General features: G+C 43.8%; 3 protein-coding genes across 15 annotated transcripts in view; all 3 read left to right on the top strand.

Moving 5' to 3' along the window:
- The window catches only part of LOC147018659 (rho GTPase-activating protein 7-like), a 315,962-nt gene extending 294,397 nt beyond the window's left edge, over positions 1–21,565 (top strand). For 5 of the 6 annotated variants that reach the window (XM_085898557.1, XM_085898556.1, XM_085898559.1 and 2 more), the window contains 9 exons: positions 1,776–1,974; positions 2,856–3,069; positions 6,426–6,534; positions 6,636–7,028; positions 7,359–7,520; positions 7,751–7,876; positions 8,318–8,409; positions 11,290–11,472; positions 18,335–21,565. In XM_085898557.1, the coding sequence (XP_085754683.1) occupies positions 1,776–1,974; positions 2,856–3,069; positions 6,426–6,534; positions 6,636–7,028; positions 7,359–7,520; positions 7,751–7,876; positions 8,318–8,409; positions 11,290–11,472; positions 18,335–18,452 (1,596 nt within the window). In that variant the 3' untranslated portion in view covers positions 18,453–21,565. The remainder of the gene's footprint in view (positions 1–1,775; positions 1,975–2,855; positions 3,070–6,425; positions 6,535–6,635; positions 7,029–7,358; positions 7,521–7,750; positions 7,877–8,317; positions 8,410–11,289; positions 11,473–18,334) is intronic. The other variant, XM_085898558.1, reaches the window with a different exon arrangement.
- An 11,220-nt stretch (positions 21,566–32,785) lies between these two features.
- On the top strand, positions 32,786–67,126 carry RFC3 (replication factor C subunit 3). Its single transcript, XM_085898555.1, has 9 exons — positions 32,786–33,091; positions 41,847–41,984; positions 46,114–46,181; positions 46,306–46,403; positions 47,009–47,190; positions 48,504–48,640; positions 56,547–56,645; positions 64,538–64,607; positions 66,252–67,126. The coding sequence occupies exons 1-9, from the start codon at positions 33,005–33,007 to the stop codon at positions 66,441–66,443; spliced, it is 1,071 nt and encodes a 356-aa protein (XP_085754681.1). The 5' UTR covers positions 32,786–33,004; the 3' UTR covers positions 66,444–67,126.
- Positions 67,127–71,731: 4,605 nt separating this feature from the next.
- Positions 71,732–72,089, top strand: part of NAXD (NAD(P)HX dehydratase) — a 74,380-nt gene continuing 74,022 nt past the window's right edge. The window contains exon 1 of one of the 8 annotated variants that reach the window (XM_085898540.1): positions 71,732–71,893. In XM_085898540.1, the coding sequence (XP_085754666.1) occupies positions 71,773–71,893 (121 nt within the window). In that variant the 5' untranslated portion in view covers positions 71,732–71,772. Of the gene's footprint in view, positions 71,894–71,948 lie in introns of those variants that run through there. The other 7 variants (XM_085898541.1, XR_015062478.1, XR_015062477.1 and 4 more) reach the window with 7 other exon arrangements.

Raw genomic sequence — 72,089 nt, 5'->3', positions numbered from 1 at the left:
TCTGCCACTCTATCGTCTAACAGCTGAAAATTATGTTTCAAAGTCTATTTTAATGACGGATTTCGTGCGAGCAACGACAGATTAGAAGTGCTCGGCGAGCAGAACCAACTCGGTGTAAACACACACAGCACGTGCACAAAAAGCCTCATTTAGCGTTCCTCCGTCATTTCAAAAGTCCCGTATTATGGAAAAATTAAAAACTGCTCATTCACGAAAATTTCCTCCTGCTGGGAAATGCAAAAACAAAGAAAACGAGCATGTGACTGTCCTTATCCAGTCACATTCACCTTCTAAGAGACAAATCGGTGATTGGACATTTAATAGGATTTAACATGGTTTAAAGTCTCAAGCACAAAAGCCACAAATAGTGAATCAAATTGGACTGACCTTCATCCACACCTCCTCCCAAGAATGGCTCTGCATCGCCAATGAAATCACTGCTTCATCATGGCTCGGTGCATGAATCATTTTTCACCAGCACGATGGGAAAAAAGTGAACTCTTGAATGAGCTTTTCCAGAGTTTTTTTGTTGTTTATTTTTAATTTCCTTGCACATAAAAGTAACTTATTGTACGAATCCTAAGTAAGCTTAGAGCTTTCAGGTTGGTGCTTAAATTTTTAACCTCCGCCATCAAAGATCGGAGGTTACTGTTTTCACCCCTTTCTGTTTGTTACTTACGAAATCTAAAGATTTCGTAAGTATATTGATGACTTCCGTTTTTGTTTGTTTGTTTGTTTGTAGGCACGATAACTCGAGAACGGAAGAAGCTACCAATGTCAAATTATACCACGTGATTCAGGAGGGTGATGGCTAGTGCTGATTAGATTTTGGTCAAAATCGGTCAAAGGTCACAGTGAGGTCAAACATCCAAAACATTCGATTTTTGATGGTTTGGTGCAGAATCATCGTAGAAACTTCTGGTTTGCATCGCTACCTTCTTGAGAGACAGCTTTTATTAGACAAGGTCAGAGGTCAAGTTGAGGATTTCGTAAGTACCAGTCTATGACTGCTTGTTTGTTTGTTTGTTTGTGAACAGTATTACAGAAAAACTCCTCGACGGATTTCGACGAAACTTGGTGGGGGGAGAGTTAGCTATGGTCCAAGGATCAAGCCATTTGATTTTGGACTTTGTCCAAAATCCAATATGGCCGCTTTGGCGGCCATTTTGAAAAAATATTTGAATTTTTTTTTTTTTGCATTTCTACATGTTTTAAGCGATTTCCAACACCCCCCCCCCCCAGAAAAAAAAATTGTTAGAGAAAAAAATATTTTGCAACTTTTTTTCAACAAAATTTCGTTTTTTTTTTTTTTGTTTTTTTTTGCATTTCTACATGTTATAAGTGATTTCCAACAAAAAAAAAACATGCCAAAATTATAATTGCGGCTGATTTTGGAACTTCAGGTGGATATAACCACGTAAAATCAATTTCTGTCTCAAGGAATCTAGTTATGACGAATGAATTGAGTATGTAAAAGTTAAAAGTAAAAGGGAAAGTTGCAAACTATAGCTCTGAGCACTGTTGACATCAAATTGAATGAATAGGATATCAGGTTCACTTGAGTGACCTCACAGTATTGGCGGCGGAGGTTTTGCACTCTACCGAGTGCTCCCCCTCTAGTTTTAAATGTTTTTACAAACATTCATTTGTGAAATATACTTTGCATCATTATTTTGAACGAGTTACATTTTCAGATGACGAAACATTCCATTATGTTGAAACTGTGATTGCAGAATAAAATTTGGTTGAAAATGTTCTCGTTTCTCTTGTCACAGGTGGGTCTCTTTAGAAAGTCTGGTGTCAAATCACGTATCCAGGCTCTACGGGACATGAATGAAAGTTCACCAGAGGGAATCTCGTATGAGGGACAATCAGCTTATGATGTCGCGGACATGCTTAAGCAGTACTTTCGTGACCTGCCCGAGCCACTCTTTGCCAGCAAGCTGGCTGATACCTTCCTGCAGATCTATCAGTGTAAGGTCACAATGTAAAGGCATTAATTTTTCAAACTTTCGACAAATTTATCCAGTCTCCACTGGTTCACCACTGTCGTGCCTGTGATGCTCACAAGCAGTTGGGAGTTTCTGATTGGCCTCCCTCGGGGGAGTTGGTGCAAATTGAGGACGTCGAGTCCCGTTCAGAGTTGCAGATCACCGTGTATTGGGGGGAGGGAGGGGGGGTAATTTGGCCATGGTGTCGACTATAGCTCGCATACTGTTTGTGAGTGACATCATGGGATCTTTAATGTCCACCAAATAATGCTGGCAGACGGGATTCCCGTTTAACGTCCATCCAAGAGACGGCTCACACATTGATGAATAACCCTGCGTGTGAAACATTGGGCTGACAGTTTATAGCAGGGTCGGGAATCAAATCCAGACGAGACAGCTTTGAGGCAAGTGTGCGTACTTCTCGGCCATCCTGCCAACCCCAAATTTTTATTCCACCAGTTTTGTTTTTTTAACATTCTCAAAATTACTTTGTTCTTTGACACTGGAAATATTTGAGTACATGTCATCCATACAATACTCAAAGTATTTGACTTGACAAACATCAAAACATTCTGTGATTTGGTGCCCCACCAGTGAAGTCTGATGACTTTCTGTTTTGATAAAAGTCGAACATGGAATAGACCGGGAAATGACAAACTCACCTTTGGTCATCTTTTACTTTGATAGCTTGTCCTTGCTTTAAATTCCTGGCATAGCACAATATGACGAAAACCACCATCTGATGCATTCACCAGAGGTTATAAAGGTATCGATCATCAAGCGTGCTGGAAATTTTTTTGTTGTTGTTAATTTCACCTACCTTTTAGTCTCATCATATTTTGATTCCTCTGCATCCTCCTCCAGATGTTCCAAAGGAACAACAGCTTCAAGCTTTGCAGGCGGCTGTGCTCCTCCTGCCTGATGAGAGTCGCGAAGCCCTGCACACCCTGCTTTGCTTCCTGAGCGATGTGGCTGCTGCTTCCGCTGAAAACCAAATGAGTCCGAAGAATCTGGCAGTGTGCCTTGCGCCGTCTCTCTTCCATCTCAACACTGTCAAGCGTGAGAACTCCAATGCTCGGTGAGGGGATGAGAACTAGTTTATGACCACAAAATCAATAACTGCAAAACCCAAAATCTATTGTCCTGCCAATTATAAAACACCAGCTGACAACTGTGTTAAAACACGAGCTGAAGGCTGGTTATAAAATTTCAAAAAATAAAAACGTGGAAGCCTTTTATTCTTGCACTGGTTGAAATAGCTCAAAAATGGGAGAGTATCCACACCCCATGACTTGTTCACATTTTGTTGTGTTACACTTACAGCCTGAATTTAAAATAGATTAAATTGAGATTTTTTTTTTGTCACCGATCTACACACACACACACACACACACACACACACACACACACACACACACACACACACACACACACACACACACACACACACACACACACACACACACACACACACACACACACACCCCATAAATTTTTGGTTCACGAGTCAGTAAGTGACCACTATATTCGTTATGGGTGTGTCTCTGTCTGTCTGTCTGTCCTGAGCATAGCTCCGTGGGTTTTGATCCGATCCTGATAAAATTTGGGTGGGAGGTTTATATCATGATCGAGTTGTGTTTTCCTGAGAATGGGCATGCTGCGCCCATTATGGGCAGACCCACACCCAAAAAACATGTGTTTTTAGGGGGTAGCTGGTTTCAAGTTACATCTTCTCCGAGGGGGTTTGTCGAATCTGTCAGGGGTTTCGGTATTTGGTTAGCCCAATGGCACCTGCATATCCCCACGGAGCTCGATTTTTCATTTTCGTCCCAAGGTCAAGGTCACAAGGTCAAAAGGTCACGAACTTAGAAAATTGCGAATTTTGACATAAAAATCATACGACTGCCCAAACTTTGAGAGGTAGGATGACAATATTTTTTATGCATAATCTTGAGGTCATTCCCCACCTAAAGTCTTCAAACCATTTTGCTCTATCTCGAACACCTTGCCCGTGGTGCCCCCTTCAAGTTTGTTTTTACGCTGATTTCATCAAAGTATGGATAATCCGAGGAGTGCGAAATGCCATATAGCCTATATGACGTTATATTGTTCCTGGAATGTTCCAGAGGAAGTTTTGCACCAAAGGTCATAATCCTTGACCTTTGACCTTTAAAGGTCACAAAGGTCAAATTTTCAAAGTTGTGGGAATCTAACCGGGTTTTCGACCTTCTTCGACAAACTAACTCCAATAAGCTATAGCACGTATCCTGTTTCCTTATTTTAATGTCCACAACATTGTTTTGTGACCTTTAAAGGTTATGCAAAGGTCAAATTTTTTAAGTTGTTGAACGAAACCGGTTTTCGACATTTTGCAGCTAATAACCCGTCACTCGTACCACATCATGTTGATCATTTTTATAACTTGGTCAAACATTATCACATTGTCTCATCCTTGACTTCTGAAACAATCTACATCGTCAAATACCACTAGTGAACCATCGTCGTCTTCAGACTTGTTTAATATATTTTTTATTTTTACAATTTTATTAAAAATGAAAAGCTGAAATGTTTTGCATCAATACGTATTCAACCCCTTTGCTATGACACTCCAAATTGAGCTCAGGTGTATCCAATTTCCTTTGATCATCCTTGAGATGTCTCGACAACTTGATTGGAGTCCACCTGTGGCCATTTCAATTGATTGGACATGATTTAGAAAGAAACACACATATATATATATATATATATATATATATATATATATATATATATATATATATATATATATATATATATATATATATATATATATATATATATATATATATATATATAAAAGGTCCCACAGTTGGCAGTGTATGTCAGAGCAGAAACTCGACCATGAAGTCCAAAGAATGATCCATATAACTCCGAGAAAGAATTGTGAGGAGGCACAGATCTGCGGGAGGGCATAAAACAATTTCTAGAGTGTTGAAAGTTCCCAAGAGCACAATGAGCTCCAAGGCATCACATGGTAAGGACCCAGACTTGGTAAGGCAATCTTGGTAAGGCATCGCATGGAAATGGAAAGAATATGGAATGACCCAGACTCTTCCTACAGCTGGCTGTCTGACCAAATTGAGCAACCGGGCAAGAGGGACCTTGGTCAGGGAGGTGACCAAGAACTCAATGACAGAACTACAGAGTTCTTTGGCTGAGATGGGAGAATCTGCCGGAAGGACTAGAGTCTGCAGCACTTCACAAATCTAGGCTTTATGGAAGAGTGCCCAGACAGAAGCCACTCCTGAGAAAAAGACTTATGACAGCATGCCTGGAGTTTGCAAAAAGGCACTTGAAAGATTCTGAGAGCATGAGGCAAAATATTCTGTGGGCTGATGAGACAAACTCTTTGGCCTGAATGCAAAGCACTACATCTGGTGGAAACCGAGCACAGCTCATCACCCATCTAACACCATCCCTCCCGTGAAGCATGGGGGTAGCAGCGTCATGCTATGGGGATGCTTTCCAGCGGCAGGAACTGGGAGACTTGTAAGGACAGAGGGAACAATGAATGGAGCCAAATACAGGCAAATCCTTGAGGAGAACCTGCTTCAATGTGTGGTGAAGATTTGCATTCCAACAGGACAATGACCCCAAGCATACAGCAAAATCCTTGACTTGAATCCCAATGGGAATCTGGAAAGATTTGAATATTGCTGTTCACTGACACTCCCCATCCAACTTGACAGAGCTTGAGCAAATCTGCAAGGAAGAATGGGAGAATATCCCCAAATCCAGATGTGCAAAGCTGATAAGACGTACCCAAGAAAACTCGAAGCTGTAATCGCTGCCAAATGCACTACTACAAAGTATTGACTTGGGGAGGGGGGGGGCTGTTGCATTTAAAATAAAATTTGTTCCATTTTAAATTCAGGCTGTAACACAACAAAATGGGACAAAAGTCAAGGGGTGTGAATACTTTCTGAAGGAACTGTATATATTATATTTAATAACAGAAAAACAAAAATTCAGGAGCGATCAAGGCAACGGTCTGATGCCGATGCACCACCCAAGTTAAATGTCTTGTCCGATTCAACAAATTATCATTTTTATCATCGGTTTTAATTGATCTGAAGCAACTTTCACGTTTTTTTGGTTTTTTTTCTCTCCACAGAACATTTCCTTGTGTCAGGCTGGGACAGACAGATAGACAAACAGACAGCATTAGCCTGTGATGTAGAGATTGTCATTGATAATAAATAATGCTTGATTTGACAAGATTGGAAAAATAAAATAAAAAAGGCTCTGGCTTATCAAGTTTCATCTGCTTAGGAGAATCTACTTGTCATTGGTGCTGATTGCCGTCAGTCACTGTCAGGTTATTCTGAATCTTGGTAAGGCATCTCATGTGAGAACAGCACTCACTATGATGCTGGTGGGTTGTGTGCATCACAGGCAGAGGAAGTACAGCATTGGAAAACCGGACCAGAAAGACCTAAGTGAAAACTTAGCAGCAATTCAGGGCCTGGCGCACATGATCACCGAATGCAAAAGACTTTTTAAGGTGAGAGCCCCAATTGTCATCTCAAGTCTTGTTGTAAATGATGACAACAAAAGACATGTTGAGTCATGTTGCGTATTTCTGCCTTTCCCTGGCCTGCACAGATCCCAGAGGAGGTTGTGGGCCAGTGCCGAGTGTCCTACCTGGAACAGGACACCCAGCCCATTAGTCTGGCAGACCTGGGCCATCCTTGCGATCTGGAGAGCCAGAGGCTTACAGCCTCCACCAGCCCGTTCCCACCTTCACCAGTGCCAACCTTGGGAATGCCGGGCGCCCGGCGGCCATCCCGTTCTTCGGAAGGCGGTGCAGATGAGTATGCGCAAGGTGAAGCAACTGAAGGAGACAATGGAGCTCACAAAGCATGCCCGACTGGTTTGGACTACAGTGCACATTTGGAGAGTTGTGTGCAGGGCCTTCTCAAGGAAGCCAGGGACCGGTTTCGTGGTTGGGTCAACTGTTCATCCATTGAGCCCAGCATTGATCTCGCATACAAAAAGGTATGCCCCATTTGTTTAGCTAATGTACCGATACGTCAAACTCTACGTGACGGATTTAAATTTTTATTTTTTGGCGAAATAACATCTGACTCATGATGTTTTGATCAAACTAAAGTCTAAGAGTTCGCAGGTCACATTTTTCATTCCTTTTTGTTCCTTCGAACTTTCCACTTTATCCATCCTTTCTGACTTACCAACCTTTTGCTTCGTGTTTTCTATCGATGTCCACTTGCTGTTCTTTTTCATACTGTTTATCTCTTCATTCCCTCTGTCCTTCCTTTCCGATCTTTCCTTTCCCAAAATTTCCAACCAAATTTTATTTTACATCAGGATGCTGAGGCTGATGGGCTGCTTGTCCCCAACAGAAGATTACTCACAGCCTTCTCTTTCCTCTATCACCTTTTCTCTGAACTTGCTCCGGTCATTGTCAACGCAGTTCATTCATCCATGGATCAACAACGGCATCCTTCCTACTCTGCCAATCCCCCGCTTGCACGTTTTTATAACTTGAACCTTTTCAGCCTTTCCTGATTATTGTATTTTCACATTTCTATTAAATATTGTTGTTCTTTTTGCCAACTTCTGACCAGTCCACGTGTCTCATACTCGTCTGTTCATCTCGACTCCACTGGATAATCTGCAATTTGATTAGCCACATAAGACTCATGATCAGCAACCCGACTCCGTAACATGCTTCCCCGATCTTTGCCCCCATTTGCTAGGTCGGTGACGGTCATGTGTTGCGCCTGTGGAAGGCTTGCTCTGAGGTTGATGCACCCCCACAGCGCCTGCTTCAACGACTCCGAAATGAAAGGCACCTTTGGGACCCTGACCTGCTTCACTGGCAGGTATGATTTCAGACCCGACTCACTGGGGTTCAAGTTCAATTTTACTCGTCATAACTTGGAGCCCCAATTTTGACTGTCCGCTTCGCACGGCGCTATGCTTTGTTTGATTTCGTAGCTTCAATAAAATGAAATGCTTCAAGAAACCTTGCCTGAGACATTCTGAAGTTCACAAGGAATATAGATGCAGGAGGAGGCCATTCAGCCTATCGTGCCTGCACCACATCAACACCAGAACAATTTATATTAAAAAAGAAAAATGCAAAATTTTAATGGTCCCTCAGAAGTTCTAAATGAAGTAACCTAAAAGTTTCATTCATGGTAGGTAAACGGGGATTGTTCGAGGGAATGCTCGAGTGCTTCTTGAGTGTCTGTGTCACCGTTGTTGAGCCACGTCATTTGGCCATTTGACCTCTGCCTGTGTCCGCACTTGTATGGTGGCAGGTCGTGGAAACACTGGACAACCATACAGAGCTCTTCCGCTATGTACTCGACAGCATGGCGCCACATCCTGCCAGGGATTACTTGGTTCTCAGGTGAGCTGTTTTGTCTCGACAATCCCTTTAGTACAATCTACCCTGTCAAAGAATCTTATTACCTTGCTACAAGCTGGTGTTTCACCTTCGTTCCTTGAATCAAACTTCAAAGTAATTGTGATGAAATTGCTTTTGTTAACCTGAATAATATAACTGGTTAATTTCACGGCCCCACGTTCATTGCACATATGTTCAAGGCTCATTCAGGGTCTTTAGCTCTCATAGTTTTACTCTTTTAGCCTCTCCTTATAGGATAGGGTGAGGCTTATACCTGTTGTAGGTTTTGTTTCTTCAATTAGTGCCCTCAGTTTTAATGGTCCCTCAGTTTCTTACACCCCTAGGAATACTATACCACCCAGCATTTACAGTGCCTTCAAAAAGTATTCACACCCCTCGATTTTTGTCACATTTTATTATGTTACAGCCTGAATGTAAAATAGATGAAATAAAATGTTTTTATCATCGATCCACACAAGATGCCCCATAATGACAAAGTGAAAACATGTTTTTCGAAATTTTTACAAATATATCAAAAATAAGAAGCTGAGATGTCTTGCATCAACTATTCAACCCCTTTGCTATGACATTCCAAATTGAGCTCAGGTGCATCCAATTTCCATTGATCATCCTTGAGATGTCTTCAACTTGATTTGAGTCCACCTGTGGCCAATTCAATTGATTGGACATGATTTAGAAATAAACACACCTTTATATATAAGGTCCCACAGTTGACAGTGCATGTCAGAGCAGAAACTCGACCATGAGGTCCAAGGAACTGTCCATAGAACTCCAAGATATAATTGTGAGGAGGCATAGATCTAGGGAAGGGTATAAAACAATTTCTTGAGTGTTGTCAGAGTGCAAAAGACCTGAGACTGTGGCGAAGATTTACGTTCCAACAGGACAATGACTCCAAGCATACAGCCAAAGCAACACTGGAATGGATTCAGGACAAGAACGTGAAAGTCCTTGAGTGGCCCAGCCAAAACCCAGACTTAAATCCCATTGAGAATCTGTGGAAAGACTTGAAGATTGCTGTTCACTGACGTGCCCCAACCAATTTCACAGAGCTTGAGCATATCTGCAATGAAGAATGAGAGAAAATCCCCAAATCCAGATGTGCAAAGCTGATAGACGTACTCAAGAAAACTCAAAGCTGTAATCGCTGCTAAAGGCGCTTATACAAAGTATTGACTCGGGGGGGGGGGGGGTGGATTGAATAATTATTGAAGCAAGACATTTCGGCTTTTTATTTTTATTAATTTGTCAAAAAATTCTAAAAACATGTTTTCACTTTGTCATTATGGGGTATTGTGTGTCAATCAGTGAAAAAATTTTTTTTAATCTATTTTAAATTCAGGCTGTAACACAACAAAATGTGACAAAAGTGGAGGGGTGTGAATACTTTGTGAAGACACGGTGTTTTTTTTTCTTCTTTTTTCTGCCAATGTCCGAGCTGAATTTCGGAGCCGGCTGGGCCTTTCGGAATGGAATTTTGCATCAATAATGGGAATAAAAAGTATGCGGGGTTGACATAATTGTTTTTGACCTTGACCTCATTTTTAAGGCCAAGACCTAATTATAGACATTTTAACATTTTTCACAACTTGACTAAGGTTTCTCTGATCGTGATGAAATTAACATCGAGGTATTCTAGAATAAGACGCTTAATTTACATCATACCCCCCCTCCCCTAATGAACAAAAAGCACCTTTTTGATCGTAACTTTAATAATTTTTCCCTCCGATTTTCATGATGTTTTATGGATAAAATGTCGATGGGGACACATTTTCTTAATTTACACTCTATCCATAAATGTTGGCGTTCCAGGTCATATGGTGGTCTGAAAAGAATCTGGCCATCATTGGATCATGGGCATCGGGGGAAGCTGATCACTTTGTGATCACAGATATCTAGTTACCTCCACCACCGAAGGTGGACTAAAGTTATGTTTTGACCCCTGTCTGTCTGTTGGCTTGTCTGTGAGCAGTATATCACAAAAAGTTGTGGATGGATTTGGACGAAATTTGCTAGATGGATTGGGCATGTGACGAGGACTAGTTTTGGTGAAGATCTTGATCCGACAATTTTGAAAATGATTCTTCACTATTGACTGATAGGGCTAAAACGATAGATAACACGATATCTTTAAAGGTTATGGACAGATTCGGACTAAATTAGTGGACAGGTTGGGTGTGTGACAATCGATTCGATTTTGGTGAAGATCCAGAAACGAGAATTTTGAGAGATGGGGTCAAAACTAAATATAGCATGATACTTTAAAAAAAAAGTTGTGGACGAGTTACAACAAAACGAGGTGGATGAGTTTGTTAGGTGACAAGAACAGGCCGATTATATTTGGTTCAGGTCCAGATCCAGATCTGGTCTATCAATGGGATACAAAACGTAAACTGTTCAGCCTGGCGCAGGTATGTGCTCGACCGAATAATGTTTCAGTTTAAGTAATGTGATGATCTATAATTATTATGTCGAAGACGTCGGGACAGGCTTTTGATGAGAACATTTCAGTTACATTTACTGATAAGGAGACTAATGCAGTATCAGACATTGATTCAAGAACCTTCTTTTTTAAAGGGGAATGGGGAATTAATCTGCAAATTTCTGCGATTTTAAATGTACATTTTTATTTTATTTCCTTGCTTTCAGCCAATGGAGAGATTAAGAGGAAATCAGAGTTTATATCAGCAATCTTTAATCTTGCATTCAATGTTTTTCTTTGAGTTATGTTTTCCTTCAAAACAAAAACATAGATGTTGCAACGTTGGAGTAAGAATTGATCCAAAATACTTCATTCTGGTATTTGAAATATTTGGGAATGTGAAATTAAATCCCCCCCCCCCGGTTTCGTATTACACCAAGGTCGTGGCAGACTGACCTGCCACGTGGGTGCTGCGTACTTGTCACCACTTCTGTCGAACACCCGGAAGTTCCAGCAGACACAGGAGGTGAAGTGCGTGGGATGGTGCTTGCATCACGTTTCCTCTTGGAACCCGCTGGACCCGGTCGCTCCCGTCTAACCCACATCTGTCGCCTTGACACCAGGTGCTGCACAAACCCATGCAACATGCCACGGTTATGATAGTTGAGGAGACCATCTACGATTTATAATTACTAGAAGCACCCGCTCCCTACGGGAGCTGTCAAGGGGATCATGTTGTTATATTTATGCCTATTTTACTCCAAGGGGTCCCAGGATTACACACCCAAAAAATGGTTGTGATCGGTTCAGCCGTTTTTGCGGTACCTGGTAACAGACGGACGGACAGATGGTGAATTATAGTAAGATGAAGGTTGTGGAATTTTGTTTTTGTACATCTCGGCAGAAAGCAAAAAAAATAATAACTAGAACTACGTTGTCGATGGCACACCATCGCATATTCCCGTGCGCATTGCTTTGTCCCATTAACGCTAGGTGAAATTTTATTGATTTAATAAGCAATAAGACAATTTTTTTTAATCGACCCCCATGACCCCAACCCCTCTGGCCCGGTCCCTAGGGGTCATATCAAAAATCTGAAAGTGTTGTGCCCTTCCCCATACATATATCTACTATGTCCCAACGTTTCAAGTTCCTATTTCAAACGGTGTAGGAGGAGTTACAGGGTAAGACGCATGGACGGACGGACGGCGGAGACAATCACAATATTCCCGCTTTTCTTCGAAAGCATGGGAATAATAAAAGGGTGAGTTGGCCTACTTCATGCTTTCATCTGAGGCCATAATTTACAATGCTGGTATTTGAGGCCCTACATACAACAAACTCATGAAAAACTAAAAGCGCATTCAGTAGAGCGCATACCTCCACCACGCAATGCCTGAACCAGGAGAACATATCAGGCCCAATACATTTTTGAGATATCATGCTATATATCGTTTTTGGCCCGATCTCTCGATGGTGAAGAATCACCTCAAAAAATTTGAGTAGTCGGATCCGGATCCAGATCTTCACCAAAATCTAATCAGTTCGGCCTTGTCACACACCCAACCTGTCCACAAAATTTCATCCGGATCCGTCCACGTTTTTGAGATATACTGCACACAAACAAACAAAGACAAAGGGGTGAAAACATAACCTCCTTCACCTTCGGTGATGGAGGTAATAAACATGTAAAATAAATATGAAGCATTTTAACATTGAAATAAACATGAAATAAAATAAATAGTGTAAATTAAATAAAAACACAGGACTTTTACCTTTTAAATTTAGAACAGCGAGATGGGTGAGGTGAAGAACATGACGTACTCGTACTGTACTCTGCTGTAAATATAAACAAACCACAAGACTTAGCTCGGGATCATAATGCTGTTGGAGTGGAGAATGGGGAGCAGGGGAAGGATGAGTGAGGGAGGAGTGGGGGGGGGGGGAATTCAGCGATCACAAGAGCAGTATTGGCTTTCCGACTAAGTCACTTGCGGCAACGCCACATAAGAGAAGGGTAACGTCGCTGATCTTTCATGTTTGGCGGTGAAGGTATTGGATGGTGTGGGTGCTTTCTGGTGTGTGGGTGTAATTTTTATTTTTTTCTGTTGGTGTGCATTGTTTCTTTTTGTCTTCCATCTCTCTTTCCTTTTCTTAGTCTAAGGAGGGGTGAATCTTGTAAATCGTTTTTGTGAGTATTACCTGGATGAGTTTGAGGGGAGAGGAGCAGCAGCCAAAATTCAAATCCTATCCAGGTTCCTCCTGATAACTATCTTTGTCTATTTGGGTTCTTCTTGATACTCCAGTACTGTATTTGGTCAGCTATTTGATGGCATCCTCTCCCAGAATATCCCATCTCGTCAGCATTAAAAACCTACTCTGGAATAAATCCCTTCGCCTTGATTAGTATTAGTTCCATGAGTTGCGGTGGGTAGTTTTTCACACCATCATGGTCGGCCGATGCTGCTTCCCCGACTGTCACATGATGGAGGCCGTATCCTCTTGAATTTCTCAAACCAGTCCTTGGAGCCTTCAGCTTGATTACCGCATTTCGGGAAGTGCCTTTTTTGATCAGATTTGATTGGGATGCTGGAACGGCGAAAAAGCACGACCATTACAATGCTAAAGTGGCAATTATTCAGTCAAAACACTGGTGAGGTGACGTGGTTTGAGAATGAAGCATGAGAACAGGTGGTTGAGTCTGAGTGTCAGAAAATAAGGGTTTGAGAATGAGGTTCGAATGCCGACTTGGAAAATGAAGGTTTGGGAATGAGGAAGAGAACAATGGGGAAGGTAATACCAACAATCATTGACCCCTAATGGCGGCCCATAGATTTCACCTCAAGCCAACTGATATAACAACTCGATCTTTTTGCCCAACATCATAACCATTCTCTGCCTTTTGGCACAACTAACTTTGTCCATCACTTTACTTTTGGGCGCCATAAAAAGTGGTTCATAAAAAACAACACGAGGCTCGTAATGGGACATAATCGTCCATGCATGGGACACAAACGATGACTCATCTCGGCTCAAAAACAAGATTGGTCGAAATAAAATCCTGCGATAACAAAATCAGAACAATAGGTTGCACACGATTGGTCAAAACCTGCAATACAGTCAAGACTCCTCAAATATCTAGGGCACAACAGAACAAAAGGAATATTCGAAAGAGAAGGAGAAACACGAACAGCAGGGCCAGGGGAAAAAATGGATGAAACTAGAACGGGCACTCAGTAGAGCGCATACCTTCGCCAACGCTACATTTTGCCCCCCCCCCACCCCCAGAAACCATTGATTGTGAGGGTATTTAATCCCATACCACATCTGCCATCTCATATGTGTTATGATGGCTTAAAAACATTAAATTTCCTGCTGTTTGACACTGATTCACGTACATTGTACAATTTCTGCATGAACTCCCTGACCTTTTTGGGTGTCGGTGTCAAGTCAATCTGATGACAACTGGTCATATTATAAGAAATTCTTTTCTGGCATTTTAGGGGCATTTAGCAGACATGAGTTTGTTTTTCTAAATAAGTTATTTATTGTGAACAAACAAACATTCATTGCACAAAAATGACGATTTTGACCTTTTCATGATCTCAAACTTGACCTTTGTACTCTTAATTTTGTAATTGGTATTAGGGTGTGGGGAACAGAACAGTCAACATTTTGGTGTTGGTTTCATGCAAATCAGATAAGAATTGACCGTGTTATGACTAAAACCGCACATTTTGCAATGTCGTGACCCCCCCCCCTGACCTTTGACTCCCAACCGCTAATAAGGGTTATTACGTCATTGTGTCATGTCACATATCACAAGATGGGGCATTGAATTCTGAACATTTTGGCATTAGTTTCATGCAAATTGGATACAAATTGACTATGGTAAAAAGACGATTTTGACCTTTTCATGACCTTGACCTTTGACCCGATCGCTCCCAAAATCTAATCAAATGGTCCTCAGATAATAACCAATCATCCCACCAAATTTGCTGCGATTCAGTTCAATACTTTTGGAGTTATGCGAATAACAAACAAACACACATATTCACAAATAAATAAATAAATAAATGTCACCCTCATGGTGACCCATATCTTGCCAAAAGGTGACCACGTGTGACTTCTTTAAGGTCACACTGAGGTGAACAGAGCTTCTATCCACCAGGAGCGACTCCTTGAGGAATATCTGCCTACGAGAGATTCCAATGAGAATCGTTCTACAGAGTAACCATGAAAAATATGCTTTTCCCTCATAACGTCACCAAATGACGTCATAATGTTTCAAGCTTGACATATCTAGAAAGCACTCATAGAGGTGTTCAATTTGAGGTACTACACGATATGGTTCCTAAAACTTGAAAATTTGACCTTGGGGTCAAATATGTTTGACCTGAGGTGCTAACCATGAAGGTCAAGGCCAATCGCCACCAAAAATTAATCAGCTGAGCGCCAGACCATGAACTATATTCCCATGAAGTTTGAAGACGATCCGATCAAAATCACTCAAAAAATAAGGGTTTCGTCGACTCCCCTGATTTGCGACAAAGTGACCTTGACCTTGACCTTGACCTTTCACCTTGACCTTCAAAATTTTATGCGCTGAAAGGGACCTCTATAGGCCTCTGATATGCGAAGTTACAAAAATTTCCAATGATGACTGTGCTCTGCAGAGTGATTTATACGTGATTACAGACAAAACAAAAAAAAACATATGAAGGTCAAGGCCAATCGCCACCAAAAATTAATCAGCTGAGCGCCAGACCATGAACTATATTCCCATGAAGTTTGAGGACGATCCGATCAAAATTACTCAAAAAATAAGGGTTTCGTCAACTCCCCTGATTTGTGACAAAGTGACCTTGACCTTTGACCTTGACCTTTAAAATTTTGTGCACTGAAAGGGACCTCTATAGGCCTCTGATATGCGAAGTTATAAAAATTTCCGATGATAACTGCTCTGCAGAATTTTTTATACGTGATTACAGACAAACAAACAAACAAAAAAAAAACATACAGGCTGACCAACATATCTTGCAAAAACTTCGTTTTGGCAAGATAATAAATACACAGCGATCAAAACATAACCTTCGCAACAAAGTTTGCGAAGGTAAAAAGACAGAGGGGATGCGGGTACGAATGAGGGGTAGGGGGAAATGCACGGGGTGGACAACATGGATACAACAGGCAAACTCAGGAAGGAAAAACTGAAAATTAGGCTGGGGAAGGGATAGTTTAATGGGGGAAGAAAATAATATGATTTTGGTTGGGGGATGATCTGAGATGGTGGTGAATGGATGTTTTGAAGACCTGGAGGAAATAATGAGATTGAAGAGAATGTTGGAAGTTGATTCCACAGGTGGGGGGGGGGGAAAGGTGAACAGTGTTTTTGCAATTTGGGAGTTTCACCAGAAGGGGGTTGATTGTGCACCATGTGATTTCTGCAGAAACCTGGTGGGGGCAGAGGGGAGCATGGGAAGAGCAAAGGGTGCAAGACCAGAAAGGCAGCAGTAGAAGACAGACAGACAGACCACAGACCTGTCTGCAATGATAAAGTCAAAGATCCATAGGATCAGTTTCATCACTGGAGATGCTAATGATCTTCAATGCCTTGGTTTCCATGGCATCAAGCTGAGCAAGGTGTGAGGCAGGGGCACCAGGCTGGAGGGGAGAGCAGTACTCTATCAAACTGTGGACGAAGGCCTTGAAGGTGGCTGAGTTCAGGTGGGCCATGGAAGGTCTTCACATGATGGAGGATGCCCAGTTATCCACTGGCTTTGGAGGCTAACTTTGAAATATAATTTGCCTAATAAAGATCATATTGGCCATCCATGCCATACAAGTCAGCTCAGGAATAGCGATGCACCATTTTGCACCAAATTAGTCTGCTCACACCATTGTAATGATTCAAAGTAGGAAGACTTGAACTACTGTTCCTTCCTCACACAATGTTCATCACACTGTCTCTGGGGGCATTGACAAGGTACCACCATCAGGTTGGACAGTTCATGGAGAGACCTCATTCATCTCATCCAATGGCTACAATCCCTCATGAGCATAGTTATATTGTCATCCTTGTCAGAAGGAACCACTTTTCAGTTTTCAACAAAATGATCTTTCCAGAGTTATCTGTAAAGAGCAATCAACCATAAAAGTTCAATCTATACAGTTCAAAACAGATGGGGAGGGGGATTGGTTTTGGATGGGGAGGTCATCCATCAAGCTGCAGACATCACTGATGAACTCCAACTTTATTGAGGTCGCAGTGATGCCTGTAGTTTGATGTCCAGATCACTACTGCACATTCCTCCAACACAGGGCCATCGACAGTTTATTTCACACCTATTTGTTTCGCATTAAGCGAAACCGCCATTGGATGGTGAACCGTTGGCAACATGTTCTCTCCACTGACTTGTCTAAGTTCGACCTAGGCTTTAACGATGTACATGCTCGAGTGGAGAATACTTTGCTTATTGTGCCATTTGGCAGCATGATTAATTTTGGTGGTGCAGCCTGATTATGCAGGCTGACATTCAACTTGGCTGAAGAACTGATGCATCATTTGGAGAGGTGTTATAATTGGTTTCAGATACGTGGATGAGATCATTATAGGCACATTCATCCCTCTGGCCCAACATGAAGATCCCGACCTAATCTTTATGGATGACAACACCCATCCACACGATGCAGATGTTGTCAGAATTGCACTTCAAGACCACATCAATCACATGTACCGGGCCTGCAAAAATCTCCGGACCTCACTCGATTGAACTTGTTTTCGACATTTTTAGATGTGTTTGTCATCACCAAGTGTGCCGACAGTCTCTTGATCAACTGAAATTGTCCCTGCAGGTCTAATGATGCCGTTTGATTTTGGAGCCAACAAGATGTACATGAGCTTGTGTTGGGGTCATTGTTGATGCACGTTATTAAAGCCGTTTATATGCCGATGTAAACTTATCTGCGATCATTTATAGACTGACATCGTTGCCATTTTGCATGTTAATTTAACACAGCCATGTTGTTTCTGCACAAAAACTTAATTTTTTTTTTTTCATTGACATTATGCTTGATCATGGAGTGCACAGATCAATGTGCTGTTCCTCAACCACAACATGATTACTTTTGAATTGACTGTGAAAACATGACAAGGTTCAAAACTGTTGTTGCTTAATTGATTTAGTATGTAGAAATTCACCTACAACCCTTTAACATTGTATAAATGGAATGAGAGGGGGAGACGGAGGGGGTAAGGGGGAGACGGAGGACACAATGGGAGACAGGGACGGAGGGCTCAAATTGCCAAAGACACATGTTGGAAAGTTCGATCACTTTCACTTAAAGGAAAGTGAGAAAGCTTGTATTTTAAACGTTTACATACAAGCACACAGTTGCATAGTAATTGGTGTGCGTGCGTGTGCCAGTCAGAATTGGACATGTTTTCAAGGCTAACGACATGTCCTGTCATTTGTTTGTTTGCAGGGGGCGATCGTCTGACTGGTACAACAAAGCTTTTGGGCACTTGTGTGCAATGGAAATTGCACGGATAAGAGACTCGTTCAAGAAGACGAAGGCAGATTTGCCTGAAACCAAAGTTTGAGCCATATGGGGTTTCCAAAGAATACAAAGGAGGACGTTGCATTTGCAATAAAATGGTGCAATACAGGATGCAATGCCATCTTGTGATACCACCACGTTTTCTTCGATCACAATTCAATATTGAGCTGCGAAGAAATTCAGAACAATCTGTGTAGGCTTTTGATATGGAGTATTATGTTATGGTGACTCCAGGTAGAATGAGGTTACAAAGTTGGTGAGCGAGTAAGTGGATTGGGCTAGTAACGTTTGAATAGCACGACGTGGACTGCGCAGTAGTAATAATCAGAGGATTTTGCGAGACATAGGTGCAAACCCAAATGGATGAACGTTATCTGTTGAGTTAGCCGCATTCTCTTTCCAAAAGATTTGCAGCTGCTACAACTTCACGTTGAGATGTGTGTTCTTGCACGACCTTTTCAAGGAGTGGATGGACCTCTTGCAAGTGGTGTCGGCGATGCCGGAAGTCTATGCACTACGTGGTTCTGGACGAGTAACACTATGCAGGTGCACTCCCATCGTGTACGAACCTCAGAGGTTTGGATCGAGAGATCACCTGATCGCCCTATCATTAAAAGACTCGATTTCTCCACAAGCACGTCGATCTTCCAGATCTGCAATGTTTTACACACTCGTATTAAAAGCAGACCGAGAATCCCGAAACGTTTTCTCTCCTCATTTGAAACTAAGGGAACTTACCGGTGAATATTCTGAAGACAATCAACCAAATACCCAAAGATTATATTTTTCATTATTGTTACAAGAGCATGTACTTTATTTATTACCCCTGATAACTAAGCCATATTGACTTCAAAAGGGGAAGAATAAAACAGAAGTGGTGGTCTCTTGTTGGCTTTGCATTGCACTGTCAATGATGGGATTTACTTGTTTTAACAAATAAAATGTGGTTGTTTTAGTAGTTGCTTCAACTTGGGCTGATGTTGTTTAAGCAATCCCATGCACATGTCAGGTTGTCTTGGTTTCAATTCTCATGTGGGATGTTGATGGAAGTTTGCACAATGATGGATGTGGCAGTAGTAACAGGAACGTGTGTGTGTGCGTGTGTCTTTTATATCGGATGTAAACCTCATCCTTAACTACCTCTTAACATCGAGAGATTTGTTGTAAATCCCGAGATGCTGAGGGTTTTATGTTCCTGTTCCATAATTTCTCTGCGATGGATGCCTGATCGATTAATTAATCTGCCATTGAGCATTAAAATCCAACCAAGTTGAGGACATCAGTTTGGATATCACGGTGACTTTCTTGAGGTCATTCGGATGTCCCCCCCCCCCTCAAAATCCCAAAGGTCCTATTTTGACTTTGTGAAGCAGGAGAAAGATGTCTGTTTTTGGTCAGCAGACAGACATCCCCACTCTTATTACCCCAAAGACAAAAATTCAGGTCGTACCCATTTATCCCAACAACCGTCTGAATTAATCGGGTCATTTGAAGCACACATCAGAGAAATATTGGACTTGCCTTTCAAAGAGCTAAGCCTCTGTAGAGATTAGATGAATTTGATGATGTGTTTGTGTTGTACAAGGATGAATTTGATGATGATGTATGTGTTGTTCATGGATGAATTTGATGATGTATGTGTTGTTCAAGGATGAATTTGATGATGATGATGATGATGATGATGTGTGTGTGTGTTTTGTACAAGGATGAATTTGATGATGATGTGTATATGTGTGTGTGTGTGTGTGTTGTACAAGGATGAATTTGATGATGATCATTGTGTGTGTGTGTGTGTGTGTGTGTGTGTGTGTGTGTGTGTGTGTGTGTGTGTGTGTGTGTGTGTGTGTGTGTGTGTGTGTGTGTGTGTGTGTGTTGTACAAGGATGGATTTGATGATGTATGTGTTGTTCAAGGATGAATTTGATGATGATGTGTGTGTGTTGTACAAGGATGAATTTGATGATGTGTGTGTGTGTTGTACAAGGATGAATTTGATGATGTGTGTGTGTGTGTGTGTGTGTGTGTGTGTGTGTGTGTGTGTGTGTGTGTGTGTGTGTGTGTGTGTGTGTGTGTGTGTGTGTGTGTGTTGTACAAGGATGAATTTGATGATGTATGTGTTGTTCATGGATGAATTTGATGATGTATGTATTCAAGGATGAATTTGATGATGTGTGTATATGTGTGTGTGTTGTACACTGATGAATTTGATGATGTGTATATGTGTGTGTGTTGTACAAGGATGAATTTGATGATGTATGTGTTCAAGGATGAATTTGATGATGATGTGTATATGTGTGTGTGTGTGTGTGTGTGTGTGTGTGTGTGTGTGTGTGTGTGTGTGTGTGTGTGTGTGTGTGTGTGTGTGTGTTGTACAAGGATGAATTTGATGATGTATGTGTTGTTCATGGATGAATTTGATGATGTATGTATTCAAGGATGAATTTGATGATGTGTGTATATGTGTGTGTGTTGTACACTGATGAATTTGATGATGTGTATATGTGTGTGTGTGTTGTACAAGGATGAATTTGATGATGTATGTGTTCAAGGATGAATTTGATGATGATGTGTATATGTGTGTGTGTGTGTGTGTGTTGTACAAGGATGAATTTGATGATGATGATGATGGTGTGTCTGTGTTGTACAAGGATGAATTTGATGATGTATGTGTTGTTCATGGATGAATTTGATGATGTATGTGTTGTTCAAGGATGAATTTGATGATGATGATGTGTATGGGTGTGTGTGTGTGTGTGTGTGTGTGTTGTACAAGGATTAATTTGATGATGGTGTGTGTGTGTGTGTGTGTGTGTGTGTTGTACCAGGATGAATTTGATGATGTGTATATGTGTGTGTTGTACAAGGATGAATTTGATGATGTGCATGATCTAAAAGAATGAATTGTGGATTTTCTTTTTTTGTAATACTAATGCTGCCAAGCCATACATGTGTGTGACCAAATGTTGTAACCAAGACGAGGTGAATTTTACCTCCTCAAAACACTCAGTATTATATTATGCTTGCAAAAAAATTGATTGCTTGTAAGTAAGTATTTATACTGCAATCCATATATTTTATATACAATATTTTATGTCCCTTTCATTTGTAAATACGTTTATGATTTTTAAGTCGGAATAATAAAACCATTGGATGATGATTGTTGTTTGCTCGTCTTTTTAGCCCCCGTTGGACTTAGTCTGAAATGGGGGCTTATAGATTTGGTCTTGTTGTGCGTGTGCGTATGCACATGCGTGCGCGCGCCCGCAACCATATCTCGGACGTATATGGACCGATTATATTAGTAGTTGGCACAAAGACAACACACGATGGTATACATAGCACATCATTTTGTTTCACGATGCAATCAGATGGCTGACCGGCGACCATTTTAGTTGTAAAAAAAACCCCAATGTTGTTCAACCTTGGCAAACAGATAATGAATGAAGGCTTACATTTGCGTGTCTTCTTTTCTCGAGACCAGATCCAAGATGGCGGACATTTTGTTACTTAAATGTGTCCCCAACCAACTATGTCTCAGACATGCATGGTCCGATTTTATGCCTGGTGTTGGCTTAATAGTTCAGGTGGCAGGCTTGGGATCCTCGGGTCCTGAGTTCAAATCCCGCTCAGCTGGACAGACAGACACACACCAATACCAGGTGGGGTTCACTCTACCTTTCATCCTTCCGAGGTCGGCAAAATGAGTGTCCGCTTGCTGGTATACTGTGTCAGAGTGACAACCTGTCCAGGATTGTGTCCAAAAGCCAAGGAGACTGCTTGGGCAGCGCCAACGCTCTGCACAGAGTATGGTCCCGATGGATGGATGGTCCAATTTTATACAAACTTGGCATACACGTGCTCCTCACTTTATTTTGCGATCTGATCAAAGATGGCCAACTGGTGGCCAGTTTCATTGTGAAAAACAATAACAACCCGGTATCGAACATGTCCTCAACCATTTCTCAGACATGCAGTTACTGATCTTATTCAAACTTGGCACACAGATAATGAATGATGGCTTACATATGCACGTCATTCTTTTTCGAGATCAGATAGAAGATGGCCGACTGGAGGCCATTTTGTTATTTAAACATGTCCCTGACCATTTCTCGGACATGCATGGTCCGATTTTGTTCAATCGTGGCACAAGCACAATACATGATGGCATACACTTGCACCTAACTTTGTTTTGCGATCTGATCAAAGATGGTAGACTGGTGGCCATTTTACTTGAAAATAAATATGGGCTAGCCCTTTAACTCCATACGGAAAAATTACAAAAACAGGAGCAGGAGGAGACAAGTCTGAAGACGACGATGGTTCACGAGCGGTATTTGACGATGTAGATTGTTTCAGAAGTCAAGGATGAGACAATGTGATAATGTTTGACCAAGTTATAAAAGTGATCAACATGATGTGGTACGAGTGACAGGTTATTAGCTGCAAAATGTCGAAAACCGGTTTCGTTCAACAACTTAAAAAAATTGACCTTTGCATAACCTTTAAAGGTCACAAAACAATGTTGTGAACATTAAAATAAGGAAACAGGATACGTGCTATAGCTTATTGGAGTTAGTTTGTCGAAAACCCGGTTAGATTCCCACAACTTTGAAAATTTGACCTTTGTGACCTTTAAAGGTCAAAGGTCAAGGATTATGACCTTTGGTGCAAAACTTCCTCTGGAACATTCCAGGAACAATATAACGTCATATAGGCTTAATGGCATTTCACACTCATCGCATTATCCATACTTTGATGAAATCAGCGTAAAAACAAACTTGAAGGGGGCACCACGGGCAAGGTGTTCGAGATAGAGCAAAATGGTTTCAAGACTTTAGGTGGGGAATGACCTCAAGATTATGCATAAAAAATATTGTCATCCGAGCTCTCAAAGTTTTGGTGGTCGTATGATTTTTATGTCAAAATTCGAAATTTTCTAAGTTTGTGACCTTTTGACCTTGTGACCTTGACCTTTGGACGAAAATGAAAAATCGAGCTCCGTGGGGCTATGCAGGTGCCATTGGGCTAACCAAATACCGAAACCCCTGTCATATTCGACAAACCCCCTAGGAGAAGTTGCAAATTGAAATTGGCTACCCCCTAAAAACATATTTTTTAGGCGTGGCTCTGCCCTTAATGGGCGGACCACCCCCATTTTCAGGAAAACACAACTGGATCATGATATAAACCTCCCACCAAAATTGTCAGGATCGGATCAAAACCCACAGAGCTATGCTCGGGACAGACAGACACACACCAATAACGAATATAGTGGTCACTTATTTTTTTAGTGAAAATATTTTTTGTGAACCAATTGGGACCAAACTCTGTGCAGAGTGTTGGTGCTGCTTAAGCAGTCTGCCTGGCTATTGGATACAATCTTGGACAGGTCGCCACTCCGACAGTGTACCAGCAAGCTGGCACTCATTTTGCCGACCTCAGAAGGATGACAGGCCGACGTAACCCTACCTAGTATTAATTCAACAGCTGAGCAAGATTTGAACTCAGAACCCTCGGATCCAAAGCCCACCACCCTAACCATGAAGCCAACACTAGGCATACTAAAACAGGGGCTATGACATTTTATGTTTCTTTTTTTCCTCCGTGTCTACTCATTGGCTTGCTGTTTTATAAATGTAAAAGTATGTATTTGCAGAATATTGTTGTCACAAACTACAAAGAATGTTGAAATAATGGAAAACACCATGCCCGAATAGTTTCTTTCGTGGAGGTCAGGGCTCATGGATGAGCTGAATGATGGAGGTAATAAATCGAACAAGTAGGATTTTTTTTTGGGGGGGGGGGATGAACAAGAGACATGCGTGGTTTAAAAAGCACAGTTTGGGCAGGTTCATCGAGTGGAGGGGGGAGTCTTGTCGATGTTTGCTTCAATCCTTGGGATCCAATGAATGCCAGAAGAGTTTGTAGGTCACATCCATTTCTCCCTAAACAGCTCATCAGACACAGTGAAATGGGCTATCCATTTGTCCCTCCAAGTTGTAGCTGTCATTATAGTACCGCAGCATAGCAAACCAATTGTTCGACTTTTCATAAAAGCACCAAAATTGGTATATATGTTGACGAATGTATTCTGAACAATTCTGGATATGGAGCCACTTGAGATTTTGCCTTGGTCAGCTTTGGTCAAATGCAAGAAGGCTAATCTGCAATGCACTGGACTGTGTGCTTGTGAAGGAGAATGCCAGTAGACAGACGCAGTAGACACAGACTGAGATATCGGCCTAGCTTAGAATGTGCAAATGCAAAGTCGCATTGCTTGTAAAAGTGTTGACTTCTTGATCCAGAGCCAGTACACTTGAGCTCAGAAACTCGTATTGTACTAGACTGATATATGCGTGTACCATGTGTCCTGGTAGAATGGTAGTAGACAGTAAACCATAGCCGCTTCAAAGTGAAGTGTGCAATAATTTGACTACATTTTCTGAGTTTGTCATTATCAGTTCCCTTTTCAAAATAGAGTAAAGTATGTAATCTATAATGCAATTTTGTTGATTCCAAACCCATTGAATGTGATGAATATCATTTGACTCTTGTTCTCCAGGCAATAATGGGTACTTTTCAGCTAAAAGTTTCAGGAGAGCAGCAATTTACAAATCAAATAATGGCTTTTTTACCGAAAATACTGGCTCATAATATTTGAATACGCCTTTTCATGGTCAATTTACTGAATTTTACACTTTCCTTGTATCTACCACCAATACAATAAGAGCATATAGCCAATTTCGCTAAAGTAGAATGGTGGCCATTTTGGAAAATGGTCGCCGAAGCTGACCAAGGCACAATCTCGGGTGGCTCCATATCTAGAATTGTTTGGAATACATTATTCTACATGTGTACCAATTTTGGTGCTTTTATGCAAATTTGAACAATTGATCTGAAATGTCAGACTACGCTGCAGGACTATTATCAGTGTGATATTAAGAAATTGACCCCCAAGACTTGAACCAGAGATTGGAATGGGTTGCATCCTCCATCACATTCAAACCCATCTGGAAGATGACTGGCTCAGATAACTCCTTTAGACCATGAACATTATCCCTTTGGAAATTAAAGTTCCTGCTGAATGCTAGACAACAGGTGCACTTGAGTGAGTGAAGTGTAGGAACATTTGCAGCAAGGGTTCGATGAAAACGGGTGAATAAATCCTATTACATTAGGGGAACAGGCTTCAAAACTAACTTTTTTTTTTGAAAATTGAAAAATTAATGAAGACCCCACTGGATGCTTATGTGGAAAATAATCAATACATGTAAGGTTGGTATCCAGAGCTGATATGACAGCAAGGATCATAAAAGCACAAAACAATTTTCCGTGTGTGTGTGTGTGTGTGTGTGTGTGTGTGTGTGTGTGTGTGTGTGTGTGTGTGTGTGTGTGTGTGTGTGTGTGTGTGTGTGTGTGTGTAAAAGGTGATGAACTCTGAATGGTACCTAGTTATCTACTTTATCCAAAACACCATGTGATAGATGTCATGTAGTCTGGCAGTTACGTTGGTGATCGGGAATTAGGAGATCGATTCCACTAGGACTAGCTCGGTTTTCAGCAACTTTGAATCTAAATCCTCATTCATAACGAGCAGGGGTGCCCGGTGTTGCCTGGAAATGCGGGGTCCCTCCTCCAGCCCTCTCTCTGGACTCTAACCTCGCCCCCCCCCCTTTCCCCTGCCTCTCCTGACCAATGGAGTTTGGCTTTGGGCCTTCTCACTCTCTGGGGACATGTTTTTCAGATGTTTTCATGTTTTTCAGAATTTCAGAACTATGTGCAACCCAGGAAAAATAAGAGAATTGCCAGATACCGCTTGACGCAAAGGGGCCAGTGGAGTAGTGAGTCTTTTGACCATTTTAACAAAGATTTGAGGATAATTCTTGTGGATTGTGATTCCTGAGATCCAGACCATATCCTCGTTGATTGCATTATTGATGGCACTCATGATGAGGGTCCAGGAAAAACTCCTTGATAGGGGAGAGGAGCTCTCATTGGCTAAAGCCATAGATATTGGCCAACAGCTTGAGCTCTCACAGAAGCAAATGAGAATAGTTGGGGATGAGGAGACGCTCATCTCGGCTCTCAGATCTCGAAACAAGCAAGGTCAGCACCATAGTGAATGTTCTAGGAGCAACCCTATCAAGTGTGCACAAGCACAAGGTCCTTGCAGCAGATGTGGTCAGTCAGCGCACAGTCAGGATCAATGTCCAGCAATTAATTCTGACTGCTCCTACTGTAAGAAGCCTGGTTACTGGTTAACAGTGCGTCAGAAGAGACTTCAAAACTTAAAGTTCCTTGATGTCGAGACTGATCCAGCCCATGTAGATCTTCCTCAGGAACGACTCCAGGAATCTGACGTTCTAAGGATCTACACTCTTCGCCCAAGCAGTAATATTGCTACTTGTGACAAGTGGGCACAGACTGTCTCAGTGCTGGATCAGCCGACTTGGTTCCGGAACCGACACAGGCGCGAGGTGCAACACGCTAACACTCAGCAACTATTAATCAGTTCAGCACCTTTCAGGTGATCCACAAAGTTCGCAAAAAGTTCTGAAAACTTACTCGAATCACATTATTTATCTTGTAGGTACAGTGAACACTCCCTCTCTCTCACAAGGGCAAGATTACTAAAGTCAGTTTTGAGGTCATTGACCTTGATCAGGAGAATGTAATATCAGGTGCTACGTCTGAAGCCCTAGGCCTCATTATCAAGCATGACAAGTTGTCTCTGGTTCAGCCTCCAGTCGATGGGTCTCAGCAAGCAGCGGTGTCTGAGTTTCCAGAAGTTGGCAAGACAACTGGAACTCTTCCTGGAACTTATCGGATCAAGCTTGTAGAAGGGTCACAGGAAAGTAGTTCTTGCTCCTCGCAGACAGCCTGCAGCATTGAAGGAGAAGATAGTTGATAAGCTAAAAGATGGTTTCCGAAGGTCACATCACAAAGGTAGAATGCCTGACCGAGTGGGTGAGTTCCATGGTAGTAGCTCTACACAACGGCAAAGTCTGCATCTGTATAGACCCCAAAGACTTGAACGAGTGCATAAGGCGCGAGCACTACCCGATGAGAACTGTTCAGGAAGTCTAAGCTCAAATCCCTGGAGCTAAGGTTTCTTCAGTGCTTGATGGCCACAGTGGATTTATGCAAATCTTCCTTGACAAGCCATCCTCATTCTTGACAATGTCCAATAAACCTGTGGGGAGATACCGCCGGTTGCATCTTCCCCACGGCTTGAAGTGCTCTCCTGAGATATTCCAGCAAATTATTGGCAACAGCAGTGACGGACGACATCCGAGTTGCCGGTTGCAACATCAGACACCTTGACTGTGTCTTGAAGCAAGTTATGCAACGGGCTGCAAGTTATAACTTGCAGCTACACTTGAAGTGCCAGATCCGAAAATCTTCGGTCCCTTATGTAGGCCACATGCTCACAGCAGAAGGAGTGTGGCTAGATCTACTGAAGACAGAAGTAGTTGAGAAAATGCCACGTCCAACAGACAAACAACGCGTCAAGCGTTCCCGTGGGTTCGTACAGCATTTAGGGAGGTTTATCCCCAACCAAAGCGACATGAGCAAACCGCAAACCTCTCCGCGATCTCGGCAAAATGGATGTGGAATTCACTTGGCAGTTCGTTCAGGAGTGATCGTTTGAAAAAATGAAGCATGTGTGTGTTTGTGCCCCGGTCCTCCAGTACGACTTACATCGTCGTTGTCGTCTTTTGAGTTGTTGACGTCGTCGTCGTTTTTTGAGTTGTTGACGTCGTCGTCGTTTTTTGAGTTGTCGACGTCGTCGTCGTTTTTTGAGTTGTCGACGTCGTCGTCGTTTTTTGAGTTGTCGACGTCGTCGTCGTTTTTTGAGTTGTCGACGTCGTCGTCGTTTTTTGAGTTGTCGACGTCGTCGTCGTTTTTTGAGTTGTCGACGTCGTCGTCGTTTTTTGAGTTGTCGACGTCGTCGTCGTTTTTTGAGTTGTCGACGTCGACGTCTTTTTTGAGTTGTCGACGTCGTCGTCGTTTTTTGAGTTGTCGACGTCGTCGTCGTTTTTTGAGTTGTCGACGTCGACGTCGTTTGAGTTGTCGACGTCGACGTCGTTTTTTGAGTTGTTGACGTCGACGTCGTTTTATGAGTTGTCGACGTCGTTTTTTGAGTTGTCAACGTCGTCGTCGTTTTTTGAGTTGTCGACGTCGTCGTCGTTTTTTGAGTTGGCGACGTCGTCGTCGTTTTTTGAGTTGGCGACGTCGTCGTCGTTTTTTGAGTTGTCGACGTCATCGTCGTTTCTTGAGTTGTCGACGTCGTCGTCGTTTTTTGAGTTGTCGACGTCGTCGTCGTTTTTTGAGTTGTCGTCGTCGTCGTTTCTTGAGTTGTCGACGTCGTCGTCGTTTCTTGAGTTGTTGACGTCGTCGTCGTTTCTTGAGTTGTCGACGTCGTCGTCGTTTCTTGAGTTGTCGTCGTCGTTTTTTGAGTTGTCGACGTCGTCGTTTCTTGAGTTGTCGACGTCGTCGTCGTTTCTTGAGCTGTCGACGTCGTCGTCGTTTTTTGAGTTGTCGTCGTCGTTTTTTGAGTTGTCGACGTCGTCGTCGTTTTTTGAGTTGTCGACGTCGTCGTCGTTTTTTGAGTTGTCGACGTCGTCGTCGTTTTTTGAGTTGTCGTCGTCGTTTTTTGAGTTGTCGACGTCGACGTCTTTTTTGAGTTGTCGACGTCGACGTCGTTTTTTGAGTTGTTGACGTCGACGTCGTTTTATGAGTTGTCGACGTCGTTTTTTGAGTTGTCAACGTCGTCGTCGTTTTTTGAGTTGTCGACGTCGTCGTCGTTTTTTGAGTTGGCGACGTCGTCGTCGTTTTTTGAGTTGGCGACGTCGTCGTCGTTTCTTGAGTTGTCGACGTCGTCGTCGTTTGAGTTGTCGACGTCGTCCTCGTTTTTTGAGTTGTCGTCGTCGTTTCTTGAGTTGTCGACGTCGTCGTCGTTTCTTGAGTTGTCGACGTCGTCGTCGTTTCTTGAGTTGTCGACGTCATCGTCGTTTCTTGAGTTGTCGTCGTCGTTTTTTGAGTTGTCGTCGTCGTCGTTTTTTGAGTTGTCGACGTCGTCGTCGTTTTTTGAGTTGTCGACGTCGACGTCGTTTTTTGAGTTGTCGACGTCGTTTTTTGAGTTGTCGGCGTCGACGTCGTTTTTTGAGTTGTCGACGTCGACGTCGTTTTTTGAGTTGTCGACGTCGACGTCGTTTTTTGAGTTGTCGACGTCGACGTCGTTTTTTGAGTTGTCGACGTCGACGTCGTTTTTTGAGTTGTCGACGTCGACGTCGTTTTTTGAGTTGTCGACGTCGACGTCGTTTTTGAGTTGTCGACGTCGACGTCGTTTTTGAGTTGTCGACGTCGACGTCGTTTTTTGAGTTGTCGACGTCAGCGTCGTTTTTGAGTTGTCGACATCGGCGTCGTTTTTGAGTTGTCGACGCCGGCGTCGTTTTTGAGTTGTCGACGTCGTTTTTGAGTTGTCGACGCTGACGTCGTTTTTGAGTTGTCGACGCCGTTTTTGAGTTGTCGACGTCGTTTTTGAGTTGTCGACGTCGTTTTTTGAGTTGTCGACGCCGACGTCGTTTTTGAGTTGTCGACGCCGACGTCGTTTTTGAGTTGTCGACGTCGACGTCGTTTTTTGAGTTGTCGACGTCGACGTCGTTTTTTGAGTTGTCGACGTCGACGTCGTTTTTGAGTTGTCGACGCCGACGTCGTTTTTTGAGTTGTCGACGCCGACGTCGTTTTTGAGTTGTCGACGTCGACGTCGTTTTTGAGTTGTCGACGTCGTTTTTGAGTTGTCGACGTCGACGTCGTTTTTGAGTTGTCGACGCCGACGTCGTTTTTGAGTTGTCGACGTCGTCGTCGTTTTTGAGTTGTCGTCGTCGTTTTTGAGTTGGCGACGTCGTCGTCGTTTTTTGAGTTGGCGACGTCGTCGTCGTTTTTTGAGTTGGCGACGTCGTCGTCGTTTTTTGAGTTGGCGACGTCGTCGTCGTTTTTTGAGTTGGCGACGTCGTCGTCGTTTTTTGAGTTGGCGACGTCGTCGTCGTTTTTTGAGTTGTCGACGTCGTTTTTTGAGTTGTCGACGTCGTCGTCGTTTTTTGAGTTGTCGACGTCGACGTCGTTTTTTGAGTTGTCGACGTCGACGTCGTTTTTTGAGTTGTCGACGTCGGCGTCGTTTTTTGAGTTGTCGACGTCGGCGTTGTTTTTTTAGTTGTCGACGCCAGCGTCGTTTTTGAGTTGTCGACGGCGTCGTTTTTTGAGTTGTCGACGTCGGCGTCGTTTTTGAGTTGTCGACGCCGGCGTCGTTTTTGAGTTGTCGGCGTCGTTTTTTGAGTTGTCGGCGTCGTTTTTGAGTTGTCGACGCCGTTTTTGAGTTGTCGACGCTGCTTTTTGAGTTGTCGACGTCGTTTTTTGAGTTGTCGACGTCGTTTTTTGAGTTGTCGACGTCGTTTTTTGAGTTGTCGACGTCGTTTTTTGAGTTGTCGACGTCGTTTTTTGAGTTGTCGACGTCGACGTCGTTTTTTGAGTTGTCGACGTCGTTTTTTGAGTTGTCGACGTCGACGTCGTTTTTTGAGTTGTCGACGTCGACGTCGTTTTTTGAGTTGTCGACGTCGTCGTCGTTTTTTGAGTTGTCGTCGTCGTTTTTTGAGTTGTCGACGTCGTCGTCGTTTTTTGAGTTGGCGACGTCGTCGTCGTTTTTTGAGTTGGCGACGTCGTCGTCGTTTTTTGAGTTGGCGACGTCGTCGTCGTTTTTTGAGTTGGCGACGTCGTCGTCGTTTTTTGAGTTGTCGACGTCGTTTTTTGAGTTGTCGACGTCGTCGTCGTTTTTTGAGTTGTCGACGTCGACGTCGTTTTTTGAGTTGGCGACGTCGACGTCGTTTTTTGAGTTGTCGACGTCGACGTCGTTTTTTGAGTTGTCGACGTCGACGTCGTTTTTTGAGTTGTCGACGTCGACGTCGTTTTTTGAGTTGTCGACGTCGACGTCGTTTTTTGAGTTGTCGACGTCGACGTCGTTTTTTGAGTTGTCGACGTCGGCGTCGTTTTTTGAGTTGTCGACGTCGGCGTCGTTTTTTGAGTTGTCGACGTCGGCGTCGTTTTTTGAGTTGTCGGCGTCGTTTTTTGAGTTGTCGGCGTCATTTTTTGAGTTGTCGGCGTCGTTTTTTGAGTTGTCGGCGTCGTTTTTTGAGTTGTCGACGTCGTTTTTTGAGTTGTCGACGTCGTTTTTTGAGTTGTCGACGTCGTTTTTTGAGTTGTCGACGTCGTTTTTTGAGTTGTCGACGTCGTTTTTTGAGTTGTCGACGTCGTTTTTTGAGTTGTCGACGTCGTTTTTTGAGTTGTCGACGTCGTTTTTTGAGTTGTCGACGTCGACGTCGTTTTTTGAGTTGTCGACGTCGACGTCGTTTTTTGAGTTGTCGACGTCGACGTCGTTTTTTGAGTTGTCGACGTCGACGTCGTTTTTTGAGTTGTCGACGTCGACGTCGTTTTTTGAGTTGTCGATTGTGGACGTGAAGACGTCACCGCGCAAATGAACGCGCTCTCGCTTGCGGCACCACGGAGTGTGTGTCATTACGTGGGCCTTTGTTTTAAAATGAGCGGTAGTTCAATTTTTCACAACTACAACAATTACAGAAAACTGTTACTTCAAAATACTTCTTTACTCGACCGTTGTAGCTCATTAATGGAGGCACTGCGTAATTCAAGACCAATTATTAGCTATTTTTGCCGTCTCGGATTAATTAATACATGCATGGCTTTAAATGTAGGATTTTTCGAAATGACGTATGAATGCTCACAAGGTCTTTTTTCAACTTCATGATACAATCCCTCCCAAACATCCAATCCCTCCCAATGATACAATCCCTCCCAAACATCCAATCCCTCCCAATGACACAATCCCTCCCAAACATCCAATCCCTCCAAAACATCCAATCCCTCCAAAACATCCAGTCCCTCCCAAACATACAATCCCTCCCAAACATACAATCCCTCCCAATGATACAATCCCTCCCAATGATACAATCCCTCCCAAACATCCAATCCCTCCCAAACATCCTATCCCACCCAATCATCCAATCCCACCAAAATTGTTTCCGTTTGTACGAACAATGATCTCGGCAGACAAAAAAGAAAGAAAGAAAAAAAATGACGACCACACGACTGCTCGCGCGAATGACTCCGACATGGCCCGATTGAGAGTGCGTTGCAGAGACATCAGAATCTGACATCGGAGAAGGCTATTTGGACCATCATGTCTGTGCTTCATCCTCATCACGTAAATTAAATCATGAAATGACTTATTTCACTGATTTGGGGGCATAAAATAGCGGTGGATAATTTATTTATTTATAATATATTATTTAATATATAATTTATTCCCTTTCCCCCAAGAATGGATTTTGATTAAAATGCAGGTCCAAAGATGATAAAAGTCGCTGTTGGGTTATGATGACGTTGAGGTCGAGTGGAGCGAAAGCGCGGGAATGGATTCGTGGATACCGGTCGTCTTCGGCGCGATCTCGGTGCCGGGATTTTTGGGCGGGAGTTTGGTTGTGCTTGTTTTAGTGACCTGCGGTCGGTTCACAACGAGACAATGAGTCTTTGGCTGGACAGGTACCGTCCAACAACGTTAGCCAAGCTCGATTACCACAAGGACCAAGCAACACGATTAAAACACCTGGTGGGTGATGATCACTCGTTTTATACACCTCCTGTGTTCACCACACACTCGTTTTCCACACGGCTTGTGTTCACTACACACTCGTTTTATACACGGCCTGTGTTCACCACACTCGTTTTATACACGGCCTGTGTTCACTACACACTCGTTTTACACACGGCTTGTGTTCACCACACACTCGTTTTACACACGGCTTGTGTTCACCACACACTCGTTTTACACACGGCTTGTGTTCACCACACTCGTTTTACACACGGCCTGTGTTCACCACACACTCGTTTTACACACGGCCTGTGTTCACCACACACTCGTTTTACACACGGCCTGTGTTCACTACACACTCGTTTTATACACGCCCTGTGTTCACCACACTCGTTTTACACACGGCTTGTGTTCACCACACACTCGTTTTACACACGGCTTGTGTTCACCACACTCGTTTTACACACGGCCTGTGTTCACCACACACTCGTTTTACACACGGCCTGTGTTCACCACACACTCGTTTTACACACGGCCTGTGTTCACTACACACTCGTTTTATACACGCCCTGTGTTCACCACACTCGTTTTACACACGGCTTGTGTTCACCACACACTCGTTTTACACACGGCTTGTGTTCACCACACACTCGATTTATACACGGCTTGTGTTCACCACACACTCGTTTTACACACGGCTTGTGTTCACCACACACTCGATTTATACACGGCTTGTGTTCACCACACACTCGTTTTACACACGGCCTGTGTTCACCACACACTCGTTTTACACACGGCCTGTGTTCACCACACACTCGTTTTACACACGGCCTGTGTTCACCACACACTCGTTTTACACACGGCTTGTGTTCACCACACACTCGTTTTACACACGGCCTGTGTTCACCACACACTCGTTTTACACACGGCTTGTGTTCACCACACACTCGTTTTACACACAGCCTGTGTTCACCACACACTCGTTTTACACACGGCTTGTGTTCACCACACACTCGTTTTACACACGGCCTGTGTTCACCACACTCGTTTTACACACGGCCTGTGTTCACCACACACTCGTTTTATACACGGCCTGTGTTCACTACACACTCGTTTTACACACGGCTTGTGTTCACCACACACTCGATTTATACACGGCTTGTGTTCACCACACACTCGTTTTACACACGGCTTGTGTTCACCACACTCGTTTTATACACGGCCTGTGTTCACTACACACTCGTTTTACACACGGCTTGTGTTCACCACACACTCGATTTATACACGGCTTGTGTTCACCACACACTCGATTTATACACGGCTTGTGTTCACCACACACTCGATTTATACACGGCTTGTGTTCACCACACACTCGTTTTACACACGGCTTGTGTTCACCACACTCGTTTTACACACGGCCTGTGTTCACCACACACTCGTTTTATACACGGCCTGTGTTCACCACGCACTTCTTTTATACACGGCCTGTGTTCACTACACACTCGTTTTATACACGCCCTGTGTTCACCACACTCGTTTTACACACGGCCTGTGTTCACCACACACTCGTTTTACACACGGCTTGTGTTCACCACACACTCGATTTATACACGGCTTGTGTTCACCACACACTCGTTTTACACACGGCTTGTGTTCACCACACACTCGATTTATACACGGCTTGTGTTCACCACACACTCGTTTTACACACAGCCTGTGTTCACCACACACTCGTTTTACACACGGCTTGTGTTCACCACACACTCGTTTTACACACAGCCTGTGTTCACCACACACTCGTTTTACACACGGCTTGTGTTCACCACACACTCGTTTTACACACGGCCTGTGTTCACCACACTCGTTTTACACACGGCCTGTGTTCACCACACACTCGTTTTATACACGGCCTGTGTTCACTACACACTCGTTTTACACACTGCTTGTGTTCACCACACACTCGATTTATACACGGCTTGTGTTCACCACACACTCGATTTATACACGGCTTGTGTTCACCACACACTCGTTTTACACACGGCTTGTGTTCACCACACTCGTTTTACACACGGCCTGTGTTCACCACACTCGTTTTACACACGGCCTGTGTTCACCACACACTCGTTTTATACACGGCCTGTGTTCACTACACACTCGTTTTACACACGGCCTGTGTTCACCACACACTCGTTTTATACACGGCCTGTGTTCACTACACACTCGTTTTACACACGGCCTGTGTTCACCACACACTCGTTTTATACACGGCCTGTGTTCACCACACACTCGTTTTACACACGGCCTGTGTTCACCACACACTCGTTTTACACACGGCCTGTGTTCACCACGCACTCATTTTATACACCTCCTGTGTTCACCACACACTCGTTTTACACACGGCCTGTGTTCACCACACACTCGTTTTATACACCTCCTGTGTTCACCACGCACTCGTTTTATACACGGCCTGTGTTCACCACACACTCGTTTTATACACGGCCTGTGTTCACTCCACACTCGTTTTATACACGGCCTGTGTTCACCACACACTCGTTTTACACACGGCTTGTGTTCACCACACACTCGTTTTATACACCTCCTGTGTTCACCACACACTCGTTTTATACACCTCCTGTGTTCACCACACACTCGTTTTATACACCTCCTGTGTTCACCACACACTCGATTTATACACCTCTTGTGTTCACCACACACTCGTTTTATACACGGCCTGTGTTCACCACACACTCATTTTATACACGGCTTGTGTTCACCACACTCGTTTTACACACGGCCTGTGTTCACCACACACTCGTTTTACACACGGCCTGTGTTCACCACACACTCGTTTTACACACGGCCTGTGTTCACCACACACTCGTTTTACACACGGCCTGTGTTCACCACACACTCGTTTTATACACGGCCTGTGTTCACCACACACTCATTTTATACACGGCCTGTGTTCACCACACTCGTTTTACACACGGCCTGTGTTCACCACACTCGTTTTACACACGGCCTGTGTTCACCACACACTCGTTTTACACACGGCCTGTGTTCACCACACACTCGTTTTACACACGGCCTGTGTTCACCACACACTCGTTTTACACACGGCCTGTGTTCACCACACACTCGTTTTACACACGGCCTGTGTTCACCACACACTCGTTTTACACACGGCCTGTGTTCACCACACACTCGTTTTACACACGGCCTGTGTTCACCACACACTCGTTTTACACACGGCCTGTGTTCACCACACACTCGTTTTACACACGGCCTGTGTTCACCACGCACTCGTTTTATACACGGCCTGTGTTCACCACGCACTCGTTTTATACACGGCCTGTGTTCACCACACACTCGTTTTATACACGGCCTGTGTTCACCACGCACTCGTTTTACACACGGCCTGTGTTCACCACACACTCGTTTTACACACGGCTTGTGTTCACCACACACTCCTTTTATACACCTCTTGTGTTCACCACGCACTCGTTTTACACACGGCTTGTGTTCACCACACACTCGTTTTATACACGGCCTGTGTTCACCACACACTCGTTTTATACACGGCCTGTGTTCACTACACACTCGTTTTACACACGGCCTGTGTTCACCACACACTCGTTTTACACAAGGCCTGTGTTCACCACACACTCGTTTTACACACGGCCTGTGTTCACCACACACTCGTTTTACACACGGCTTGTGTTCACCACACACTCGTTTTACACACTGCCTGTGTTCACCACACACTCGATTTACACACGGCTTGTGTTCACCACACACTCGTTTTACACACGGCTTGTGTTCACCACACACTCGTTTTACACACGGCTTGTGTTCACCACACACTCGTTTTACACACGGCCTGTGGTCACCACACACTCATTTTATACACGGCCTGTGGTCACCACACACTCGTTTTATACACCTCCTGTGTTCACAACACACTCGTTTTTACACCTCTTGTGTTCACCACGCACTCGTTTTACACACGGCCTGTGTTCACCACGCACTCGTTTTATACACCTGTGTTCACCACACACTCGTTTTGCACACGGCTTGTGTTCACCACACACTCGTTTTACGCACCTCTTGTGTTCACCACGCACTCGTTTTACACACGGCTTGTGTTCACCACACACTCGTTTTATACACCTCTTGTGTTCACCACGCACTCGTTTTACACACGGCTTGTGTTCACCACACACTCGTTTTACACACGGCTTGTGTTCACCACACACTCGTTTTATACACGGCCTGTGTTCACCACACACTCATTTTATACACGGCTTGTGTTCACCACACTCGTTTTACGCACGGCTTGTGTTCACCACGCACACGTTTTACACACGGCCTGTGTTCACCACACACTCGTTTTACACACGGCCTGTGTTCACCACACACCCGTTTTATACACGGCCTGTGTTCACCACACACTCGTTTTATACACGGCCTGTGTTCACCACACACTCGTTTTACACACGGCCTGTGTTCACCACACACTCGTTTTACACACGGCCTGTGTTCACCACACACTCGTTTTATACACGGCCTGTGTTCACCACACACTCGTTTTATACACGGCCTGTGTTCACCACACACTCGTTTTATACACGGCCTGTGTTCACCACACACTCGTTTTACACACTGCCTGTGTTCACCACACACTCGTTTTACACACGGCCTGTGTTCACCACACACTCGTTTTACACACGGCCTGTGTTCACCACACACTCGTTTTACACACGGCCTGTGTTCACCACACACTCGTTTTATACACGGCCTGTGTTCACCACACACTCGTTTTACACACGGCCTGTGTTCACCACACACTCGTTTTACACACGGCCTGTGTTCACCACACACTCGTTTTATACACGGCCTGTGTTCACCACGCACTTCTTTTATACACCTCCTGTGTTCACCACGCACTCGTTTTACACACGGCCTGTGTTCACCACACACTCGTTTTATACACGGCCTGTGTTCACCACGCACTCCTTTTCCACACGGCCTGTGTTAACCACACACCCGTTTTACACACGGCTTGTGTTCACCACACACTCGTTTTACACACGGCCTGTGTTCACCACACACTCGTTTTATACAAGGCCTGTGTTCACCACACACTCGTTTTACACACGGCCTGTGTTCACCACACACTCGTTTTACACACGGCCTGTGTTCACCACACACTCGTTTTATACACGGCCTGTGTTCACCACACACTCGTTTTACACACGGCCTGTGTTCACCACACACTCGTTTTACACACGGCCTGTGTTCACCACACACTCGTTTTATACACGGCCTGTGTTCACCACACACTCGTTTTACACACGGCCTGTGTTCACCACGCACTCGTTTTACACACGGCCTGTGTTCACCACGCACTCGTTTTATACACCTCCTGTGTTCACCACGCACTCGTTTTACACACGGCCTGTGTTCACCACACACTCGTTTTATACACGGCCTGTGTTCACCACGCACTCGTTTTACACACGGCCTGTGTTCACCACGCACTCGTTTTACACACGGCTTGTGTTCACCACGCACTCGTTTTACACACGGCCTGTGTTCACCACGCACTCGTTTTATACACCTCCTGTGTTCACCACGCACTCGTTTTACACACGGCCTGTGTTCACCACACACTCGTTTTATACACGGCCTGTGTTCACCACGCACTCGTTTTACACACGGCCTGTGTTCACCACGCACTCGTTTTACACACGGCTTGTGTTCACCACACACTCGTTTTATACACCTCTTGTGTTCACCACACACTCGTTTTACACACGGCTTGTGTTCACCACACACTCGTTTTATACACCTCTTGTGTTCACCACGCACTCGTTTTACACACGGCTTGTGTTCACCACACACTCGTTTTACACACGGCCTGTGTTCACCACACACTCGTTTTATACACGGCCTGTGTTCACCACACACTCGTTTTACACACGGCCTGTGTTCACCACACACTCGTTTTACACACGGCCTGTGTTCACCACACACTCGTTTTTTCCACGGCCTGTGTTCACCACGCACTCGTTTTCCACACGGCCTGTGTTAACCACACACCCGTTTTACACACGGCTTGTGTTCACCACACACCCGTTTTACACACGGCCTGTGTTCACCACACACTCGTTTTATACAAGGCCTGTGTTCACCACACACTCGTTTTACACACGGCCTGTGTTCACCACACACTCGTTTTATACACGGCCTGTGTTCATCACACACTCGTTTTACACACGGCCTGTGTTCACCACACACTCGTTTTACACACGGCCTGTGTTCACCACACACTCGTTTTATACACGGCCTGTGTTCACCACACACTCGTTTTACACACGGCCTGTGTTCACCACACACTCGTTTTACACACGGCCTGTGTTCACCACGCACTCGTTTTATACACCTCCTGTGTTCACCACGCACTCGTTTTACACACGGCCTGTGTTCACCACACACTCGTTTTATACACGGCCTGTGTTCACCACGCACTCGTTTTACACACGGCCTGTGTTCACCACGCACTCGTTTTACACACGGCCTGTGTTCACCACGCACTCGTTTTACACACGGCCTGTGTTCACCACGCACTCATTTTACACACGGCCTGCGTTCACCACGCACTCGTTTTACACACGGCCTGCGTTCACCACGCACTCGTTTTACACATGGCCTGCGTTCACCACGCACTCGTTTTATACACCTCTTGTGTTCACCACACACTCGTTTTACACACGGCTTGTGTTCACCACACACTCGTTTTATACACCTCTTGTGTTCACCACACACTCGTTTTACACACGGCTTGTGTTCACCACACACTCGTTTTATACACCTCTTGTGTTCACCACGCACTCGTTTTACACACGGCTTGTGTTCACCACACACTCGTTTTACACACGGCCTGTGTTCACCACACACTCGTTTTATACACGGCCTGTGTTCACCACACACTCGTTTTACACACGGCCTGTGTTCACCACACACTCGTTTTACACACGGCCTGTGTTCACCACACACTCGTTTTATACACGGCCTGTGTTCACCACGCACTTCTTTTATACACCTCCTGTGTTCACCACACACTCGTTTTACACACGGCCTGTGTTCACCACACACTCGTTTTATACAAGGCCTGTGTTCACCACACACTCGTTTTACACACGGCCTGTGTTCACCACACACTCGTTTTATACACGGCCTGTGTTCATCACACACTCGTTTTACACACGGCCTGTGTTCACCACACACTCGTTTTACACACGGCCTGTGTTCACCACACACTCGTTTTATACACGGCCTGTGTTCACCACACACTCGTTTTACACACGGCCTGTGTTCACCACACACTCGTTTTACACACGGCCTGTGTTCACCACACACTCGTTTTACACACGGCCTGTGTTCACCACGCACTCGTTTTATACACCTCCTGTGTTCACCACGCACTCGTTTTACACACGGCCTGTGTTCACCACACACTCGTTTTATACACGGCCTGTGTTCACCACGCACTCGTTTTACACACGGCCTGTGTTCACCACGCACTCGTTTTACACACGGCTTGTGTTCACCACACACTCGTTTTATACACCTCTTGTGTTCACCACACACTCGTTTTACACACGGCTTGTGTTCACCACACACTCGTTTTACACACGGCTTGTGTTCACCACACACTCGTTTTATACACCTCTTGTGTTCACCACGCACTCGTTTTACACACGGCTTGTGTTCACCACACACTCGTTTTATACACGGCTTGTGTTCACCACGCACTCGTTTTACACACGGCCTGCGTTCACCACACTCACACTCGTTTTCCATACAGGCTGTGTTCACCACGCACTCGTTTTACACACGGCCTGTGTTCACCACGCACTCGTTTTACACACGGCCTGCGTTCACCACACACTCATTTTCCATACGGTCTGCGTTCACCACACACTCGTTTTCCATACGGTCTGTGTTCACCACACACTCGTTTTACACACGGCTTATGTTCACCACGCACTCGTTTTACACACGGCCTGTGTTCACCACGCACTCGTTTTACACACGGCCTGTGTTCACCACGCACTCGTTTTACACACGGCCTGTGTTCACCACGCACTCGTTTTACACACGGCCTGTGTTCACCACGCACTCGTTTTACACATGGCCTGCGTTCACCACGCACTCGTTTTACACACGGCCTGCGTTCACCACGCACTCGTTTTACACACGGCCTGCGTTCACCACGCACTCGTTTTACACACGGCCTGCGTTCACCACGCACTCGTTTTACACACGGCCTGCGTTCACCACGCACTCGTTTTACACACGGCCTGCGTTCACCACGCACTCGTTTTACACACGGCCTGCGTTCACCACGCACTCGTTTTACACACGGCCTGCGTTCACCACACACTCGTTTTACACACTGCCTGCGTTCACCACGCACTCGTTTTACACACTGCCTGCGTTCACCACGCACTCGTTTTACACACGGCCTGCGTTCACCACGCACTCGTTTTACACACGGCCTGCGTTCACCACGCACTCGTTTTACACACGGCCTGCGTTCACCACGCACTCGTTTTACACACGGCCTGCGTTCACCACGCACTCGTTTTACACACGGCCTGCGTTCACCACACACTCGTTTTACACATTGCCTGCGTTCACCACACACTCGTTTTGCACACTCCTTAGGAACGTTTTTACTTGTTTCAAGGCTCGTTTGTTATTACAGGTGGAGTGTGGAGATTTCCCTCACCTGTTGGTGTGTGGTCCTTCTGGTGCCGGAAAGAAAACTCGGGTGATGTGCCTCCTTCGTGAACTGTATGGTCCGGGTGTGGAGAAGCTTCGCATCGAACACCAAACTCTGACCGTATGACGCGCACTGAGGCACAGCATTTCCTCGCAATGGGATCACAACATGCTAACTTACATAGACCGATGGACGACGACTCGCCGGCTCGGCCCTGGCAAACGTTTTGACCAAAGTCTTTCATGAAGCGGACGCTCAGGTGTGACTGACGTTCGACCAAACATGGTTACGATTTGTCGTCTGTTCGGAGGTGCAGATGATGACTCGCTTACTTTACCAGAACAATAGCGTGGGGTTTTTAACGTTCACCGCCTGCTGTTGACTTAATGGTTAGGGTGGTGGGATCCTCGGGTCCTGAGTTCAAATCCCACTTGGCTGCTGAATTAATACCAGGTGGGGTTGACTCTGCCTGTCATCCTTCCGAGGTTGGAAAAATGAGTGCCAGCTTGCTGGTATCCTGTGTCGGAGTGGCGACCCGTCCAGGATTGTGTCCAATAGCCAAGGAGACTGCTTCGGCAGCACCAACGCTCTGTACAGAGTATGGTCCTGATGGATGGATGGACTGGTGCATGCAGAGGAGCCATCCATCTTGGTGTCTTGCCTTCGGCTGGTGCACTTCATGCTGGAGGCTGCAGTAATGCCCTCCTGCTTGTGAAGCGGCTCTACCACAATTTATATTCGGGTCGAGAATCCCCATGTGAAATGCAATAGTAGCCCAATGGACTCCTGTGTGCCCTGTTAATCTGTCATCACACTAAAATACACAATTTGGTGTCTGTCTGACGTCGATAACAATAATAATAGTATGTACAATAATTGAGTCATAATAAGGTGATATCCCCCCACCCCCCCCCGCCCCCACTCTCGGGCTGCTCCTGTAGATAAATATCTAATTATTTAATACGATTAGAATAACTAACTTAATATCTCACCGTCATCCGTCAAATCAACACAAACTCACACAAATAGCTGATCCGGGGTGTGTTCCATTCCCACTCTGCTTGCTGTCGCTTGCCTCGTCAACCGTTTCATTGGATTGCTTGCTTGAGTTGAGCTGCTTGGCGAGTGCTAGCTAGATGCTTGGTAATGGAACACACTCCAGAACGTCTGTCAGGTCGAGGACCCTTTTCTGGTTCTGCCGTTTGTGACAAAAAAAGTAAATTTTGGGGAAGTTTTGTTTCATCCTCGGGGCAGGTTCATTGATTTTAATAACTGAGATGTTCCACTGCGCACATGGGTTCATCCATTTATTAATGAAGGGTGTTTTGTGATCGTACAATCGATTGTGGTGTAGATGTCCTCAACTATATCGATATATATATATATATTAACATTAGGAATTACACATTTATTGTGGTTATTGTTGTATTTGTATACATTAAACGTAATAATTACTCCACTTGCTTTCTCGACTAATACTAACCTCACCCCCCTAATTTTGTAATCATCCTGTCAAGTTAAACATCAGGGAAAACATTTTTTAATAGATTTATTACGTGACTGTGCTTTATTTACTTGACATGGAGCATTCCCTTTGTGTTGTGTTTATCACCACTCACAAGTTGATATGTTTTGTCGGCAAAGTGAGACCCCACCTTCGGGGGCCCCTTGTCCCCACCTTCGGGGGCCGCATGCAATTACATGGGTTGCACGCCCCAAATGACGCCTGTGTGGGTGGAGCCTCATTCCCGCTCATGGAGTGTCACGTGACCATAGACAATGGCGTGCCACGTGACCCGACAATGTTGTGTCTCGTGATTTTGCATGGTAACGATCACTCTGGTAGGGAGTGGGTGTTTCCAGGTTTTCTGGCGTTATGATTCAAGAAATGTCTGGATTTTATCATTTGCAGACTGTGTACAGTGGTAAATGTGACATGCACACATATTTTAAATTATTTATATAAACTTTATCTGCCAGCATTGTACAGGGGGCTTGGTGACCTGAACCACTTGCATTGGCAAATGAACGTGAACATGATAAGTTGCACAAGAGCGCCGTTCTGTTCTTGAGTAAACAAATACATAAAGGATATTAAATCGAACAAGCAGTCGGAAAATGTAGTGCAAGTGGAACGGCACTCGGTAGAGCGGCATACCTCCACCACGCTGAACGGTTTATATTTTGTATCCCAATTAGAGGCCGGATCTGCTTCAGGACCTGAACCCAAATCTAATCGGCTTGCTCTTGTCACCTACACACTCACCACTAAGTTTTGTCATAATCTGTCCACAATGTTTTGAGATATTGTGCTGTATATCATTTTTTGGCCCTGTCACTTGATGGTGAAGAATCGCTTCAAAAATTTATCTGGCCCAGATCTGGATCTGTGCTAATCCTAAACACTTAAATTTAATTCTGTAAGTGTTTAGGATTAGCATAGAAGTAATTAAATGTGATATCAGATATGCGTTGCTATTTTGTATAGTTCAAGCCATCTCCCAACTTGCTTTACTCAATGTTTTTAGCCTCTGTTATTGTCTTAAATGTTTTTTTTTCGTGTCCAGCTAGGCCTAGTTAGCCCTTAGCTTCGGTGGGAAAAGGTGATTTCACTCTCCCAACGAGGCCACAGCATCAGAATGTCAAGGTGTGAGGTCATGGAAGGGTCACCCAAATCCCGGACCAGACCGGTCGACCAATGGCGAGTGAGATGGGAGAGGTGTGGCGCATCACCACAGATCCTGGGACTGATTTCCGCAAAAGGGTGTGCAATTCTGCAGAGCTACTGAGCGATGCCATGCTTCCTTCCTTGAGTCTCTCGTAGTGTGCAGATGCATTTGAGCTGCCAACCTGCTCCAGTTCCTGCTGTGTCCTGCCGGGCACAGCCAGGGTATTTCTTGTCTTGTGATTTGACTGTCTTTCTCCTGTGGGGTGAGTCTAAAGGCCTACAACATAGATAACTGGAAGGGCACTCGGTCGAGTGCATACTTCCGCCACGTAATACCTGAACCATGAGAACATGAACCAGAAATAATTCTAAAGAGGAAACTTTCTGTTTTTAAGTATGTCATAAAGGGCACAAACAACAGGCATGAAGAACTAATGTAACCTGTTAAATAAGGTAGTATAATAAGTAATAACCATTGCATCAATGGCAGTAAATTTCTGGAATGAATTTTTTTTTTTTTGGAATATGACCTTTACAATATATATTTTTTAAATTTCATTTTAATTATATACTTGAACACTGGAACACAAATCTCCTTAGTGCTTCCAAAAACCTCAAGTTTTGCAGTACTTGGACATATTATGTAAGACTCTGCACAACGGCGATAAATTTCTGGAATTTTTTTTATACAACGTTTAAAATCCTTGTTATTTCAATCAAATTATATAAGTAAACATGTTTACCCCATGGTGTCTTTCTTGAAAAGGTGTTATGGCTGGCACCCTGCACAAATTTCAAATCCCTGATGAAATCGGATACATTTGGCCTGGCCAGCTCAATTGTGAAAGACTTGGAGCAAAAACTTTTCCCAGTCCACCTCACAAGAAATAGGGAATAACTGGGCCATTAAATGAGTAATATAGAGCATTGTATGCATCGTTCCTTGACAAGAATCTTTGCAGTTCAGTATACCCTTAAATATCGTGGTCTTGAATATCACGGGTTTTGACCAATCACGGCAAACTCTCTATTTACCGATTTTTTTTTTTTTTTTTTTTTTTTTTCTTTTCTTATCGTAGGGTTGATTTTTGACGAATGACACCTGAGCTAATCTACAAATGCTATTATAAGAAGCGTGGGTACTTATCCAACCAAGATATTCTAGTTTTGTATTTTTAATTAATTTTCTGAAATTTGTAGAATTTGTTTTTCACATGGAAGTTGTGGGTTACGGTGTGTAAGTAAAGGTGGAAAAATTCTGATTTAACGCAATTTAATTCCAGGCTATAAGGCAACAAAAGGTGAAAAATTTAAGGGTGGTGCAGACTTTCTATAGGCCCTGTTGTTGTCCGGTTGACCTGCTGGTCGCATTGTGGCAGCCGGAACTGCTTGTTTATAGTGGGTGGATCTGTGTCTTTCACATGCTCCACCGACTGCAGATTGCAGCTTCAGCCGGAAGTAGCCTTTTTAACTGCAAAAACACCTATAGTTTCTTTACAACTTGCAGTGCATTTATGTGGGAGGGTGTGAGCTTTGGTACTTTCCAAAAAGTTCAGTTGTCTTGCTTGTGTTTTTCCACAGACGCCATCGAAAAAGAAAATTGAAATCAGCACGATTGCTAGCAATTACCACATTGAAGTGAATCCCAGGTGAAACGGTTGTGCTTGGTTGGCTCGATAACGCTTGTCTTCTTATTTGTCAGCCTGCTATTATTATTGTTGCTTGTCGTCTCTTAATTTGTCTTTTTCCTCTGGATTTTCTGTTCTTTTGCAGTGAAGCAGGTGTGCAGGATCGTGTGGTTGTGCAGGAACTCATTAAAACCGTTGCACAGTCTCAGCAGCTAGAATCCAGCACACAACGAGACTTCAAAGGTATGTGCACTTGCTAATTTTGGAGCCAGAAACGCTTTGTTTTGTTATTTGCTTGTTATGGAGGTCAGGGTTCTTGGAAGAGCCAGATGTTAATGGATATGAGATCAACACACGAGAGGTGCAAAGAGCATGGAGATCTGAAGAATAATAAGAGAGACTTGGAGATGGTACCAATCAGCCAAAGTGCACTAATGGAAAAGCACACAGCGAACAGTAATTGTGGACACAGTAAATTAATGGTGGACATCTTGAAAAGGACACTTAGAATAACAAAGATAATTGATATTGTTTTCATTAACCAAATTTGGTGGTGTAACGGTGAGAGCATCTGGAGTTCTAAGTCTGGGAGGATGGTGATTCGAACTCTGCCAAGTTATAGCAATGACTTAAAAAATGGTACGTGCTGCCTTCTTGCTTGACGCTCAGCATTTATAAAGGATAGAGAACAAACAACCGTAGGTTGGCAATAATAGTGCAAGCTTGATGGGCCTAATGGCCTCGTGCATTTAAGTTCTTTCTCAGGGAACTTGTATTATAATTATTTCCCTAATAATCGCCTTTTTTCTGGTTTGATTGTTTTTTTTTTTTTTTTGTTTTTTTTTCAGTGGTGGTAATCGCAGAAGCTGAGCGGCTGTCCCGTGATGCACAACACGCCTTGCGCCGTACTATGGAGCGTTACATGGTGACGTGCCGTCTGATTCTCATCTGCACGTCGGCCTCCCGTCTCATCTCACCTATTCGCAGCCGCTGCCTTTCTCTTCGTGTACCTGCACCCTCGGATGAAGAAGTATTCCTGTTGTGTCCATCTTTGTTTGCACCCTTCCTGTCATTATGTGATCTTGCGTATCGGGTGACGTCAAATTACGTCGTTTTCTTTTTACATCCCTTCTGCAGAGAAGTGCCAGGTCGAAAATGTAAAACATAATATTTGTGTGTTTGTCGGTGTGTCAAAAATATAAAACATAAAAATAATCCTACTATAATTTGAGAAGTGTTTGTGTGCTTGTCAGTGCGAGGGCTTGTGCTTGTCCGTGTGTCAGCTTGCATTCAAAGAATGTGTGACAGGTGGTTCTAGTGAAAGTTGCATCTTCATTAATAGGTAAAGTTCTGTGCAAAGTTGTATCATCCATCGGCACATTTGAGTTTATGACGTCACTTGTTTGAGATTTGACTTTCATGCAAATGATTCCTGTAGTTGTGCTGATGCAGTCGAGACTGATAGGATGGTTCAGGGGCACTGCATTTGCTTTTGAGCTGTCTGGTGTGATTTTGATTCCCAATCTGACACTCAATTGGCGGATTGGTGCTCTGCAGGTGGGACGTTAGTTGCATTACAAAGTGCACCGTCCCTCGGACAGACATTAAATTGAGTGTTCCGTTTGCTACCATTAATTGGTGGATGTGAGAGATCCCACAGGGTTTTTCACGAAGTGTATGTGAGTCGTCTCCATCACCCTGAACAAATTACAAATTCCGACCACCTTCAGTTGAACTTCAGGCTTGACTAGCCAGTTTGTGAGAGTCTTGGGCCAAAAGCTTTCCCCAGTTAACCCCACGAGAGGTAGTAAGTGGTAGGTTGACCTGATTCAGCCGATCGTGTCAAATTCCTGGTTTTTTTGGACTTGTGAAAGGGCCAAATTTCAAAGTTAATTGTAAATTTGCAGCCAAGTTTAACTATTAATCCCTACCACATAGAATTGTAAACTACCATTGTAACCGATCCAAATGAGCAATTTGTACCTGGTAATGATGGTCTGAACGATTGCAGACATTCTTGTGCCTGGTCATCATTGTGACACACACACACACACACACACACACACACACACACACACACACACACACACACACACACACACACACACACACACACACACACACACACACACACACACACACACACACACACACACACACACACACACACACACACACACACACACACACACACACACACACATATGTCATTCAAGATTATCATGTATGAGTGAGAACCACCATTTGGGTTTCTGCAATGTGTATTAGTATTATTTACTGGAATGACCTCCATCGTGGAAGAAGCAAGTTTTCATTTGCATTATTTAATTTGCCAATGTGTAGGTGTGCCAGGTTCTTTCCTCCGTGTGCCGAAAGGAGGGCCTTTCCTTGCCTCCAGAGCTTGCCAGGCGCATTGCTGAAAAGTGTGGCCGAAACTTGCGCAAGGCCTTGCTCATGTGCGAAGCGTGCAGAGTGCAGCAGTGAGTTGCATCTTTTTACTTTCACCTTCATGATGTTTTCATTTGTTCCCCCTTTGAATAGTCATTCTTCCAATGTCGCAGCTCACCAGCGAGTAAACATTAAATGACTACGTCTGTGACATTCTGATTCTTTTAACTCTTTCGAATGTTTATTCCCTTTAACAGCACTGTTTAAGAATTGCGAATTGTTTTTGTATAAACCCTTTGTTTACATTTGAGGATGCATTTGTCAGCTGAATGGGTTAATGGGACGAAGTGCGTTGTGTGGGTCTTGCAGCTAGGTCTAATTATATCTCTATCTTCCATTCAATCCTGATTTCATTCCAACCCTTTCCTTTTCTCCATGATTCAAATCAAATCTGGCATCGCACCCAGGCAACACTGTACAGCTCTCCACCAACACTGTACAGGACTCACATGGCACACCCTTTCATTCAGATCTGCGAGCTGATTTAGAACGGCGTCTCACCTTGCTCCACCTTCGCTCACCACCTTGACCACCAACATCTTCCGCACACAGGAAAAATCACCCCGTGCCTACACGCACCTCCGCATCGATGCAATTTTCCTCCAACGAGCGTGCTGCGTGGCCCAGGCCACTCTGGGGATGGGGACGGGCCAAGCACGTTAACAGCACCAACTGCAGCTTGCCGGGGGTGCCCCGAACAGGCATGCGGGGCCGACACGACTCTCGTCCAGTTGCCAGAACACGGCCCGGGAGTTCGGTGAAAGGCTCCGGGCCGTGTCATGCCGGATGTGTGAATGAGGCCGCTTCCAGCCCCAGGACCCTGGCAGGGTGGGGCCGGGATCCAATAGAAGGCATGATTTGGATGACTTTGGGTCGTCGCCCCTTCACCCAGGGCTTATAAAAGGCGGATCGCGAAGCCATCCGCCCTCCCTCTCCTCCCTCTCACCTGCCTGCCTCGCACTGTCTCTGCCTGCTTGTTCTTCACTTCTTCACCCCTCTGCTCCGCCCTCCCTTCACTGCACCTCGTTGTCTGCCTGTCGCTGCATCTGCACTCAGGGTTGGTGTGCGACAGACGTTCTTCTGGACCAGTGTGGAGCACACATTTCCACAAGCCCCGGTAAAGTGATTAAGCAGGAGATAACGTGCTGACTCAAGGTGGGATGGCTCAAGCGGAGCATCCCCCAAAGCTTACTGGATTGCGCGGTTGGCCAACCGTGCCAGTTATTGAGGCCGTTATGTCTCATCTGCTCTCCTTCCTTCTGGCTATCTAATCTTCATTGTGTGTGTGTGTGTGTGTGTGTGTGTGTGTGTGTGTGTGTGTGTGTGTGTGCGTGCGTGCGTGCGTGCGTGCGTGCGTGCGTGCGTGCGTGCGTGCGTGCGTGCGTGCGTGCGTGCGTGCGTGCGTGCGTGCGTGCGTGCGTGCGTGCGTGCGTGCGTGCGTTTTTATGGGATGGTGCCTGTTGTAGCATAAGTTAAGATTGTAGAACATATAATGGGATAATTCTGCTCTGTGTCTGCTTTTGTAAATTGCTTGCCTTTTGTCGCACCCAACAAATTCCTTGCTATCCCTGCTGTACCTAATAATAAATCCATTTACTGTGCCACATACCTTTCCTGGCTAATTGTAAATAAATGCTTGTGTTGAAATGTTCCCAGCTCGTTTTTTTCCCTCATTGGTCCAGCATGGTCCGTAGCCAAGCCGGGACGTTATCCCCCAACAATCTGTTTTCCGACCCGGTACATCCATGGTAGTTATGCTTGGCTGCATCTGATCCGGTTTGAACAAGGTGTACCGAGAGCCTGTCCCCCGGTAATTAGATCACGTGACCATTTCAGGTAACCAGTTTCCACCAGACTAGTGTCACGAAGTCATGTGGTTGAGTTATTGGTGTTCACGGTCAATTATCAACCCACTGTGTTAAGGAGTTGTCCGTGTGTGACTGCCTGCGATTCCGGAGAGTCTGGTGGGAATCAGAGGTAGCTCCCCCCCCCCCCCCCGGCGTGGTCTTCTCACCCCGACCGCGGGTCCGCAACAGTGTGTGTGTGTGTGTGTGTGTGTGTGTGTGTGTGTGTGTGTGTGTGTGTGTGTGTGTGTGTGTGTGTGTGTGTGTGTGTGTGTGTGTGTATATATATATATTATATATATATATATTATACATATATTATATATTATGGATGGGATGGAGTATAATTAAGAACCTGATCAACCTTGTATACCTCCTAGCCATCCACAGAATACAAGTAAACAAATGCATAAATGGGGGTGGGAAGGAGAGTGGGGGTGTGGGATGGTGATTATGTATTCATAATTAATGGTTTACCAAAGCATTAAAGTTTGCACCTGCTTGAAAGCAAAAACCTCTCGTTTTGGCTTTTAATAAATATGAAAAGTCACCATACAGTAGAATCTGGATTATAAGCATATGCGCTTATTTTTAGATTTAGTGGAACACTTATGCACTTATTTTCCATATATGCTTCTACATATTGAAAAAGTCATGACATGCACGTATCACGGTAAATGTTCTTCATACTGGCTGCGTAGATGTCAGCTTTTACGTCATTGCAATTTTAATTCTCCGTACCTCGGAAACAAACACTAAATACATTTTTACGTCCTCAAGCACGTATCTGTTTAAACTCCACAACAAATTTGTTTTCCATGTCCGGGTTAAAGGCCCGTCTTCCACTCCCTATTTTCTTCAAACCTTTCTCACTCTGAACAGTTATTTCCTCATTCTTCACCATTCGCATCAACGTCTTCGTGTTAAGTCCGAATTTCTTACACGTCTGTTACTGGTTCTTTCAAGAGTTGTAAAATGTGATGATCTCAATCTTCCTTTAACGGGTGTATGATCACCGCTTCACAGGCGTGTCCATTTTTATTGTGATAAACGTGGTGTTACGACCCTTTTTCAAAAAGGGTCATAAAACACCCTTTTACGACCCTTGATCAACAACGTAATTTTAAACTTACAACTCTTTTAAGTACTTGCACCAGACGTGTAAAAAATTCGAACTTAATTTTATGTACTAATAAAACACGAAATAATGTTGTGTTTGAGCTAATGATATTTTCAGTTTTCAAAGCTTTGCGATGACATTTTTAGATGCACTTATTGTTAATGGAGAAATCAAATGGTGAGGCTTGTGTGCACTTATTTTTCACATGTGCCTATATTCAAGCATACGCTTATTATCCAGATTCTACGGTATTGTTGCCTGGAAGGGGAGGGTGGTAAATCCATTGATGGATTGTGGTAAGAATAACTTGGTCCGTGTGTTTGAGTCGCTTCGATTTATTCCTGTATAAAATATTTGTCTAGACTCTCGAGGTTGGTCTTCTTGTAAAATGTGTGCCAAGGAGGTGGCACGTGTACACCTTAAAGCAGCATTAGGGTAAGGTAAAACCTCATGTCTCCAGGCAAATCCAGATGGAGGGCTTGTGGGCACAAAGGCATACAAAGTTCTGTAAGCACGGCCATGGTACGTCCCATCAGCTCTTTGAGGGCTTTGCATGGTCCCTCAGACGACTCCGTCTGGTGGCTACTTAGACAAAAGTACTACGGAAAAGCCCTTGAGTGGGCTGGACAATGAGGTACCGCCTGGGACGGCGAGTGCCCAATGAGAGAGACTAGCTACGTGCTGGAAAGGTGGTGTCTGCGCATGTACGTGCGAGTAATCAGTTCAATTTGAGCTTTGGACAAGAGAGGAAGAGACATCCTTCTCTGCTTGGTTGTCGATCATTTCCATTCCTCCTCTTCGCCTTTTGTTCTCTCAGCCGCATTTTGCTCCATGCCGCATCATCTTGCAGCCACAACTCGCTCGTGCCTGACGCAAGCCCTCGCCTGCCCCTTTGATCTTTGTATCAGTCCGGTATTTGGTGCCATAGCGGGTAATTATTTTTATTTCATTGTACATAAGTTTATGTGTTCCTTCATTCCTATCTGTCTGTCAACAGACAGATCTGTGCCATTAATTTTTGATTGTCCTCTCTTCCCTTTTTCTAGAATACTTTATAAATAAACATTTTGATGAGAAGAAGAATTTTCCCACCTTTTGCCTTTCACACGTGAACACCACCAGTTTTGGCTTTGTTTGAACGATCCTTGGGGAATTGTAATGGAAAGAACGGAGTGAAAACAAGAAAATGAGCAATCAGAGATTGCAGGGCCTTGCCAAGACGTTTGTGTAGTTTTGTGTGGCGTTTGTGTACTGGTGTTGCGTAATTAATAACAGACATAATTAGAACGAACACTTTATAACTGGTGGCAGTGATGAGCGGTTACCAAGATGTCCCGCTTTGATGCAACCCCCACTTTGATTGGACACCTGACCCTGACCCATGACGTTTTTTTTTATTTTAATGATTATTCAATTGAATTCAGGATGGGATTAAAATAAATTCAATTCAAATCAATGGAAGACCAAATAGGTACAGTTCTGCATTGGAGTCATCAGAAGGAACCCAAACAAGCAAAAAGCAAAGATGAAGTCATCAGGAGGAACCTGGATATGATTTGCATTTCAGCTGCTGCTACTGCACTCAAACCCATCCAGGTGCAGCCAAGTGAACCTCATTCAAAAAAAAAAAATTATATATATATCAAAATAAATAATTATGGCTGTCAAACCATGCGTCCGATCAAGCTGAAATTTAAAACATTTATTCCCCATCATTACTAAATCATAATGTGAAGTTTCACTTCGATTGACTAAGCGGTTCCAGAAAAAACATTTAATATTTTTTTTCAATCCAATATGGCTGCCAAACAATGTGACCTATCAATTATTCTTAAACAAACTTGTACATCCATGGCTTGGGGAACATTTGTGTGAAGTTTTGCCTCGGTCTGTTCAACCACTTCAGAGAAGATTTTGAAGGTTTAAAAACAAACAAAAAAACAATATCGCTGCCGAATCACGTGACCGACATCAATTTTTTTTTTCTGTGGACCATTTTATCCCGAGATGACCCTCAAAATTTTTCAAACTGATCATATCTAGCGTTCTACATATGCAATTATGACATCATTAAAAATATCACATTTATTCCTCATGAGGATTAATTACTTGCCATGTTTTAATTTTTTTATTTTCCAGTTTTTTTTAAACATGGCTGTCACACTACGTGATCTATGATGTCATTATCAATATAACATTATGCATGAGTAGTCGCTTCTGGAGCGAAAATTTTGTCTCGATCTGACAAGCGGTTGCGGAGAAAAACACTTAAGTTCTATGCAGACAAGCAGACCCAAATGCAATACCCTCTCCTTCGGTGAGAGTAGTTAACGCTACGGAATCCCCAAAGGTCTTGGGCCTCTACCTCAGGGCGATCCCTGTTAACGGACCTTGTCTGAAGGGACAACATAACATTTCCTTTATGTCTTTCTTACCAATGCATACTCCACAACTCGACAGACACCCTATCTATAAAGCAACACCATTGCAGTTTGTCATGAAATTGTTCTTCAGTTTAACGTGTTTTTTGACCATTTTAAGATGGGTACCAACTGTATTACCTGAATCAAATTGTTTGGCATACTACATTGTGGGGTGGGGGGGGGGGGTGGTGATTGTAAGTCCTTGACTCGTGCTTTCTGAATTCACAATTTGCTATCTACACTTACTTTCTGCCTCATTTTCATTTTCTGTTAAACAGGGTGAGTTGCTTTCTGATGTATGTTGTGAGCTCGTGAGAAGGGACCGTGGGCAGGATTGTGAATCATGCATTATGGTTGCACAGTTTAAATTTAATATTGTTGTATTTATACATGGCAATTCTCTTGCATGCCGTTTCAGTTTTAGTCTCATATATCTGTCTGGCTCTGTCTTGTCTACTAACTCCCTCAAAGTGGATTCTTGCCATTAACATTGGACATAATACACACACAAAGAACGTTGGCACAGGAGGAGGTCATTCGGACCATTATACCCGCACTACACCAACACCAGTTACCATTACCCATCCACACACAAGCTACTTCAAACTCCTGCCAATATCTCCATGCCACTCTATCTCCAATACATCTAGGTACCGATCCATTCTCTCTGCTTCCGCTACCTTTCCAGGGAGACCATTCCATGCAATAACTACTCAATGACTGAAAGACCCTTGCCTTAATACTGTCCTAATTCTCATCTTCTTTACCCTCAGGCTATGCTCCCTGGTTCTATCACTGTACATTCTACTGAAAATCTCATCTACCCCAATCTTGTCCACACCTTTCATTATCTTAAACATCTCTATCAAATTCCCTCATAATCCCCTCCTTTCCAATATATAAAGTTTTTCTCCTTCAGATGCTCATAACTTTGTCTAGCTAGCTCTGGAATCGATGTCGTAGCCTTGTGATGTTCTCTCTCCACAGCAGCTATGTCCTTCCTCAGATGTGGTTCACATATTGGTCACCAATCCCCAAGGATTTCTGTATGATTTGTTGAAATCCAAACGTTCCTGTGCCTGAGCAGAGTGGCAAAATAAGGTACCTGCAACAAATCCCCCATTCACCGGTTGGAGGCACATCAGAGTAGCTTGAGATGTGAAAGATATGATCCTCAAAGCCTCTGGTCTGCCACTGAGGCATTGGAGTGTAAATCTCACAGAAGAGAGGAAGTGAGTGAGGATACTGGAAAAGCATAAGCAGGCCAGTGGGGGCACATTGTAGAGAGAGTGGTTGGAGTGGATGGACAGCTGGCAAAATGTTTTGTTGGACATGGTGGCAGATGTGAAGTTCTTGGCAAGTAAACTGCTGCCATAGAGCATTTTCTGAGCCCAAATTGATGCTGGGGCTATGGGTTGCATTGGATTTGCACTTTTAGTTTGTGTTTTTGGCATCCATGGTGTTTCACCGTGCCAGGCTTGCTCTCTCGCCTCACTACCAGCTGGGCACACACAGAAGTCTTTTGCTTCGGGAGACATTTCAGTCCTTTGTGAGCCTGTTAAAAACAACAGCATGGTTCCACCGTTGACTTGTGTATGCCTTGCATTGTAAAGGCTGATGAACTTCGCTGTGCTGAAGTATCGTTAGCTTTTTCTGGTGGAAGGTTGAAGAGGAAAAACCATTCGGTGACTAATTTAAAATGAACCTCCATCCATTAGACCTTATTGAAGTGACTGAAAGCCACCAAGCTCGTGACGCATATTTGATCATTTGGGAAGTGGGAGTTAAACACAATAATAATGAAGATGTGAGTTTTGCTGTTCAATTCGGCAAGCACATCTTTTTACCTTTTTCAGAGATAGCAAAGTACAATGGCATACTTTACATTTACTTAGTCCCTTTATACAAGGAAGTCTTGCAGGAGGAGGCCTGCTCATCATGCCTACACATTTCCACCAATATCCATGTACCCCTCTATCCTCATTGCTTCCAGGTTCCTATCCAACTCCAGTTTAAACCCTACCACCATTTCAGCTGCCACCACTGCTCCAGGGAGACAATTTGGTGCATTAATTCCCCTCTGAATGAAAGACCTCTACCTTAATGTCATCCCAACACTCCTCTTCTTCACTCTCAAGCTATGGCCCCTCGTCCTATTGCTGTCCGTTCCACTGAAAAATTATTCGTCACTTATTTTATCTTGACCCTTCATAATGTTGTACATCACCATCATATGCTATCGTAATCACCTCCTTTCTAATGTATAAAGTCAAGTCTCCTTCAGCCGTTCCTCATGGCTTAGTCTAGCTAGGCTTGGGATCAATCTACTTGCTCTGTGCTGAACCTTCTCCAAGGCAGCTATATCCTTCCTCAGATGTGGTGACCAAAACTGAATATAATATTCTCGATGTGGCCTCATTAAATTCCGATGCAGTGCCAACACCACCTCTTTTGATTTATAATATATCCCTCTATGATTGGACAAACCAATTGCAGCTGAGATGCACTGGTGAACAATCTTTTCCTAAATGCTCCCCTTCTCTTTCTTCAGATACCCATTCACAGCAGACCAGAACATTCCCGAAGCGGACTGGGAAGTGTATCTTCGGGAAACTGCCAGTGCCATCCTTTCCCAACAGACTCCTCAGAGGTGTGCGTGATGGTTTTTTATTTAGTGTTTTTTGAATAGTGGTATGATTCAGTACGGCACGTTTGGTTTTAATGTTATCTCCAAAATGTCGTTATGTAGATTATATTTGCGTGGTTCACTACATGGTTTTTGATAAACTGATTCACAGGATTTATTTCCCAGATAACCTGATAGCAGACGAGTAGTCATGATCATAATGTAGCTGCATATCGGGAAGTGTTATTTGGAGTTGGACAGAATGGTTTTAGTATGAGTGTGTATCATGAAGTTGATTATTTTAGTTCCCAATAGTCTTGTATACCTTTCCATCTCGCAATGTACCAATTCAAATGGGTTATAATGTTTTTTTTTCATCTCGGCGAAATAGATTTTCAAGAATTTCTTCAGTTAAGGGTGGTTTTGCGGAATGTGCTGAGAGAGTATTTTCCATCATGTCAGAGAGGGGTTATTACCTCTGCCACCGAAGGTGAAGGCGATTATGTTTTTCATCCCTTTGTCTGTTTGTTTGTTTGTTTGTTTTCAGGATATCTCAAAAAGTTGTGGACAGATCGGACGGAAGAGCTATCTTGCAGTGCTAATTACGAAGATGTAATTTCAGATATTGTCACAAGTGCATGAAAAATGCAATTAGCAACCGGTTTCACCATTAAGACATCATCAGGGTAACATAGCAAGACAACTTCCATACACTTATGACTGAAAAACTTAAGGTTATAAACCAGATAATGTGGGACTCCAAACTGAGTGGTGAAAGCGCCGGAACAGAGTCCTATACTGCTATATATATATATATATATATATATATATATATATATATATATATATATATATATATATATATATATATATATATATATATATATATATATATATATATATATATATATATATATATTGTTACGGATTCGCGCCCGCCGGCGTGCTGACGGCCACGTAACTCGAATCGCGGCACGTCGCCCACCGGACGGACAATCCAGTCGTGACCCTCTCGGACTAACGCCGGGAACCAGTCACGGGTGGACCTTTCGGTCTCACCGCGATCGAGCCAATCAGCCCCCGCGTGGGATAGGGTTGCTCGCCAAATTCGACCTACCTAAGTACCCACACGGAGGGTAGACCGGGCGGTCGCACCTCGCCGCAGGTCGACTTCGGACACGGGCCACTTAAGCGACCCGTTCCGTACTATCGGGATAACCGAGCGGTGTTATTCGTCGACCTCGACGGTTCGATTAATTATCGGGCGTATTCAGCCCACTACCAACCCTTTACGTGAAGCAAGATGAGGATTCAATGAAAGAAATGACGAAGCGAAGCGGGAAACAGTTCAACACAAAGCACATTTATTCGCGATGAACGGAAAGCGCACATATACAATTCCACCAAAAGCACATAGAAAAGAAGAGAAACACAATGCAATTTTTACACAAAAAGCAAATGCGACAATGCAGATCTAATACCGATTACGCGAGCACACGGCAACACTTATGCAATTTTACTTCACAGACGGCGCCGACAACACATACCCAAAACCAAGGAAAAGAACACCCTCAAAGATGAGGCGGGCCTGAGGCCGAGACCGGGTCGGGCCTACCCGTCTGGTGATGAGACGCAGAGCGGCGATGGTGCCTCAACTCCGCGGGCCTCGCGGGCAGTGTCTGGTAGGGGGTGGGAAAGGGGCCCCCTTGGTCGCACTATCTCAGCGTGGGGGGAAACAGGAGGGGGTTGCTGATGCTCGGGGTATAGGGGATTTCTACTCTGCCTCGAGTCCCGCGATGAGCGTCTCCACCTCGGCCAGGTCGCGCCGTCGGCCTCCCTGGTGTGCAGCTCCCTGCACGACACGAGCACCCCCTCGTCTGCCCTCGCCGCCTCTCCACAGCTCCGTCCCCTCCGCTCCGACTCCAACGCACACGACGACGACCAACTCCTTCTTGCTTCTTCTTCCCAACTCCACCGCCCGCGAAGTCTTAACTCTTATCCCCTTGACTGACGAACGCGGTCGCTTATATCAGCCCCGTGGCTTCGCTCTCTCATCTTTTACCCCCTGCCTTCGACCTTTCACCTCGCTCCCCATTGGCCCGAGAAAAAGTGGGCGTGAATGCTTTTTGATCCATAAATTTGCATATATCGATCGCCCTCCAACGCCCTGGAGGCGGGGCCAAATCGCCCCTCGCTCACCGATTGGACGGAACAAAAGTGGGCGTGTGTCGTTTTTGATCCGTTTTTGAAGTGGAAAATCCGTGGTTTTGTACACGCTGTTCGGCGCGCGCCCTGCACGAGTCCAACACCGGTACCCACAAGCGGCGCAAGAACGGTGGCGATGCGACGGTTGCGAGGTGTGACGTGAAGCGGCGCCGCGGTGGGTGGTTGATGTTGTTGTGGTTGTAACAATGGCGGTTGGTCCAAATTAAAGATAGTAAAAGAAAAACGGCTATCCTGAAGAGTCGCAGCACGCATAAATGACATGTATTCCCACTAGACAACGGGTTTGGGCCTAACTACACATGTACTTACCGAGATATCTCACCTAAGGGACCTGAATGGTGGTTTGCGAATTTGGTAACCACAACAATATATATATATATATATATATATATATATATATATATATATATATATATATATATATATATATATATATTCTTTAAAGTGGAAGTACGTCACAAATGTAGAACAGGAAGTTCATTAGGAAATAGAAGGCCTATGTAATGATTTGGGTCCTGTACATACTCCCTTGTACATAATATGGCAGGAACTTCAACACTTGATGGATGGTCATGCAAGTAACAATTCTTGGATCAGTGAATAAACATGAAAGAAGGTAAATGGAAACAGCAAGCAGGGCAACCTTGTGCCTCCCATTCTGGAAAACCTTTTAGTTTCTCCACCTGGCCTTGGTGGGACTTGCTGTAGCCACCACCATTGTCTACATTTCCCAAACATAAAGTATAGAGTCATCCAAAAGCAAAAATGCAATCTGCGACTGGAGCAGGAAACTGGGACTGCAGCTGGAAACCATTTACGGACAGGGATGAGGAATCTGTCTGGACCTTCTATAAGGATCTGAGTCAAGAGTTTGGACCATGATCTGGACTAAGATGGAACCTGGAACTTACACAGGAACTGGAGTAACTCTCCATCATGCATTCCTGACTGATATTGCTGAAGTACAAGAGATGGAACAAGGTCTTGTTGACCTTCTTGGTGATTTCCATTCCGCAAAGCTGTAGGCTTGTGGTGAGGCCATAATGCCACCTCTGCTAGCCCTTTCTTTGCTTTGTTTTGTTTTCCAAGATGTTATGTGTGTGCCTGAACCATGGACACATGGTTGCATAATTTGTGATCTTTGCATTTATTTTAACAATTACTTTTTGTTAAATTAATGAATTTATTACTTGTGATTGATTTTAAAAAGCCAAAATTCACTGGAAATTATGGCTAATTGTGCCAATATATATTGTGTGCTTTATTTATTTATTTCTCTTGCTTTCAGTTAATCCTTCAATTAATCCTTCAAAAATGGTGGTGAATTCTTACAAATTGTTTTTGTAAGGCTCACTTGGCTGCACCGAGATGGGTTTGAGGATAGCGTAGTACCAGCTGAAACCCGAATGCTATCCAGGTTCCTCCTGATGACTATCTTTTCTTATTCGGGTTCTTCCTGATTACTCCAGTGCAGTATTTGGTCTTTTATTGAATGATTATCTGATACCGACTGCTGTAAGCAGAGGTCCTCCAGAAAGGGATCCCAGCTGGAATGACACCATTTGTCTTTCTTCAGGTTTATATGCCTAACAACATAAACACCAGTTTAATTAACCATTTGTATTATATGTAATCATACTCTTGCAAAAAAACGAAAACAAAATATACATATCACCATCTTACTATAATTCCCCGTCTGTCCGTCCGTCTGTTCCCAGGTACCGCAAAAACGGCTGAACCGATTGCAACCATTTTTGGGGTTTGTAATCCTGGGACCCCCTTGGAGTAAAATAGGCATACATATAATAACATGACCCCCTTAACGGCTCCCATAGGGAGCAGGTGCTTCTGGTATTTTCAATGTACATTATATAAAAGTGGCTTTGGTCATAAAAATGTGATGTACGGATATTGGCGCTGCCTCATAAAGCACGTTTTGCTCATTCGGGGACTTTGGCATGTCCTGTTCGTTTCCATTCACCTGTGAACATTTCGAGTGCAAGAGTACTTTTTTTTTTTAAGCGTATGCCTTTCCACCACGAACTAGCATGTTAAATTCTGAATTCCTGCTTTTGTCGGTAAATTTGTCCCCTCTGCATACTTACAAAATATCTGAGATGATTGAGAAAATTCGCAGAATTTACCCTCCATCACAATTTGGTAAAAAAAAGTTGGTCAAAATACTGCAAATATGTAAATAAATGAATTCATAACATGTATATTGTATACCGTATATAATTGTACACCATAACATAATTCAAACATGTATACCGACATGCTCAGCAGCAATGAAGCACTCAATTCATGTTTGGTTTTGGTTTTTATAACAGTTCATACATATGTAAAACCCATTAGCACAGAATGTGAAACATTTTTTGAAGCCAGAAATCTTGTCAGTTAATTTCAGGAATATTATCATTAAATTTCTGAACTTAAAAAAAAAATTCATTGTAAAAGGTTTCTAGTAATGCTTGTGCCATCTCGACTGTTCGGGGTGTTACGAGTTGCTTCAACTGCAAAATCATGTTGCCAAACTCGAAATGTCTCCGTGTGTGTGTGTGTGTGTGTGTGTGTGTGTGTGTGTGTGTGTGTGTGTGTGTGTGTGTGTGTGTGTGTGTGTGTGCGTGCGTGTGTGCGTGTGCGTGTGTGTGTGTGCGTGTGTGTGTGCGCGTGTGCGCGTGTGTGCGTGCGTGCGTGCGCGTCTCCTCCATAACTCAAACTATAAAACCTAGCAGCTTGAAACTTTGCATGCATACAAGGAAATGCAAGAGTGAAAATTGGATGTTTGGGTTCATTAAAACACCCCTTTTGAAGATAATTAACAGCCTTATTTAATTATATCCTTCATCAGGAAATCTTCGGCCACCTCGCTCTCTGGAGTCTTAAGGCATTTCCTGGGTAACCTGGCTGGGGTCTGAAGCTGCCATGGTTTTGGCCTGCTCAACCTTGCCATGACTTGGAACAGGCCGCAACAATTTCTTAACGATAGTTATTTTTTTTTTTTCGCTTTCCTCACTCATATTCTCAAATGCCTGTTCATCATGGCTACAAATCGCTGCGTACATTGCAATATTTATAAACGCCCGGAGACATCAGCATTTGTTGCTTTAGTTCATTGCCGCACATGCGTTCACCATGAGTATCTCTCAAACTAAGAAGGATTTCAAAATTTAAGCTCCAGAATCGAACTTACAAGCAGTTCCCACTCTCCTAGAAAAGTGTTCATTTGACATTTCGGGCGTCTCCGGGAGGTGAATGTTGAATATGACGATTCCGTGATTGCCAGTTGCGTGCCAAGAGAGCCGTTTCTAATCAACTGTTTTGTTGGAATGATTAAACCAGCAGTCTACAATATTCGTACTGTCACCAAATACTATATAAAGATCAAAGCTACTGTGCGTGTCATCTCTCGGATGGACGATAAACTGGGTGTCACATCTGCCGGCATCCCTCACCCCTCTCCCTCCCAACCCTATCCCTCTTTCTGACCCTGACCCCTCTCTCCACTCCTCCCAGGGTGGGCTCAAAGTATCCACCTTCATTTCGGTAAGGGGTCACGATTAATGGACCAAGCTGTGAAGTTTTCTGTTCTCAATGTTTTGTGCCGAGGGCTCTCTTAAGGATCTTCGCTGAGCCCCGGACATCTTCCAACTGCAGTTTGTTTGCATTAACATTCCCAGGGATGTTTTTTAGCTCACCTGTAAAGTAGTTCCAGGGAGCTAATGGGATGGCACGTCATCCATCCGTCCGTCTGTTTATCCACAAATACTTGCAACTTCTCAGAAACTACACATACGATTTCAATGAAATTTGACCACAACCTTCATCACCTGTGATGGCATAAAAAAACGCGGTCTGAAGGGGTCTACAGAGGGAGGTTACAGGGGTGGGGGGGAGTGGGTTGCCCCCCCCCAAAGAGTTATTTGCTTTTGGGGGGCAACCCCTTTGGGGGGGGCAAGTGGGGGGTTCTTCCCAAAATATGTATTTCCTTTCTTTTATGAAGCCACACACAATTTCGATGAAACTTGACCACAACCTTTATCACCTGTGATTTATTAAGGTTTGTTCATGGCATTAAAAATGAAAGATCCATAGGTATTTACTTTCTTCTCCATTATATATTTTGTGGGTTATCCATGCCTACCAATGATTGCCTGGTTATCTTATCCAGCCACTACTAGGAGAGCACCCAGGGGTACTGCCCCATGTTTATTATATCTGTGAGGTTCTTTGTCATCATTCCTGTCTTTCCAGCTATCACAGGTACAACTTTGGCATTCTTTGGCTTCCAGGATATTCTCACTTAATTCATGAGGTCTTGGTGTTTGGTCATTTTCTTGATTTCTGCATCATTTAGTCCAAAATCACTGGCATTTAACACCTCAATCAGCAATGTCTTCTTCTCCTTTTTTTTTGTACCCAAGTAAGATATCTGGTCGCAATACTTTGTTTTCGATGTTCACGCTCGATGGTATCATTCGGTCCTACGTGAGCGGTAGGTACTTCCATGTTTTCAGTAATTACTTTTGGTTCATGTTCCCACAAATTTTCTGGAACTGGGACATCAAAGTTTTTGCAGATGTGCCAGCGGATTACATTAAAACTCTGTGTGGTGTTTGCAGCTGTTCTGACATGGATTTGTTTTTGTGTGTGTCTTCAGACATGAAGCATAACATATCATTCTCTTTACTAACTCCACCTATACCCCGCACCTTTCTTACTCTTTTTATTTCTCACTATCACACGCACTCTCTCACGCACTCTCTCACGCACTCTCTCACGCACTCTCTCACGCACTCTCTCACGCACTCTCTCACGCACTCTCTCACGCACTCTCTCACGCACTCTCTCACGCACTCTCGCGCGTACTCTCTCTCGCTCACTCTCTCTCGCGCGCTCGCTCACACACGCGCGCTCTCACACACACGCGCGCTCACACACACACGCGCGCTCACACACACACGCGCGCTCTCACACACACGCGCGCTCCCTCACACACGCCCCCTCTCACACACACGCGCGCTCACACACACACGCGCGCTCACACACACACGCGCGCTCTCACACACACGCGCGCTCTCACACACACGCGCGCTCTCACACACACACGCGCTCTCTCACTCACACATACACATACACCTCCCTCCCGCAGTATAGCAACGTTTGAGGCATAGCTCTTCCCACCTCCCCTCCCCCTTCCTCACTTTCCCTGCCTCCTGCCTCCTCTCTTCCCCTCTCTCCCCTCCCTCTCTCTTCTCTTTTTCTCTCTCCCTCCCCTCCATCCTCTCACAACCCCCTCCTCCCCATTAATACCCCCATCAGCAAAGTGACGGATTATATTTGCTCGTGATACTCTAATTTTATAGTTTATATTTCATTCATCTACCAAACTCAACACAGAGAGTCGGTTTTGCCGAAGCAGTTTCTTGGCTATGGTTTAAACTTTAAATCCTAGAGGGGTCACCACTCCGACAGAGGAAGTGAGGGCAGGAATTTTGAATTTGGCCAGGGTGCCAGTGATAGACCGATTTAAGCTGTGGATAAAATGTGGAATTCAATGTATTTATTTATTGCTCAGAGTTTGAGTGCTATGTAAAAATGAAGAAAAATGGGCAGTCTGGATATTCATGGCACCTTGAGGCTTGTATTGATACACAGACCTTGTTCCCTTTCCTCTGTACATTGTGCAGGCTTCTTGAGGTGCGTGGTCGTCTTTATGAACTTCTCGGTCACTGCATTCCTGCGGACTTAATTCTAAAGGTAAAGTGAGTATGTAAAAGTCATTTGGCTGACCCTTTTGAGTTCAGTTGGCCGAATTTGAGAATAATGTGGATGGGCCAGGACACAAAACAGCATAGGCAGAACCTTTTTATAATGTCATGGTCAACAACGCTCTGGTTTCAAAAAATAAACTATGTATTATTTATTTTGCACTAGCAGAATACCCATCCAAAGGGCGATCTAGTTCCAAGCATGCAACATGTTCTGACGCATTCCTTCATTTGGGCGGTGTGTAGGCAACAGCCACCCAACGGGGTGATTTTGTTCCAAGCGAGCAAAACGTTCTGATGCATCCCTTTGTGGGTGGTGTATAAGCAAAAGACCACTGCCTCGATCACTCCCAAAAATAAAAATAACCTGTGTTGTGTAAATGAAACAAAAACATGCATACTGCTTATTATATATATATATATATATATATATATATATATATATATATATATATATATATATATATATATATATATATATATATATATATATATATATATATATATATGAAATTCCTTCCACACAAGGTGCGAGCGGATACCTTTGCGAGTGTGCATATATTATACAATTTGGTTGTATAGCTCAGATAATTCCAATTGTACTGGGCCATATGCTGGCACTGGAGGTCTGAAGCCTGAGGCCTATATGTATTGTCACCTTCACAAGGCCCATGATGCCGATCGACTCCTTCTTCTTCTTCTTTCGGCTGCTCCCATTAGGGGTCGCCACAGCGGATCATCCGTTATGATCCGTATAATGATTTGGCACAGGTTTTACGCCGGATGCCCTTCCTGACACAACCCTGGTCGCCTTTTACGACACAGGGATATGGTACACAGGGATATGGGGCATACACCGGGCCCAGTACACTGGTACTCACTTCGCCAACCTCGGAAGGATGACAGGCTGAGTCAACCTCCTGGTGTGTATTAATTCAAGTGGCCAACGGGGCTTGAACTCAGGACCTTTTGGATCCCAAGCAGCTACCCTAACCACTATGCCAACACCAGGCTATATGATGCCGATCGACTCCAATCTTTCGATATTGGACGATCCTTTTAACAGTCACTTGGGTTGGTTTACACTGAACATAAAACTTGTAGGGAAGGCACGGCGATTGTGAATATGACACTTCCGAAGAAGCTTACCGTAGCATGAAAATGGCAGATGTATGATTTTTTTTTTCAGGTCACAATTGTGGGTGGCGTCAGGCCAGTTGTCAAACCTATGGGCATAGAACAGACATACAAACACTTGCTCCATTGCATATCTATTGCATATGAGGATGGAAAATGCTTGCAAAACAATGCCCATTTTGTGACGTGTGCTGCTGACTCTTTACAAATCCTATTTTATTGAGAATCAAGCTGAGATGGACAACTTGTGGAACTATAATTCGCGAGAAAGTTATGAGTCGGTCATTATTTTAAAGGGTTCTGTCACAGTGATTACAATCAAACTTGTTCTTTATGTTGCCTTGGCTCACTTATCACTGACAACTGGTCTTTGGTTGATAATGATACAATGATCTTGCATGATTTTAAAGCTACTATTTTCATTTATTGGCAGAAATTTCCACCCTCGATTTTCTGAATGTAATGCTTTCTGTTTTCCCCACGTGCTTGCCTGCAGGGTTTGGTAGCAGAACTGATACCATTGTGTGATGTGGAACTACAAGAGGAGGTGGTGACTGCAGCTGCCCGTGCTGAGCACCGCCTTGGTCAAGGCAGCAAGGCCATCGTGCATATTGAGGCTTTTGTCGCACGCTTCATGGCCACGTACCGGCGATTTGTGGAGGATGGCCTGCAGGGCCTGGGATTCTGATGGCAATGCTTGTCTTTGACAAAACATTGGTTGGTTATAATAAAGAGAGGGGCAGACAGGAATTGATCAACAAATGGGTCTTGTGAAACAATAATATCAATATATGGTAATTATTGAAGGGGAAAAGGAACAAATGATGAAATAGAATAAGGAACAATTCAAAACGTTTAAAAACAAACCTGCATACTTTTACGTAAATATGAATGTCAACTGATAATTATTTTTTAACTTAATATAGTTATCAACACTATATGAGATGTGAAACAATGGCCGCATTATCCTGAGGCATAAGCTCAAACAGAACACCAAAGAGGCTGCACATATAATGAGAGCAAGTTGCAAGCAGCAGTTGTGACAAGCTATTGGAGGTTTTGAAGCAGAGGAAAGGTGAGATGGCGGTGGGTGCCCTCCCCAATTTGATGCAGAATTCCCTCCCCCATCCCCCCTCCCCTTTTTATAATAGTTCTGTATTCTGGCAGGTGTTCAAACAAATGAACAACCATTAATGTACTTTATTTGATCCAAAACTTCGTAGAACTTACAAAAATGTTATGTGCACGTCACTACCAAGTAGCATTTTGAGATTTTTTTATTTTTGCCTCGAGTCAGTGTTGGAATGTGTTGATTTTTCATCACATTGTGTTAAAGAATGGTGAATAAACTTTTGCAACAGAAAAACTTGAGATCCAGAAAAAAAACAGTTTATTGTGAGTGTAGGCTGAAGCACTTCTTTTTTTTTTGTATTCATTTTGAGGCTCATGGAAAAGCGAGAGAACAGATCAGGAGGCACCAGAGCAAAAGGAACACAACATTCCTCATTTTCTGGAGCATTAAATTTGTCCTGGGGCTATGTGGAAGTGTACATGCACACTTGGGACGAGATTCCGTACAATTTTCAAAATTCAAAGCCAAAGTACTGCTAAAACTGCAGGTTCATGTTCAAAATATAAATTCCATGGAAATTAATTGGTTCCTCAATCATATAAATTGACAGACAGACAGAGCGAATCAATACGTGACTTTTGAAATGATGGATGGATGAATGATAAATGAGGCCTTTTGTACATGTGCTGGATGTGTTTACACTGACTCAGTTTGGTCACCAGGCATTTTTAACCTGTCCTTACTAGTGTGAAATCTGTGATTTAAATAGTCTTTTAAACATAATTTTTGGCATTTAGACGAAGGAGTGGCAATTTCTAGATGGTTTACCATCATTGTTCTGTTCCTGGATGCAAATCAGACTCACGGAAATATAGGATTACACGAAATATCCATGGATGACATTGAGAAGTGTTAATTTCCTGTGAATACAATTGTTGGCAGTGGTGAATATACATTAAAAAATACACACAGGCGCTTCAACTTTTACGAACAGATGCAAAAACCTGGGATAGTTTATCTTGTGGCCCTGGAACCAAACAAACAATATATTTATAACGGCCCTCTCTTCCGCTTCCTCTCTGCTTCGTAGCACTCCCACATCCCACAGCATGATTAATAGTAAATATTGTCATGTTTAGGCCGATTAACACCAGCCTGAATCATTAGCCAAGTGGTTCTATTTGGAGGCGAACAACTGAGATCCTTGGAGATTATGGCGCACGTGGGATGGAGGGTGGCAAGGGCGTGTACCAGATGGAAGCACACTGGTTTATCCTCAAATCTACAATGAGTAACCAAACACCAGTAAATTAAACATAAAATCAACAATTTATAATGAAAATAAACCCAAAGTGAGGGAAACCAATTCCTAATTTGAAACGTCTCCGCTCAGTCACAAATACAGACAAGGGGAAAGATAAAAATAAAAGAAATTCCTCCCGTTATGCTGGTACTCAGCTTGTTTCCAGAGATGACCTTTTAGGAGCCTGGCGATCCTCGAAATCGTGTAGCCATCGCACAGAAAAATGGTGCCAAGTCGTTCTCTGTGGTCACGTACGCGAGGTGATTTGCGCGGACGATCTTCCTTCGTTAAGGCCCACAACTCGCTGTGCAATTTCTTCTCACAATCGAGATTGCCAACACCACACCTTTCTCAACACCAGGCCCGCTTACAGCAAAGGGCGCTGCCTTTCACCTTGAACATATAACGGGACAATTGCTGAGGCCAAGAGACATGCTCTTCTTCTTCTCTTCTTCTCATAAAGTATACGAACTTCATGACTCAATCGAACAGACAATGGCCAGCATCCTGTTCCAGTATGCGAGCAGATTCACACAGTGTGAACAACGAGAATCACGCAGCCTTCTTGACCATGTCGAAGAGAAGCCAGAGAGATCCCCTGTCTCGACCGCCGTCTCTACTCTATTATCCTCCCTCTTGTCTCTCTCTCGCACCTTCTTGTCGCTCTTGCCCTTCTTCCCTCTGACTTCACCCCGACCACTCACCAATCTCAGGGGGTGGGGCCTGCTGATACGAAGCCGGGAAAGGGGGGGGTTGCCTGCTTGGAAACATATGAAGACCACAAGGGGAAAACCAGAGATGTCACTTTTTATAAATTTCAGGGTTATTGCACCTGCCAATAGTTGGCAACATAAGGTTTCCTCTCACAATATTCCTTTAACAAATAACCAGGGGTGTCACATAATTTATATGGTATAAAGTTTAGCCATGCAATGAAAAAACAAGTGTCAAAGCTGAACAAGTGGAAACCCAGAGTTGTCAGTACTTTACTCCTGGTTATCTCCCTTTCATTCATGTTAACTATTCCACCATAATATTCAGAGTTGAGAAACTAAAAAATGAAAGGTTGTAAAACTTTCACAGCATAAACTCTGAGTACTACAATAGCCTATTTGGTTATATCATGGGCTCCGTAGTTGGTGCATATCGTGGTTCAAGCCTGGTCAAACCTTTATTGTGACTTTCATGGGACCCACGCTGTGGCTTAATGGTTAGCGCATCTGAGTACCCATCCTCATTCGATGTACCCACCGCCCAATCAACCTGCTTAGGTATATGAGGGAGTCACATGAGGTGACTTCGGCTATCGCGGGGGTGGTTTATCCTTGGTTTCCTCCCGGTTTTCCATCATATTAAGTAGTACGGAGTAAGAAATGGACAATCCGTCGTCATATAAGCGAAATACCCTTGAGTATGGCGTTGAACACCAATCAAACAAAAAAAACAATGACCGTTTAATGTTGAAAAAAAAATCTGTGATCACCAAAGTCATGTAATGGATGCTAATAACCAACAAGCATGAAATTGCTACACATCCTGGGTTAAAATTGCATGGCAATTATTAAACAAAGGAATAACCAGTGATGTCAGTTTGCAAGATTGATTCGTTCTTTGCTCTTAAATTAACACAGAAGCTTTGCAAATGCTACATGCTTAATTTGATCGGCCAATGATCACTCTTCCTTTTACTGGAAAAGAAATCTATATGACAGTTATGAAACAGTCCACCAAAGTCTTGAAACTTTGTTTTTCAGTTTCTTCAAAAATTACTTATCCTGACATCTCTGGTTTTCCCCTTGTGGTCTTCATATGGCTCTGTTGTTGGCATAAAAATGTGGTTCTTTTATTTTCGGCTTTGTAAATGCAAAAACGTAGGAAAAGGTCACAGGGGACAATCACATACTGGGAGAAACTAGCCTTAAACCCTACCCAGTTAACACAGCACCACCCCCCACATGGTGACATGCATCCATCCATCAGAACCATACTCTGTGCAGAGCGTTGTTGCTGCCAAAGCAGTCTCCTTAGCTATTGGGTACAATCCTGGGCAGGTCACAACTCCAACACAGGATACCAGCAAGCTGGCCCTCATTTTGCAGTCCTCAGAAGGATGACAGGCAGAGTCAACCCTGCCTGGTATTAATTTAAGAGTCAAGTGGGATTTGAACTCAGGATCCCAAGCCCACCACTCGAACCATCAAGCCAACACCAGGCATGCAAAGTTGTATGTTGGACAGCATCCATATTGAAGTCACCAAGGAGAACAAGTGTGTTTGACTTTTCGACAGTTTTTGCCAATTTGTGAAGAGTAGGTTGGTACAAAGAAGCTGGACATCTAGAAGCCATGTCCACAACAGCTATTTGAAGTGTATTGCCATTGTAACGGACACAATTAAGCAAGATGTACTCGCAGAGGGTTTGAGTATTTTCGTGTTTTTGTGTGGTGACATGTAACAACTTAAGCTCACAATTTTCCCTACTTAACTTACATTGAGATGTCTCCTACTCATCCACAGACCATGCTACATTATACAATCCTACCTTTACTCTTAAATTTCTCCATCTACCCCACAAACATAACAATATCATAATTTTAAACGTATCCTGCACATGCACAGACCACAGCTATGTCCTTCCCTTGATGTTAAGAAGCAACGCATCCAGATGCACAGTCTATTCACTGGTAGCCTATTCACTGGGTAGTACATGCCCATCCACTCTGGCCTTGCACCAACCCACATGGTTGTGAGTTTGTCGTATGAGCAGCTGTCTATTTGGTGAGCTGAGAAAGTTATTGTAGTCTTTTGTTGTGCAATGCCACAGCTCTATCTCTCGGGTACTTTTCCAAGTATTTTGACTTATTTCAGAAGCTTGATGACAATTGTAGGAAACGATCCCTATTTTCCACACACCATTTACTTTATGGTGTCCCAAACTCCACTGTTTATGAGTTTCTGCACATGTGCACCGAGCATTTTGGGGTAGAATACCGTCCGCTTTGTGATGCACACGTGGAGTCATCGAACATTCATTTGCCATATTTGGTCACTGGCTTCGACACGAATATAATTTTTTTTAAAATAATCCTCGGCATCATAAAGCTACATATATCGAACAACAATTTCAAATGGAGCACCTCGCCGCCATTAGAGCATTTAAATTGCCTCAGATGTGGCAATAAATGTGATTGTTGCTCCCAGCTTGCCGGCGCCATTTGCGTTTTTGCCGCCTTAACCCCCAGTCCGTCCAACAGTGGTGATTACTTTTTAAAGGCTTTAGCTTCTGTTTTTTTTTTCGTTTCGTTTTTATTTTTCCTCAGGAAGAGTTCCCAGGAATAAATATGAGCAATGAAAGAAATTTCACTGCTTTCACTTATTATTCGTTTTACTGAGATCATGGCAGTATGATGAGCAGCAGCGACACCTGAATTTATCATTCATGGCGGTTAAATGTAAAAATAGCGGAAGAAAAGTATTCTAATTTTGATTATCTGCAGTTTGATTTAACATCGCCATATTCGTAGAACTGACAAAAGTGGAGAAAAGAGGCAATTATAAAGTGAGGAGCTGTCATCGCGGAGCTGAAGCGTATTTACGTTGGAGTTAAAAAGTAAATAATTATTAAACCTCCATTTAACCCCAGATGTACAGAGTTACGATGTTGAAGTATAAAGCCTGCAGTATGGTGTCGCCGAAGCTCGTACTTCTTGCACCACCTGGGGCTGGAGCTTTGCCCTCTTTCCTTTGGTTGCGCCGACGGTTCGGTCCGTGAATAGTATCTATTCCGTGTATCTGCTTTGTTTCTGTGGTAATTTCATGTTTGATCGTCAAACTCAATGATCGAAAGTGAATGTATGATTTGTCCAATTTGTCGGCGTTGTGTTGTAGTTTTTAATTTCTTTTTTAAAAACGGGTTTATTGAGCAGTATAGTAACAATGGCCAGACTGTGTGATATAAAA

Source organism: Eptatretus burgeri, chromosome 10, assembly GCF_056783735.1.
Source record: "Eptatretus burgeri isolate ZD-2024b chromosome 10, Ebu_testis_v1, whole genome shotgun sequence".
Lineage (NCBI taxonomy): Eukaryota > Metazoa > Chordata > Myxini > Myxiniformes > Myxinidae > Eptatretus > Eptatretus burgeri.
Note: the sequence above shows the minus strand (reverse complement) of the source record. Positions and strands in the feature narration are given on the sequence as shown.

Excerpts from the sequence above, each read along its gene's own strand:
- RFC3 (XM_085898555.1), top strand. The coding sequence starts at position 33,005 with ATGAGTCTTTGGCTGGACAGGTACCGTCCAACAACGTTAGCCAAGCTC. Across the intron at positions 33,092-41,846 it reads CAACACGATTAAAACACCTG|GTGGAGTGTGGAGATTTCCC; the intron begins GTGGGTGATGAT and ends TTGTTATTACAG. Across the intron at positions 56,646-64,537 it reads TCCCAACAGACTCCTCAGAG|GCTTCTTGAGGTGCGTGGTC; the intron begins GTGTGCGTGATG and ends TACATTGTGCAG.